Source organism: Triticum urartu, chromosome 2A (assembly GCF_056163025.1).
Source record: "Triticum urartu cultivar PI428250 chromosome 2A, HENAU_Tu73, whole genome shotgun sequence".
NCBI classification, from domain to species: Eukaryota; Viridiplantae; Streptophyta; class Magnoliopsida; order Poales; family Poaceae; genus Triticum; species Triticum urartu.
Window position 1 is genome coordinate 252,993,252 of NC_141874.1, and position 72,089 is coordinate 253,065,340.

The following is a 72,089-nucleotide window of genomic DNA, read 5'->3' on the forward strand; positions in this document are numbered from 1 at the left end:
TAAAATTGTTGTTGCACCAAATTGATAATTGCATATGGGGATTTACCGGATTTGTTGTTTGTTATTTCCGGCCTCATTTAAACTTGCCTAAATGTTTAGTTTACTTATGCTCCACCTCTTGCCATGTTTAAACAACATTTAATATTGTTGAGTACCTAACCGAGAGAGAACTAAATAATTGATGTGGTGTTTCGTCAATATGCATCCCGATGCATATTGAGCTCCACTTAATTTGTAGTATTGTTTGTTGCACTTTGCCATGCCATGCCTCTTTAAACCGGACATGCATCATACTTGGTTGTGCATCATGCCATGTTTATGTGATGGTTGTTTACTATGTTGTTTACTTCTTTCCGGTGTTGCTTCTTCGGGTTAGTTCCGATAACGTCGCGTTTGTGAGGACCCGTTCGACTACGTCCATTTGTCTTCTTCAGGGACTCGTTCTTCTTCCTTGCGGGATTTCAGGCAAGATGACCATACCCTCGAAATCACTTCTATCTTGGCTTGCTAGTTGCTCGCTCTTTTGCTATGCCTATGTTGCGATACCTACCACTTGCTTATCATGCCTCCCATATTGTTAAGCCAAGCCTCTAACCCACCTTGTCCTAGCAAACCGTTGTTTGGCTACGTTACCGCTTTGCTCAGCCCCTCTTATAGCGTTGTTAGTTGCAGGTGAAGATTGGAGTTTGTTCCTTGTTGGAACATGGATATTTGTTGGGATATCACAATATCTCTTATTTAAATTAATGCATCTATATACTTGGTAAAGGGGGGAAGGCTCAGCCTTATGCCTAGTGTTTTGTTCCACCCTAGCCGCCCTAGTTTCTTACACGGTTGGGTTATAATGGGAACCCCTTGACAGTTCGCCTTTAATAAAACTCCTCCAACAATGCCCAACATTGGTTTTACCATTCGCCACCTAGCCTCTTTTTCCCTTGGGTTCCGCGGGCTCAAGGGTCATCTTTATTTAAACCCCTGGGCCAGTGCTCCTCTGAGTGTTGGTCCACCTTGTCAGCCGCCAGTGGCCACCAGGGGCAACTCTGGGCTGGCCTACCGGAGGTTTGGACAATCAGAGTGTGCCCTGAGATCGAGATATGTGCTGCTACTATCGGGATTTGTCGGCACATTCGGGCGGTGTTGCTGGACTAGTTTGACCATTGTCGAGGATGTCTTGTAACCGGGATGCCGAGTCTGATCGGAATGTCTTGGGAGAAGGAATATCCTTCGTTGACCGTGAGAGCTTGTGATGGGGTAAGTTGGGACTCCCCTGCAGGGATTTGAACTTTTGATAGCCGTGCCCGCGGTTATGGGCAGATGGGAATTTGTTAATGTCCGGTTGTAGAAAACCTGAAGTTTATCTTAATTAAAATGCCCCAACCGTGTGTGTAACCGTGATGGTCTCTTCTCGGCGGAGTCCGGGAAATGAACACGGTGTTGGAGTTATGCTTGACGTAGGTTGTTCTAGGATCACTTCTTGATCATAGTTGTTCGACCGTGCTTTTGCCTTCTCTTCTCGCTCTCATTTGCGTATGTTAGCCACCATATATGCTAGTCGCTTGCTGCAGCTCTACCTCATATCTTTTTCCCTACCTATAAGCTTAAATATTCTTGATCGTGAGGGTGTGAGATTGCTGAGTCCCCGTGACTGACATATTACTTCTAAAACCAGATGCAGGGATCGATGATACCGTTCCAGATGATATGACCGAGCTCAAGTGGGAGTTCGATGAAGACTCTCGTCATTACTACGTGCCTTTCCCAGATGATCAGTAGTGGTGCCCAGTTGGGGCGATCAGGGACTATGTTGCATTTGGGGTTTATTTTCATTTTAGTTCCGTAGTTGGACCTTGAGTGTATTTGGATGAATTTAATGTTATTTATGTATTTGTGTGACGTGGCGAGTGTAAGCCAACTATATACCTTTCCCCTATATTTGTTTACATGGGTTGTTGTGAAGATTACCTCACTTGCGACATTTCCTTCAATGCGGTTATGCCTCTAAGTCGTGCTTCGACACATAGGAGATATAGCCGCATCGAGGGCGTTACACATTTAAACTTGCCTAGATAGGTAGTTTTATTATGCTTCACCTCTTGCCTGTTTAATGACATTTAATATTGTTGGGTACATAAACGAGAGAGAACTAAATAATTGATGTGGTGTTTTCTTCAATATGCAACTCCGTTGCATATTGAGCTCCACTTAATTTGTAGTATTGTTTGTTGCACTTTGCCATGCCATGCCTCTTTAAAATGGACATGCATCATGCCATGTTTATGCTTGTTGGTTTACTTTGTTGCTTGCTTCTTTTCAGGTTACTTCTCTCGTTAGCTTCGGTTTCGTTCCGGAGTTGTGAGGATCCGTTGGACTACGTCTGTTTGTCTTCTTCATGGACTCGTTCTTCTTCCTTGCGGGATCTCAGGCAAGATGACCATACCCTCGAAATCACTCCTATCTTTGCTTGCTAGTTGTTTGTTACCGCTATGTCGTGCTACCTACCACTTGTTATATCATGCCTCCCATATTGCCATGTCAAGCCTCTAACCCACCTTCCTAGCAAACCGTTGTTTGGCTATGTTACCGCTTTTGCTCAGCCCCTCTTATAGTGTTGTTAGTTGCAGGTGAAGCTGAAATTTGTTCTATGTTGGAACATGGATATGTTGGGATATAAAAATATCTCTTATTTAATTAATGCATCTATATACTTGGTAAAGGGTGGAAGGCTCGGCCTTATGCCTGGTGTTTTGTTCCGCTCTTGCTGCCCTAGTTTCCGTCATACCGATGTTATGTTCCTTGATTTTGCGTTCCTTACGCAGTTGGGTGTTATGGGAACCCCTTGATAGTTCGCTTTAAATAAAACTCCTCCAGCAAGGCCCAACCTTGGTTTTACTTTTGCCTAACAACCTAAGCCTTTTTTTCCTTGGGTTTCCAGAACCCGAGGGTCATCTTTATTTTAACCCCCCCTAGGCCAGTGCTTCTCTAAGTGTTTGTCTAGACCGGGCAACCTGCGGGGCCACCTCAGGGCAACTTGAGGGCTGGTTTTACTCGTAGCTTGACCTATCCAGTGTGTCCTGAGAACGAGATAAGTGCGACTCCTATCGGGATTGTTGACACATCGGGCGGCTTTGCTGGTCTTGTTTTACCGTTGTCGAAATTTCTTGTAACCGGGATTCCAAGATTGATCGGGTCTTGCGGGAGAAGGAATATCCTTCGTTGACCGTGAGAGCTTGTGATGGGCTAAGTTGGGACACCCCTGCAGGGTTTGAAATTTCGAAAGCCGTGCCCGTGGTTATGTGGCAATGGGAATTTGTTAATGTCCGGTTGTAGAGAACTTGACACTTAACTTAATTAAAATGCATCAACCGCGTGTGTAGCCGTGATGGTCTCTTCTCGGTGGAGTCCGGGAAGTGAACACGGTTCTTGTGTTATGCTTGAACGTAAGTAGTTTCAGGATCACTTCTTGATCACTTCTAGTTCACGACCGCTTCGTTGCTTCTCTTCTCGCTCTTATTTGCGTAAGTTAGCCACCATATATGCTTAGTGCTGCAGCTCCACCTGACTACCATTTCCTACCCATATGCTTAAATAGTATTGATCTCGCGGGTGTGAGATTGCTGAGTCCCCGTGACTCACAGATACTTCCAAACAGTTGCAGGTGCCGATTATACCAGCGCAGGTGACGCAACCTAGCTCAAAAGGGAGCTCAATGAAGATCTTGATCGTTGTGTTGTGTATTTTCCGGTTGATCAGTAGTGGAGCCCAGTTGGGTCGATCGGGATCTAGCATTTGGGGTTGTCTTCTTTTATTTTGGTTACGTAGTTGGACCTTGATTGTACTCTTGATGATGTATGTTTAACTTATATTTGTGTGAAGTGGCGATTGTAAGCCAACTCTTTATCCCTTTCTTATTCAGTACATGGGATTGTGTGAAGATTACCCCTCTTGCGACAAACCTACCATGCGGCTATGCCTCTAAGTCGTGGCCCGACACGTGGGAGATATAGCTGCATCATGGGTGTAATAGCACACTCGAGCCGTGCGTGTTGTACCGCCTCCTGCCGGCCTCCTCGTTGCCTGCCGGAGCCCCAGCGCCTCTGCAAGCCGCTGCCGCTGTGGCCTCAAGCCGCCCTCGACTCCAGGTCCGGCCGCCGTCGGCCGCTCCCTCCCCTACCTCCGGCCTCGCCCAGGCCATCCCCCGTCGCCAGCGTCGCCGCGCCTTCTTCCCCATCAAACCTTGCTGTTGGCATGTGCTTCCCCTGCTTCGAGCTGTGGCTCGGGATCGAGCGTAGTCGTGCGCGTCCACCCCGTTGACCAGTCCATGCGAGCACTATCCGCCAGCGCCGCTTGGGCCTCCTCCTCGCCAGCATGCCAAGACCCGAGGCCCAGCGCTCCAGCCTGCCCGGCCTCCTCTACCGACCGACCCATGAGGCCTGGTGAGCAGCTCCCGCTCCCTGTGCACTTTTGGGCCGGCCAGATTCGGTCCGTGTCATTTTTTTCCTCACTTGTGAATTTAGACATTATCCAGGGTTTTACCAGTTTTGCAGAAAACCCATCCATGTTCATGCATTTATTATCTCTTTAACCGTGCATCGTATTAAATTGTTTCATATATGTAAAATGACTAGAATTTCATCTAGTTTCATAATATGCCACTTTCATCCATGTTAAAAATGTTAAAAATGATGTTTGCATATAATTTGCCATATTGCCATGTTAAAATGATTTATTTCGTAACTAAATAACTGTAGCTCCATTTTAAATAAACTTTATATGTAAATGTGGTGGAAAAATGCCTAGTTTAACACGGTGGCATTACTTTGCATGTTTAATAACCCTAAAATTGTGTTTAGGGAAGAACAGTACCAAATTCAAATATTGCATGTGGGGACTTACCAGAATTGTTGTTTGTTATTTCCGGCCTCATTAAAACTTGCCTAGATTGGTAGTTTTATAATGCTTCACCTCATGCCATGTTTAATGACATTTAATATTGTTGGGTACATAAACGAGAGAGAACTAAATAATTGATGTGGTGTTTTCTTCAATATGCAACTCCGTTGCATATTGAGCTCCATTTAATTTGTAGTATTGTTTGTTGCACATTGCCATGCCATGCCTCTTTAAAAGGGACATGCATCATGACTTGTTTATGCTTGTTGGTTTACTATGTTGCTTGCTTCTTTTTAGGTTGCTTCTCTCGTTAGCTTCGGTTTCATTCCGGAGTTGTGAGGATCCGTTCGACTGCGTCTGTTTGTCTTCTTCATGGACTCGTTCTTCTTCCTTGCGGGATCTCAAGCAAGATGACCATACCCTCGAAATCATTTCTATCTTTGCTTGCTAGTTGTTCATTCTACCGGTATGTCGTGCTACCTACCACTTGTTATATCATGCCTCCTATATTGCCATGTTTGGCTATGTTACCGCTTTTGCTCTGCCCCTCTTATAGTGTTGTTAGTTGCAGGTGAAGCTGAAGTTTGTTCCATGTTGGAACATGGATATGTTGGGATATAACAATATTTCTTATTTAATTAATGCATCTATATACTTGGTAAAGGGTGGAAGGCTCGGCCTTATGCCTGGTGTTTTGTAACACTCTTGCCACCCTAGTTTCCGTCATACCGGTGTTATGTTCCTTGATTTTGAGTTCCTTACGCGGTTGGGTGTTATGGGAACCCCTTGATAGTTCGCTTTAAATAAAACTCCTCCAGCAAGGCCCAACCTTGGTTTTACTTTTGCCTAACAACCTAAGCCTTTTTTTCCTTGGGTTTCCGGAACCCGGGGGTCATCTTTATTTTAACCCCCCCTAGGCCAGTGCTTCTCTAAGTGTTGGTCCAGACCGGGCAACCTACGGGGCCACCTCGGGGCAACTTGAGGGCTGGTTTTACTCGTAGCTTGACCTATCCGGTGTGTCCTGAGAACGAGATGAGTGCGTCTCCTATCAGGATTGTCGACACATCGGGCGGCTTTGCTGGTCTTGTTTTACCATTGTCGAAATGTCTTGTAACAGGGATTCCGAGATTGATCGGGTCTTCCTGGGAGAAGGAATATCCTTCGTTGACCGTGAGAGCATGTGATGGGCTAAGTTGGGACACCCTTGCAGGGTTTGAACTTTCGAAAGCCGTGCCCACGGTTATGTGGCAGATGGGAATTTGTTAATGTCCGGTTGTAGAGAACTTGACACTTAACTTAATTAAAATGCATCAACCGCGTGTGTAGCCGTGATGGTCTCTTCTCGGTGGAGTCCGGGAAGTGAACACGGTTTGGGTTATGTATGAACGTAAGTAGTTTCAGGATAACTTCTTGATCACTTCTAGCTTCTCGACCGTTGCATTGCTTCTCTTCTCGCTCTTATTTGTGTATGTTAGTCACCATATATTCTTAGTGCTTGCTGCAGCTCTCCCTCACTACCTTATCCTACCCATAAGCTTAAATAGTATTGATCTCACGGGTGTGAGATTGCTGAGTCCTCGTGACTCACAGATACTTCCAAACAGCTGTAGGTGCCAATGATACCAGTGTAGGTGACGCAACCGAGCTGAAGTGGGAGCTCGATGAAGATCGTGTCCGTTGTTTTGTGTCTTTTCTAGATGATCAGTAGTGGATCACAGTTGGGACGACCGGGGATCTAGCAATTGGGGTTGTCTTCTTTTATTTTGGTTCTGTAGTCGGACCTTGATTATACTCTAGATGGTGTATGTTTAACTTGTTATTTTTGTGAAGTGGCGATTGTAAGCCAACTCTTTATCCCTTTCTTATTCAGTACATGGGATTGTGTGAATATTACCCCTCTTGCGACAAATCTACCATGCGGCTATGCCTCTAAGCCGTGCCCCGACACGTGGGAGATATAGACGCATCATGGGTGTTACACATAAATTGTTTGCTCACAAAATCCCTATGCATAGGAAGTGGGTTAGACTTAAATGTGCTAGTCATATTCTTCATGATGCATTCTTTATGTTTCAATTCTTATCTTTTATGTGAGCATCATTGAAATCATCATGCCTAGCTAGGGGCATTAAATGATAGCGCTTGTTGGGAGGCAACCCAATTTTATTTTTGTTCTTTTATTTTTGCTCTAGTTTAGTAATAAATAATTCATGTAGACTCTGTTTAGATGTGGTTTTATGCTTTTAATTAGTGTTTGTGCCAAGTAGAACCTTTGGGAAGACTTGGGGAAAGTCTTTGCGATCTTGTTGTAAAAAACAGAAACTTTAGCGCTCACGAGATTTGCTGCCATTTTTTAATAGAGAGTGCTATTTAGTTAATTCATTTTACAGATGATTAATAGATAAATTCCTCACGTACAGAAATTTATTTTATAATTTTGGGGTTTCAGAAGTATTTGAAACCTACAAAATACTACAGATTGCTCTGTTTTTGACAGATTCTGTTTTTCGTGTGTTGTTTGCTTATTTTGATGAATCTATGGCTAGTAATAGAGTTTATGAACCATATAAAAGTTGGAATACAGTATGTTTAACACCAATATAAATAAAGAATGAGTTCATTACAGTACCTTGAAGTGGTGGTTTGTTTTCTTTTACTAACGGAGCTCACGAGTTTTCTGTTAAGTTTTGTGTTGTGAAGTTTTCATGTTTTGGGTAAAGATTCGATGGAATATGGAATAAGGAGTGGCAAGAGCCTAATCTTGGGGATGCACAAGGCACCCCAAGGTAATATTCAAGGACAACAAAGAGCCTAAGCTTGGGGATGCCCCGGAAGGCATCCCCTCTTTCGTCTTCGTTCATCGGTAACTTTACTTGGAGCTATATTTTTAATCACCACATGATATGTGTTTTGCTTGGAGCGTCAATTTATTTTGTTAGGATTTGCTTTCTTTTATTTAGAAAAATGTTTTGCATCTTTTATTTCAATAAAAGTTGCATTGATAGCCTTTACTATGCCGATTTTACAAGTATACATGTTGCTGTTTGAAAATAGAAAGTTTACTGCTGTTGCAAAAATTCCCTAGAAAAGTCAATATGTGATAAAATGTTGAAAACTTTTGCATAATAAGCTCTGATAAATTTCTACAGTGAGAGTTTTCTTTCATAATTTTTGGAGCCAGGGAAGTATGGATCTTGCTGCATTCTTCACAGACTGTCCTGTTTAGGCAGATTGTTGTTATGTTTGCATTGTTTGCATATGTTTGCTTGTTTAATTATTCTATTTGAGGATAGGACTATTAAATATGCGGAGGCATTTAGTATGCAATGTTTATTAATACTTTTAGTTATTTGGTACAGAAGAGTATGATAAGGTTTTTGCATTGGTTTATACTAGCTTATCTCACGAGTCCTTGTTGAGTTTTGTGTGGATGAAGCTTTTGAGATTTAGGGAGACCGTGATATGAGAGGAATTAAGGAGACACAAAATCTCAAGCTTGGGGATGCCCAAGGCATTCGAAGATAATATTTCAAGAAGTCTCAAGCATCTAAGCTTGGGGATGCCCCGGTTGGCATCCCACCTTTCTTCTTCAACAACTATCGATTAGTATTGGTTGATCCTAAGTTTTTGCTTCTTCACATGATGTTTGCTATTCTTAGATGTCATTTTATTTTTTTTGGAATAAAGTATCAAGATCTAAAATTATTAAATGGGAGAGTCTTCACATAGCTAAATAATTATTTAACTAATCATTGATCTTCACTTATATCTTTCGGAGTAGTTTGTTATTCATTCACGTGCTTCACATATATACTATGAGTAAATGGTTGAATGAATTGAATATAATAAATCTGAAATTTTATATGTTTCATATGCTTATCCCATGGGGAGTAATGACTTCACATATAAGAAGTAGAGTTGGTAAATTTATTGAAGGTTAGCAAACATTGTATTGGTCACTTGAACAATTCATGAAAGAATATTGAGGGAAGAGAGATTTCACATATAAATATACTATCTTGGACATCTTTTGTAATTGTGAGCACTAATTAAAATATGACATGTTAGAAGGTTGATGTTGGACAAGGAAGACAATGTAATGGGTTATGTTTTCTTATATATGAAAAAAGTATATTGTCATGGATCATTCAACATGCTGATCTTGCCTTTCCCCCTCATGCTAGCCAAATTCTTTGCACCAAGTAGAGATACTACTTGTGCTTCCAAACATCCCTTAAACCAGTCTTGCCATGAGAGTCCACCATACCTACCTATGGATTGAGTAAGATCCTTCAAGCATGTTGTCATCAGTGCGTGCAATAAAAATTGCTCTCTAAATATGTATGATCTATTAGTGTGGAGAAAATAAGCTTTATACGATCTTGTGATGCGGAAGCAATAAAAGTGATGGACTACATAATAAAGGTCCCTATCACAAGTGGCAATATAGAGTGACGTTCTTTCGCATTAAGATTTTGTGCATCCCACTATAAAAGCGCATGACAACCTCTGCTTCCCTCTGCGAAGGTCCTATCTTTTATTCTTGTCTTATACCTTATGCAAGAGTCATGGTGATCTTCACCTTTCCTTTTTACATTTTATCCTTTGGAAAGCACATTGTGTTGGAAAGATCCTGATATATATATATATATATCCAATTGGATGTAAGGCATCATGAACTATTATTGTTGACATTACCCTTGAGGTAAAAGGTTGGGAGGCGAATATATAAGCCCCTATCTTTCTCTGTGTCTGATTAAAACTTTGAACCCATAAATATCATGTGAGTGTTAGCAATTGTGAAAGACTAAATAATAGTTGAGTATGTGAAGTTTGTTGAATCAAAGATCTAACATAGACCCTTCCTGAAAATAAGATGAATTGTAATTGTTTGTTGACTAATAACACGGTTTGTTAGTTTTCAAGAAAGTTTATGATCTATACTTTAACATGTGAATAACTTGTTACTTGATCATGAGAAGTTTTATGAGTTGAGCTACTGTAATGATATATAATGATGCTAGAAAAGAGGATTGAAATTATTATTGATCAAACTTGTGCACCTGCTAGCATTCACACTTCATAACTTCTTTCTTTTATCATTTACCTACTCGAGGACGAGCAGGAATTAAGCTTGGGGATGCTCATATGCCTCCAATGTATCTATAATTTATGAAGTATTCATGCTATTATATTATCTGTTCTAGATGTTTACGGGCTTTACTAAACACTTTTATATTATTTTTGGGACTAACCTATTAACCGGAGGCCCAGCCCAAAATGTTGTTTTCTTGCCTATTTTAGTGTTTCGAAGAAAAGGAATATCAAACGGAGTCCAAACGGAATGAAACCTTCGGGAGAGTTATTTTTGGAGCAGAAGCAATCCAGGAGACTTGGATAGACGTCAGGGAAGCTTCAAGGAAGCCATGAGGCAGGGAGGCGCACCCTACCCCCCTAGGCGTGCCCCCACCCTTGTGGGCCCCTCGTGGCTCCCCTGACCGACTTCTTTCGCCTATATATGTCCATATACCCTAAAAACATCGAGGAACAGAATAGATCAGGAGTTCCGCCGCTAGAAGCCTCCGTAGCCACCGAAAACCAATCTAGACCCGTTTCGGCACCCTGCCGGAGGGGGGAATCCCTCTCCGGTGGCCCTTTTCATCATCTCGGCGCTCTCCATGACGAGGAGGGAGTAGTTCACCCTCGGCGCTGAGGGTATGTACAATAGCTATGTGTTTGATCTCTCTCTCTCTGTCGTGTTCTTGAGGTGGTACGATCTTGATGTATCGCGAGCTTAGCTATTACAATTGGATCTTATGATGTTTCTCCCCCTCTACTCTCTTGTGATGAATTGAGTTTTCCCTTTGAAGTTATCTTATCGGATTGAGTCTTTAAGGATTTGAGAAGACTTGATGTATGTCTTGCATGTGCTTATCTGTGGTGACAATGGGATATCACGTAATCCACTTGATGTATGTTTTGGTGATCAACTTGCGAGTTCTGTGAACTTGTGCATAGGGTTTGGCACACGTTTTCGTCTTGACTCTCCGGTAGAAACTTTGGGGCACTCTTTGAAGTTCTTTGTGTTAGTTGAATAGGTGAATTTGAGATTGTGTGATGCATATCGTATAATCATACCCACGGATACTTGAGGTGACATTGGAGTATCTAGGTGACATTAGGGTTTTGGTTGATTTGTGTCTTAAGGTGTTATTCTAGTACGAACTCTATGATAGAGTGAATGTAAAGAATAGTTTCGTTTTATTTTACTACGGACTCTTGACTAGATTGATCAGAAAGAATAACTTTGAGGTGGTTTCGTACCCTACAATAATCTCTTCGTTTGTTCTTCGCTCTTAGTGACTTTGGAGTGACACTTTGTTGCATGTTGAGGGAATATTATATGATCCAATTATGTTATTATTGTTGAGTGAACTTGCACTAGTGAAAGTATGAACCCTAGGCCTTGTTTCCTGGCATTGCAATACCGTTTACGCTCACTTTTATTACTTGTTACCTTGCTGTTTTTATAATTTTAGATTACAAAAACCTATATCTACCATCAATATTGCACTTGTATCACCATCTCTTCGCCGAACTACTACACCTATACAATTTACCATTGTATTGGGTGTGTTGGGGACACAAGAGACTCTTTGTTATTTGGTTGTAGGGTTGTTTGAGAGAGACCATCTTCAACCTATGCCTCCCACGGATTGATAAACCTTAGGTCATCCACTTGAGGGAAATTTGCTACTCTCCTACAAACCTCTGCACTTGGAGGCCCAACAACGTCTACTAGAAGAAGGTTGTGTAGTAGACATCAGCCACCGAACACCGTGCCTGAGCCGGTCTTCTCATGAGCCGCCTTATGGGCCTTGGGCTTTGTCATTTGTCTGACCTACCCGCTAGGTCCCCGGTGAGTCTCCATACTCGGCCGGGTCAACAGTGAGTCGCCAAGCTCCGGCCGGGTCACTGATGAGTCTCCAAGTCCCGGTCGGGTCATACCGCAGGGTATATCCCCGATAGTTACCGATAATTTCAGTGCCTGCAGAGAGTACCTGGCTAAAACCCGCTTGTCATTTCCTTCTGCCCATCGTTAGGTTCGACACTCATACTTATCGAAAGGACTGTGATTGATCCTCTATACTTGTGGGTCATCAATGCTCTTTTCTGGCACCATTGCCGAGGAGTGAAGCGCCTTTGGTAAGGAAACAATTATACTACGTGCTGAAATTTACTGTCACTTGTCACTGTGGAAAATCATCCTTTGAGGGACTTGTTCGGGGTATCTTCACCTCGACTAGAAGAGCAAGGGGTTTCTCCTCAACCTACTGCACCTACTGCAAATATTTATTATGAAATTCCTTCGGGTAAGATAGAGAAACTACTAGCTAATCTCTATGCAGGAGATGGAACATTACATCCTGATTTGCATCTAATCTATATGTGGATGAAGTTTGTGGATTATTTAAGATTGTAGGTTTACCCGAGGATGAAGTCAATAAGAAGGTCTTCCCTTTGTCTTTGAAGGGAATGGCATTGACATGGTATAGGCTATGTGATGATATTAGAGCTTGGAATTATAACCGATTGAAGAAGTTTTACCCTATGCATCTAGTTCATCGTGATCAGAATTATATATACTATTTTTGCCTCAAGGATAAAGTATCGCTCAAGCTTGGGGAGGTTTAATTTAACGTTATATTCATGTCCCAATCATGATCTCTCAAGAGATATTCTTATATAGAATTTTTATGCCTGGCTTTCTCATAATGATCAATCCATGCTCGATACTTCTTGACTGGTTCTTTTATAAAAATACTAAAGAATTCAAATGGGATCTTTTGGAAAGAATTAAATGCAATTGTGAAGATTGGGAGCTCGACTAAGGTAAGGAGTAAGGTATAAACCTTGAGTTTGATTGTGTTAAATATTTTATGGATACCAATGTCTTTCATGAATTTAGCACTAAATGTGGACTTGACTCTGAGATAGTAGCTTCTTTTTGTGAATCATTTGCTACTCATGTTGATCTCCCTAATGAGAAGTGGTTTAAATATAATCCTCCCATTGAAGTATAAGTAGTATAACCCATTCAACTGAAGCAGAAACATTTACTTATAATGTTGATCTAGTCTTTCCTACTACTTATGTTGAGAAACCACCTTTTCCTGTTAGGATAAAACAACATGCTAAAACTTTAGCTGTGGTTCATAAGAATTATACAAGAACACCTACACCCTCTGAACAAATTAAAGTTGAACCTAGTGTTTCTATGGTTAAAGATCTATTGGGTGAAAATATTGATGGGCATGTTATTTACTTCTATGATGAAGCTTCTAGAATTGCTAAACCCAATGCAAAAGATAAACATAGACCTGGTGTTGGCATGCCTGTTGTCTATGGTAAAATAGGAGATCATTTCTATCATGTCTTATGTGATTTGGGTGCTAGTGTGAGTGCAATCCCTTTACTTTATATCAAGAAATTATGAATGATATTGCACCTGCTGAAATAGAAGATATTGATGTTACTATTAAGCTTGCTAATAGAGATACTATCACACCACTTGGGATTGTTAGAGATGTTGAAGTCTTGTGTGGAAAAATAAAATACCCTACTTATTTTCTTGTTCTAGGTTCCCCACAAGATGATTTTTGTCCCATTATATTTGGTAGACCTTTCTTGAACACCATTAATGCTAAGATAGATTGTGAGAAAGAAATGGTCAATGTTAATTTTGGTGATGTGTCTCATGAGTTTCGTTTCTCCAAATTCTGTAGACAACCTCGTGATAAAGAATTGCCTAGTAAAGATGAAATTATTGGTCTTGCTACTAATCCTTCAGAATAATATTTGCTAAACCATGAAAATTATATGTTTATGAATGAAAGAAATGAAATAGATGAAATATTCTCTAAACAAATGCCTGTTTTGAAACAAAATTTGCCTGACGAGACTCTTAGAGATCCTCTTTCACCAAAGAGTGATCTTGTGTTCAATCTTAGACAATTACCTGATACTTTGAAATATACTTATCTTGATGAAAATAAGATATATCCATATATTATTAGTGCTAACCTTTCAGAGCATGAAAAAAAGAGATTCTTGAAAACTCTAAGGAAGCACCGTTCCGCTATTGGATATACTCTTGATGATCTTAACGGCATTAGTCCCACTCTATGTCAGCATAAAATTAATATGGAGCCTGATGCTAAACCACTTGTTGATCACCAGCGATGATTGAATCCTAAGATGAAGGAACTAGTAAGAAATGAAATACTAAAGCTTCTAGAAGCAGGTATAATTTATCATGTTGTTGATAGTAGATGGGTAAGTCATGTTCATTGTGTCCTTAAGAAGGGAGGTATCACTGTTGTTCCTAATGATAAAAATGAATTGATTCCACAAAGAATTATTACATGTTACAGAATTATTACATGCTAGTAGGAAAGATCATTATCCTCTACCATTTATTGATCAAATGCTAAAAAGACTTTCAACACATACACATTTCTACTTTCTAGATGGATACTCTAGTTTTTCCCAAATACCTCTGTCACAAGAGTATCAACAAAAAACTACTTTTACTTGCCATTTTGGTACATTTTCTTATAGGCGTATGCCTTTTGGTTTATGCCATGCACCTGCTACCTTTCAAAGATGTATGACTGCTATATTCTCTCACTTCTGCCAAAAGATTGTTGAGGTTTTCATGGATGATTTCTACGTATACGGAACTTCTTTTGATGATTTCTTAAGCAACCTTGACCGTGTTTTGCAGAGATGTGAAGAAACTAATCTTGTCTTGATCTAGGAAAAGTGCCACTTTATGGTTAATGAAGGCGTTTTCTTGGGGCTTAAAATCTACGAAAGAGGTACTGAAGGTCATAAAGCTAAAGTTGATGCCATTGAAAAAATGCCTTGTCCTAAAGATATCAAAGGTATAAGAAAATTCCTTGGTCATGCTGGTTTATATAGGAGACTTATTAAAGACTTATCTAAAATTTCTGGGCCCCTCACTAATCTTTTGGAAAATGATGTCCCTTTTGTTTTTTATGATGATTGTGTAGAAGCATTTTAAATACTTAAGAAATCCTTAATCTCTGCACCTATTGTTCAAATACCTGATTGGAACCTACCTTTGAAATTATGTGTGATGCTAGTGCATGTTGTTGGGGCTGTTCTAGGACAAAGAGTTGTTAAGAAATTAAATGTTATCCATTATACTACTAAAACTCTAGACAGTGCTCAAAGAAATTACACTGCTACTGAAAATTTTTAGCAGTTTTGTTTGCTTGTAATAAATTCAGATCTTATATTGTTGATTCCAAAGTTATTGTTCAAACCAATCATGCTGCTGTTAAATACCTCACGGAAAAGAAATATGCTAAACCTATGTAACACCCTAGATGCGACTATAGCTCCCACGTGTCGAGGCGCGACTTAGAGACATAATCGCATTGAAGGCATATGTCGCAAGTTAGGCAATCTTCACAACATCCCATGTAATATAAATAATAAAGGGGAGATAACATAGTTGGCTTACACTCGCCACGTCAAACAAGTACATAAATAACATTACATCATCCAAACACTCATGGCCCGACTACGGCGCCAAAATAAAAGAGAACCCAACAAGCAACAACGGTCCCGTTCACCCCCAACTGGGCACCACTACTGATCATCGGGAAAGGAAACATAGTAACGTTGAGAGTCTTCGTCGAACTCCCACTTGAGCTCATACGCGTCTCCTGGAGCGGAAACATCTGGCCCTGCATCTGGTGTAATAGTAATCTGTGAGCCACAGGGACTCAGCAATCTCGCACCCTCGCGATCAAGACTATTTAAGCTTAAAGGTATGGCAAGGTAAATATATGGAGCTGCAGCAAGCGACTAGCAAGTATGGTGGCTAACTTATTCGCAAAAGAGAGCAAGAAGAGGAGGCAAAGCGTGAGGGTGAAACTAGAGAGCAACCTGCGCAAACATTACTACAACACCGTGTCCACTTCCCGGACTAAACCGAGAAGAGGCCATCATGGTAACCCACTCAGTTGATTCATTTTAATTAAGTTAAGGTTCAAGTTATCTACAACCGGACATTAACAAATTCCCATCTGCCCATAACCGCGGGCATGGCTTTCGAAAGTTCAATCCCTGTAGGGGAGTCCCAACTTAGCCCATGACAATCTCTCACGGTCAACGAAGGAATAGACCTCCTCCCAAGACGTTCCGATCAGACTCGGTATCTCGGTAATTCAAGACACTTCGACAGGTTAAAACAAGACCAGCAAGACCGCCCGAATGTGCCAAAAATCCCGATAGGAGCTGCACATATCTCGTTCTCAGGGCACACTCAGATGAGACTAGCTACGAGTAAAACCAACCCTCAAGTTTCCCTGAGGTGGCCCCGCAGGCAGCTCAGTTTGGACCAACACTCAGAGGGAGCACTGGCCCGGGGGGGGGGGGGGTGTTAAAAATAAGATGACCCTTGGGCTCCGATAACCCAATGGAAAAAGAGGCTAGGTGGCGAATGGTAAAACCAAGGTTGGGCATTGCTGGAAAAGCTTTAAACAAGGCGAACTATCAAGGGGTTCCCATTATAACCCAACCGCGTAAGGAACGCAAAATCCGGGAACATAACACCGATATGACGGAAACTAGGGCGGCAAGAGTGGAACAAAACACTAGGCGAGAGGCCGAGCCTTCCACCCTTTACCAAGTATATAGATGCATTAAGATAACAAGATAATATAATGATATCCCAACAAGTAAATAAATGTTCCAACAAGGAACGGCCTTCAATCTTCACCTGCAACTAGCAACGCTATAAGAGGGGCTGAGCAAAGCGGTAACATAGCCAAACAACGGTTTGCGAGGACAATGGTGGGTTAGAGGTTTGACATGGCAATTGGGAGGCTTGCAAGCAAATGGTAGGCATCGTAGCATTGGCATAGAAAAAGAGCGAGCAAACTAGCATAGCAAAGATAGTAGTGATTTCGAGGGTATGATCATCTTGCCTACACAGTTGTCAGAGTTGACTGGATCCTCAAAAGCAAACTCAACGGGCTCCTCCTTAGCAAACTCGTCTCTCGGCTCTACCCAAACAAGACAAACAAGCAACAAGGATACAATCAACCACGTGCAAACTCAAACAACACAATGCAAATATGATATGCTATGCGGGATGCAAAATGCAAGATATGACAGGATTTGCATGAACCTGGCCTCAACTTGGAAAACCAAGTGTTCCACTGGAAAGATGAGATGAAATCGCTTGAAAACGATATAAAGAACGCTGGAATCGGAGTTACGGTTTGGAAATGGCAAGCGATTCAAAAATGACACCGGTCTGCGATTTACAGCAAGTAGGCATCTAAATGCAACATCACCGGCAAAACTGCAAACAAGTTGACATAGCATGCATGGATCAATGGCATAGCATGCACGGATCAACTACAACATCACCGGCAAAACTGCAAACAAGTTGACAATCTGCCCAGATTCACAAAGTAGCAATAGTAGAGCTCGATTGACTCAAGCTAGGGTGCTCCATAATTGCAAACAAATACATGGATGGATATATCACTACAATACTAACAAAACATCCTTACTGATCATCCTCAAAAGAGGCACAGATCACTAGGAAACAACATGAACATAAGGCATCATGAGATAAACAACTCCAGGACTTTGTGAAATCACTAAGTCCCTGAAAACAGACTTAGCAAGTGCACCACTTTGCAAGCTTGCACAAGGCACCACACACATCCTAAAAATACATGGGTTGCACCTCTGGAGAGATGACAAAACACTTAACAAAACACATGTAGAACTCATGGGCATATCATGCACACAAAAATCATGGCAAAAATGACAAAAGTGCTAAACGGAGTAGCAGATCTGACAATTAACTCAAGTAGCCCTCTTCTAACAGCATTTCAGGCATCAAGATGAACTCAAATGAAAATAATGCAATGTAATGGAATGATGTACTCTCCGAGATGAACATTTTGATATGCTATATGCATGAATCGGAGCTACGGATGCAGAGTTAAGGAGCTACGAACATGTGCACATGGACTGAAAATATCTGGGACTTAGAGAAAATGCAACCTCCCAGATCTAGGGTTTCGGGGGCACACGGCCCGAGGTTCGCCGGCGCGAGCTCGAGGTCGCCGGCGAGGTGGGTTCGTCGGCCGGGAGAAGAGGGGAGGCGAGGCCGGGGCCGGATCCGGCGGAGGAGGGAGGAGGCGGCGCCGGCGGTGGCCGGACCTGGCGGCGGCGGCGGCGGGGAGCACGCGGGGCGCGGCGCGAGGCGGCTGCCGGTGTCGATGGCGCATGGCGGCGGCCTCCGGTGGCGGGGAGGCGGCGCGAGGAGGCGAGGTGGGCGGCAGTGCGGCTCCTGGGCGGCGCGCGGGCGGCGGGAGCCCCGGGCGGCGGCGGGTAGCGGCCCGGGCCGGGAGGGCCGAGCGCGGGCCCTCCGGGCCGGCGCGGAAGGTGGAGGTGGCGGCAAGTGGCGTGGTGTCACGTGGCGGCGGCGGGGCGGACCGGATGTGTCCGTCGGTGGCGAAAGTGTCCGGCGGCGGCGGATCTGGGATTTAGGGTTAGGGACGAGGGGAGACCCGGGATTTCGGAGGAGGACCTATTTATAGGCATAGAGGGAGCTAGGAGAGTCCAAATGAGGTGCGGTTTTCGGCCACGCGATCGTGATCGAACGCTCTAGAACATGGAGCAGAGTTAGGTGGGTTTTGGGCCAAATTGGAGGGGTGTTGGGCTGCAACACACACGAGGCCTTTTCGGTCCCTCGGTTAACCGTTGGAGTATCAAACGAAGTCCAAATGATACGAAACTTGACAGGCATCTACCGGTAGTAAACCAAGGCCGCTTGGCAAGTCTTGGTCCAATCCGGAAATGTTTAAACCCCACACACGAAAGAAAGCTAGAAATGACCACCGGAGGAGAACGAAACGCCGGAATGCAAAACGGACAATGGGGAAAATGCTCGAATGCATGAGACAAACATGTATGCAAATGCAATGCACATGATGACATGATATGAGATGCATGACAATGACAACAACACACGGAGACGAAACCCGAACCCGAGGAAATAAATATAACTTAACGGCGGAAACGGCAAGAGTTGGAGTACAAATTGGGAAAGTTACATCTGGGGTGTTACAACACTCCACCACTACGAAAGGATCTCGTCCCGAGATCTAGGACTGAAAGAACGCCGGGTACTCAGAACGGAAGTGATCCTCGCGCTCCCAGGTAGCTTCACGGTCGGAATGGTGTGACCACTTGACTTTGAGAAATTTGATCGACTTGTTGCGAGTCTTGCATTCCGTCTCTTCAAGAATAGCAACTGGGTGCTCACGATAAGAGAGATCTTTTTGGAGCTCAATGTCCTCGAAGTTGACGGTGCGGTCAGGAGTCTTGAAGCACTTTCGAAGCTGAGAGACATGGAACACGTCATGAACATTTGCAAAGTTTGAAGGAAGCTCGAGTTGATAGGCGAGGTCGCCTCTCTTGCTGACAATCTTGAAAGGTCCCACGTATCTAGGGGCAAGCTTCCCTTTGATACCGAAGCGACGAGTACCTTTCATAGGAGAGACACGGAGGTAAACATGATCTCCGATCTCGAAAGCCAAATCGCGGTGCTTACTATCATAGTAGCTCTTCTGACGGGATTGGGCTGCTTTGAGGTTATCACGAATGACTTTGCACATTTCTTCTGCTTCTGTGATTAAGTCATTACCCAAAAGCTGACGTTCACCGGTTTCAGACCAGTTGAGAGGGGTACGGCACTTCCTGCCATATAGGATTTCAAATGGGGCCTTGCCCGAACTTGCTTGAAAACTGTTGTTGTAGGAGAATTCAGCATAAGGAAGACAATCCTCCCATTTCATACCGAAGGAGATCACACAAGCCCTGAGCATATCTTCAAGAATCTGGTTGACATGCTCGACTTGACCGCTAGTTTGAGGATGGAAAGCTGTGCTGAAGCGGATGTTGGTGCCCATGGCCTTCTGGAAAGAATCCCAAAACTTCGAGGTAAAGATGCTGCCACGGTCTGAAGAGATCACTTGTGGAATACCGTGCAGAGAGACAATACGAGAAGTATAGAGTTCCGCCAATTGAGCTGCAGTGATCGACTCTTTGATAGGCAGAAAGTGAGCCACTTTAGTGAGTTTGTCGATGACAACGAATATAGCATCATTGCCACGCTTGGACTTCGGAAACCCAGTCACGAAGTCCATTTCAGTGTGGTCAAACTTCCATTCTGGAATGGCAAGAGGTTGGAGGAGACCAGCTGGCCTTTGGTGTTCTACCTTTACTCTTCTGCAGACATCACATTCATTCACGAATTGAGTGATCTCGCGCTTCATTCGAGTCCACCAATAAGCTTGCTTGAGGTCCTGATACATCTTCGTGCTCCCAGGGTGGATGGAGAGGAGAGAATTGTGAGCCTCGTTCAAGATCACTTTACGGAGGTCACCTTTGGGTACAACAATACGATCCTCGAAGAAGAGAGTGTCCTTGTAATCAAGGCGGTAGCACTTGTACTTGGACTGACTCTTGGCAATCCCAATCTTCACCTTTTTCACAATAGCATCAAGAAGCTGGGCTTGGCGAATCTGGTCTTCCAAGGTAGGAGAGACTTGAAGGTTGGCGAGGAAACCTAGAGGAACAACTTGCAGATTAAGTTTGCGGAAAGCTTCACAAAGCTCGGGTTGATAAGGCTTGAGAATCAGACTGTTGCAGTAAGCTTTGCTGCTCAAAGCGTCAGCAATCACATTGGCCTTGCCTGGAGTATACTCGATACTCGTATTATACTCTTGAATCATTTCGATCCATCGAGTTTGCCTGAGGTTGAGATTAGGCTGAGTGAAGATGTACTTGAGACTCTTGTGATCAGTGAAAATGTCCACTTTTCTTCCCAATAGAAGATGTCTCCAAGTCAAAAGAGCATGCACAACTGCCGCCAACTCAAGATCATGAGTGGGGTAGTTCTTCTCATTAGGCTTCAACTGGCGAGATGTATAAGCAACAACTTTCTTCTCTTGCATCAATACTACGCCAAGACCTTGGAGAGAAGCATCACAAAAGACCTCGTACGGCTTGGATTCATCAGGTGGAGTCAGAACTGGAGCGGTGATCAATTTCTCTTTCAAAGTGTTGAAAGCAATATCACACTCCGGAGACCAAACGTACTTGACGTGCTTCTGGAGAAGATTTGAGAGAGGCTTCACGATCTTAGAAAAGTTTTCAACAAATCTTCGGCAATAGCTTGCGAGACCGAGAAAACTGCGGAGTTGCTTCACGTTCTGAGGAGGTTCCCAATTCACAATTGCAGACACCTTCTCAGGATTCACGGCAATGCCCTTGGCAGAGATGATATGACCAAGATAAAGAACCTCATCAAGCCAAAATTCACACTTGGAGAACTTGGCGTAGAACTGATGTTCTCTGAGCTTATCAAGAACCAAACACAAGTGCTTGGCATGATCTTCCTTGTTCTTGGAGAAAACCAGAATGTCGTCGAGATAGACCAAAACGAAGTCATTGGTGTAGGCATTGAAGATGAAGTTCATCATGCGAGAGAATGTCGGAGGAGCGTTGGCGAGACCAAAAGACATGACAGTGTATTCATATGAACCAAAGCTTGTTCTGAATGCTGTCTTGGGAATATCTTCTTCACGAATGCGAATCTGGTGATAACCCATACGGAGATCAAGCTTGGAGAATACTTGTGCACCTTTGAGTTGTTCGAACAGCTCATTGATGTTGGAAGTGGGTATTTGTTCTTGATGGTCTTCTTGTTCACTGGACGGTAATCAACACAAAGTCGGTCCGTTCCATCCTTCTTCTTCACAAAAAGAACACCACAACCCCACGGAGAAGAACTAGGCCGGATGAGACCCATTTTCTCTTGAATATCGAGTTGCTTCTTCAGCTCCTTCAACTCTTCAGGTCCGAGCTTGTAAGGACGTTTGCACACAGGTTCTATGCCAGGCTCAAGATCAATAACGAATTCAACTGGCCGGTGCGGAGGCATTCCTGGAAGCTCTTCTGGAAAGACGTCTTGATATTCGCAAACGACAGGAATTTGAGAGATGGCATCCAATTCACCCCTCTCATTGAGAGAAAATAGTCGGATGGTACTATCCTGAGCGGCAAAGACAATTACATCCTCAGATGAATGAGTCAATCGAATCTGCCTGGCTGCACAATCAAGCTGAGCCTTGTGCTTAGAAAGCCAATCCATCCCGAGAATAAGATCAATATCCGAGTTACCAAGAACCATTGGAGAAGCCAGAAACTTGAAATCACCCATCAAGATAGAAATATCCGGAACCATCAAACTAGAACTCAGACGCTTAGCCGGAGAGACGACTTGCATAGCTCTAGGTAAAGCCTTAGTACTAAAATTGTTCTCCGATGCAAATGGGAATGACATGAAGGAATGCGATGCACCAGAGTCAAAAAGTACTTTTGCGGGAATATCATTAACAGGAAGGTTACCCATGATCACATCTGACAAGTCCTCTACCTGAGCTGCATTCATCAAGTTGACCTTGGCGTGCTTAGGGTTATGCTTGACCACTGCTGTACTTGCCGATCTGACAGGAGGAGGAGGAAGACGCCTCTGGTTGAAACACTTGTTGGCATAGTGACCCTTCTGTTGGCACTTGTTGCACGTGACCTCTGAAAGCGGATGGTGATACGGAGCACTCGATCTTGGAGCTTGAGACGAAGTCTTGTTATGAAAGCCAGGGTTGGGTGGGTGGGAAGAACCACTGCCAGCTTTACTCTTCTGCTGATACGGCTAACGGTACGGAGGAGGAGGAAGCCAATACTTCTGCTGCTTGGCCACTTGAGTAGAGGAAGAAGGAGTAACATCTCTGACTCGCTTCTTGGAAGCATCACACCTCAACTGAGCAGCCTCTTGCTTCAGTGCCATGTTGTAGAACTCATCGTACCTCAAGGGCTCAAAGAGAACAAGAGCAAGCTGGATATCTTCTCTGAGACCACCCCTGAACTGGTATATCATGCTCTTCTCATCAGGGACGTCCTGCTTGGCAAAGCGGGTGAGCTTCTGGAACAACTTGTTGTAGTCATAGACAGACAAAGAGCCTTGCTTCAGATTGCGGAATTCCTCACGCTTGCTTTCAACCATGCCTTGAGGGATATGATGAGCTCGGAAATCTCGATGGAAATCATCCCAGGTGATAACACGTCCACCTCTGGAATCCTTGTACTGCTGGAACCATTCTGCAGCTTGATCTTTGAGTTGGAAGGAAGCGAACTTGACAAAGTCCTCAGGCCTGACGTTACTGCACTCAAAATGCTTGCACAGATCCACAAGCCAATCGTCAGCATCGGTTGCCTCAACACAATTGCTGAAAGTCTTTAGCCCGTTAGCAAGGAACTGGTTGAGTGTAGCAAAGTGACTCTGATTGCTGCCTTGATTCCCTTGGTTGCCTTGATTGCGCTCTTGAAGAATTTGCATGATCAACTGTGTGTTTGCATTGGTTGCGGCCATCACAGCTTGCCATGCCTCTAGAGGAGGTGGAGGTGGTGGCAGATCAGGATTCGGAGTCGTGCGCGTTGGAGGAGCCATCCTGAAGAGGTTGCCCACCATTAGCACAATGATAGAGAAATATTGGAGCTGAATCCAACGGAATGAAAATTGCAACATATAGTATTCACATCCGAACAAAATGAACGAATGCATTCCTCTTGAAATGGTCACATATCCATAAATTGAGAAGCCACGTAGAATTAAGGTAGAGAAATAAATCAACAAGGTACGGATCAAGAACGAATAATCGGTATGAAATCCCAATCTCAAACCAATATCCGTGGAAGAAGAACTAGAGCTACTAGAATTCCCACCTATGAAACTCCAGAACCTTTCCGGTTATGCAATCAGGTGTTGGGGATACAGGGGAAGCATAATATCTCACCCAAACTAGCAAATCCTACATCCAGTTGTATCCATCCTTCAACACATAACCAAGAAACCTTCGGAAACCATCTACCTCAACCTTCGAAAAGCATCCGTTATACAAGTTATGGCGATACTCCCGAACTCCCGCCCCAGTACTGGGTGGCGTCGAGGTTATCTCACCAACGAACTGCATAAAAGAGATTTTCGATGTCGGCGTACTAGACTCAGGTATTCCAGAACTGCAACGATAAAATTATGATGACAACACCTCAGAGCTCAACTCCCCGGGACACTTCCACTAAACCCCTGACAGGAGGCACCAAGACAATATTCTCATCATAAAACCATCGGAACGATTCCAAGATACCCGCGTGATCCTAAAAAAAAATTCAGTGAAATTTGAGAAGAGAAGAGTCAAAAATCTATGTCAGGATGCCTTACCAGAGCGATGAGGAGACTGGGAAGTAAAAAAGAATTCCTAATCTCTCCGATATATAATTCCTAAAAGACATGAAACATTTTTCTAGACACAACTCGGCCGCTAAAAACGATCAAGCAATGGGGCTCCTAAGGTCGGGGAAGGCTCTGATTACCAACTTGTAACATCCTTGATGCGACTATAGCTCCCACGTGTCGAGACGCGACTTAGAGACATAATCGCATTGAAGGCATATGTCGCAAGTTAGGCAATCTTCACAACATCCCATGTAATATAAATAATAAAGGGGAGATAACATAGTTGGCTTACACTCGCCACATCAAACAAGTACATAAATAACATTACATCATCCAAACACTCATGGCCCGACTACGATGCCAAAATAAAAGAGAACCCAACAAGCGACAATCGTCCCATTCACCCCCAACTGGGCACAACTACTGATCATCGGGAAAGGAAACATAGTAACATTGAGAGTCTTCATCGAACTCCCACTTGAGCTCATACGCGTCTCCTAGAGCGGAAACATCTGGCCCTGCATCTGGTGTAATAGTAATCTGTGAGCCACAGGGACTCAGCAATCTCGCACCCTCGCGATCAAGACTATTTAAGCTTAAAGGTATGGCAAGGTAAATATATGGAGCTGCAGCAAGCGACTAGCAAGTATGGTGGCTAACTTATTCGTAAAAGAGAGCGAGAAGAGGAGGCAAAGCGCGAGCGTGAAACTAGAGAGCAACCTGCGCAAACATTACTCCAACACCGTGTCCACTTCCCGGACTCCACCGAGAAGAGGCCATCACGGTAACACACTCAGTTGATTCATTTTAATTAAGTTAAGGTTCAAGTTATCTACAACCGGACATTAACAAATTCCCATCTGCCCATAACCGCGGGCACGGCTTTCGAAAGTTCAATCCCTGTAGGGGAGTCCCAACTTAGCCCATGACAAGCTCTCACGGTCAACGAAGGAATAGACCTGCTCCCAAGACGTTCCGACCAGACTCGGTATCTCGGTAATTCAAGACACTTCGACAGGTTAAAACAAGACCAGCAACACCGCCCGAATGTCCCGACAAATCCCGATAGGAGCTACACATATCTCGTTCTCAGGGCACACTCAGATGAGACTAGCTACGAGTAAAACCAACCCTCAAGTTTCCTTGAGGTGGCCCCGCAGGCAGCTCAGTTCGGACCAACACTCAGAGGGAGCACTGGCCCGGGGGGGGGGTTAAAAATAAGATGACCCTTGGGCTTCGGTAACCCAAGGGAAAAAGAGGCTAGGTGGCGAATGGTAAAACCAAGGTTGGGCATTTCTGGAAAAGCTTTAATCAAGGCGAACTATCAAGGGGTTCCCATTATAACCCAACCGTGTAAGGAACGCAAAATCTGGGAACATAACACCGATATGACGGAAACTAGGGCGGCAAGAGTGGAACAAAACACTAGGCGAGAGGCCGAGCCTTCCACCCTTTACCAAGTATATAGATGCATTAAGATAACAAGATAATATAATGATATCCCAACAAGTAAATAAATGTTCCAACAAGGAACGGCCTTCAATCTTCACCTGCAACTAGCAACGCTATAAGAGGGGCTGAGCAAAGCGGTAACATAGCCAAACAATGGTTTTCTAGGACAATGGTGGGTTAGAGGTTTGACATGGCAATTGGGAGGCTTGCAAGCAAATGGTAGGCATCGTAGCATTGGCATAGCAAAAGAGCGAGCAAACTAGCATAGCAAAGATAGTAGTGATTTCGAGGGTATGATCATCTTGCCTGCACAGTTGTCAGAGTTGACTGGATCCTCAAAAGCAAACTCAACGGGCTCCTCCTTAGCAAACTCGTCTCCCAGCTCTACCCAAACAAGACAAACAAGCAACAAGGATACAATCAACCACGTGCAAACTCAAACAACACAATGCAAATATGATATGCTATGCGGGATGCAAAATGCAAGATATGACAGGAATTGCATGAACCTGGCCTCAACATGGAAAACCAAGTGTGCCACTGGAAAGATGAGATGAAATAGCTTGAAAACGATATAAAGAATGCCGAAATCGGAGTTACGGTTTGGAAATGGAAAGCGATTCAAAAATGACACCGGTCTGCGATTTACAGCAAGTAGGCATCTAAATGCAATGAGATGAGCATGCTACAGCACCCAAAGAAGACAACAAAATACATGGAAGGGATGCATGCAAGATGCTTAACAAAAGTCTAGCACTGAGCTACGGCCGATTCATCCATTAACAGGTTCAAACAAGCATGGCAAAAATGCATATGACAAACAGTTCTCGGACTTAGTGAAATTAACACTTGTCTGGAATTTCAGATCAGGTAGCCCTTTTCGGAGCAACAAAACTACATGCTACAGGATATGAACATGGCAAAGTAAAGCATGGCATGGAGCTACTCACGGAGCTTAACAAAAGTCCCTTAGTGACCTTGAGCCAAAAGGGATCAGAAAATACAATTGCAAGCATGTGAACATAGCAAAAACATAATCAGTTTTCAGACTTAGTGAAAAACTGACACATGCTGAAATATAACTCAAGTAGGCATGTTTACGAGCTCGATGCACTCACTACGGTGCAAGTCATGGCAATACAAGCACACACCCATCAAGAAGGCACAAAATGCAAGCTAGACATGGAAAGAACAATGGCATAGCATGCACGGATCAACTACAACATCACCGACAAAACTGCAAACAAGTTGACAATCTGCCCAGATTCACAAAGTAGCAATAGTAGAGCTCGATTGACTCAAGCTAGGGTGCTCCATAATTGCAAACAAATACATGGATGGATATATCACTACAATACTAACAAAACATCCTTACTGATCATCCTCAAAAGAGGCACAGATCACTAGGAAACAACATGAACATAAGGCATCATGAGATAAACAGCTCCAGGACTTTGTGAAATCACTAAGTCCCTGAAAACAGACTTAGCAAGTGCACCACTTTGCAAGCTTGCACAAGTCACCACACACATCCTAAAAATACATGGGTTGCACGTCTGGAGAGATGACAAAACCCTTAACAAAACACATGTAGAACTCATGGGCATATCATGCACACAAAAATCGTGGCAAAAATGACAAAAGTGCTAAATGGAGTAGCAGATCTGACAATTAACTTAAGTAGCCCTCTTCTAACAGCATTTCGGGCATCAAGATGAACTCAAATGAAAATGATGCAATGTAATGAAATGATGTACTCTCTGAGATGAACATTTTGATATGCTATATGCATGAATCGGAGCTACGGATGCAAAGTTATGGAGGTACGAACATGTGCACATGGACTAAAAATATCTGGGACTTAGAGAAAATGCAACCTCCCAGATCTAGGGTTTCGGGGGCACGCGGCCCGAGGTTCGCCGTCGCGAGCTCGAGGTCGCCGGCGAGGTGGGTTCTTCGGCCGGGAGAAGAGGGGAGGCGAGGCCGGGGCCGGATCCGGCGGAGGAGGGAGGAGGCGGCGCCGGCGGTGGCCGGACCTGGCGGCGGCGGCGGCGGGGAGCGCGCGGGGCGTGGCGCGAGGCGGCTGCCGGCGTCGATGGCAGCGGCGGTGGCGCATGGCGGCGGCCTGCGGTGGCGGGGAGGCGGCGCGAGGAGGCAAGGTGGGCGGCAGTGCGGCTCCTGGGCGGCGCGCGGGCGGCGGGAGCCCCGGGCGGCGGCGGGTGGCGGCCCGGGCCGGGAGGGCCGAGCGCGGGCCCTCCGGGCCGGCGTGGAAGGTGGAGGAGGTGGCGAGTGGCGTGGTGCCACGTGTCGGCGGCGGGGCGGACCGGACGTGTCCGTCGGTGGCGAAAGTGTCCGGCGGCGGCGGATCTGGGATTTAGGGTTAGGGACGAGGGGTGACCCGGGATTTCGGAGGAGGACCTATTTATAGGCATAGAGGGAGCTAGGAGAGTCCAAATGAGGTGCTGTTTTCGGCCACGCGATCGTGATCAAATGCTCTAGAACATGGAGCAGAGTTAGGTGGGTTTTGGGCCAAATTGGAGGGGTGTTGGGCTGCAACACACACGAGGCCTTTTCGGTCCCTCGGTTAATCGTTGGAGTATCAAACGAAGTCCAAATGATACGAAACTTGACAGGCGGTCTACCGGTAGTAAACCAAGGCCGCTTGGAATGTCTCGGTCCAATCCGGAAATGTTTAAACCCCACACACGAAAGAAAGCTAGAAATGACCACCGGAGGAGAACGAAACGCCGGAATGCAAAACGGACAACGGGGAAAATGCTTGAATGCATGAGACGAACACGTATGCAAATGCAATGCACATGATGACATGATATGAGATGCATGACAACGACAACAACACACGGAGATGAAACCCGAACCCGAGGAAATAAATATAACTTAACTGCGGAAACGACAAGAGTTGGAGTACAAATTGGGAAAGTTACATCCGGGGTGTTACAAGCTAGACTCATTACGTTTGTTCTTTTGCTACCATAATTTGATTTACATATTACTGATAGGAAAGGAGCTGAGAACCCCATGGCAGATAACTTGTCTAGGATAGAAAATATCCTTGATGACCCACTACATATTGATGATAGTTTTCCTGATGAACAATTAGTTGTTATAAATGCTACTCGTAGTATTCCATGGTATGCGGACTATGCTAATTATATTGTTGCTAAATTTATAATACCTAGTTCTACATACGAGTAAAAGAAAAAGTTTTTCTATGATTTAAGACATTGCTTCTGGGATGACCCACACCTTTATAAAGAAGGAGTAGATGGTGTTGTTAGACGTTGTGTACCTGTGCATGAACAGGAATAGATCCTACGCAAGTGTCACTCCGAGGCTTATGGAGGACACCATGCTAGAGATAGAACTGCACATAAGGTACTACAATTTGGTTTTTATTGGCCTACTATCTTCAAAGATGCTCGTAAGTTTGTATTGTCTTGTGATGAAGGTCAAAGAATTGGTAATATAAATAGACGTCAGGAAATGCCTATGAATTATTCACTTGTTATTGAACCATTTGATGTTTGGGGATTTGATTATATGGGCCCGTTTCCGTCCTCTAATGGGTATACACATATTTTGGTTGCTGTTGATTACATTACTAAGTTGGTAGAAGCTATTCCAACTAGTAGTGCCGACCTCAACACTTCTATTAAAATGCTTAAAGAAGTTATTTTTCCGAGGTTTGGAGTCCCTAGATATTTAATGGCTGATGGTGGTTCACACTTTATTCATGGTGCTTTCCTTAAATTGCTTGCTAAGTATGATGTTAACCATAGAATTGCATCTCCTTATCATCCTCGGTCTAGTGGTCAAGTAGAATTAAGTAACCAAGAAATAAAATTGATCTTGCAAAAGACTGTTAATAGATCCAAGAAGAATTGGTCTAAGAAACTTGATGATGCACTATGGGCTTATAGAACTACTTATAAAAATCCTATGGTATTGTAATACCCCGAGAATCATGCCACAATAATCTCCCCCTAATGGCGGCCAGGTCATCATGATTACTATGAAAATTGCCACTTGTCAAAAATCAAAGTCTATTCAAATTTAAATCGCAAATCAAATTTTTATTTCTTCAAACTGTCCAACAAAAATGTTTGCTGGGTTGTAATTAATCAATAAGAAATTGTCAAGTAGAAACCAACATCTTTTGAAATATTTAAATGCCCCTAACCTATTTAAAACATAATCAGTAGCATTAAATTTGGCCATATTGAAATAAAAATATATTTAAACATTTCAAAATAATTGGGAACTGTTTGTGCTAGCTCAATGAATAGCCTAGTAATTATGTGCTAAAGCCCATACTAAAATAAATTCAATTGCTAATTGTACAAAGTGCAAAACAGAAAAGGAAATACAATACGGAAAATAGAAAACAAAATAAACGAAACAAAAAAGGGAAATGGCTAAGTGCACATTGAGCACTTGTGGCCTGCTTCTACAGTAACTAGCACTACAAAAAAATTACACTTCTGTGATGATATGTGTTTGTCATATTAGGTCACATTTTCTGTCATGCATGTACATCCATGAAGATTTTATGACAGAATCAAGATAGTCATACATGTGTTGTCGTAGAAGTGTTCCATGACATTACCAAAATTATCATCACGGGAGTGTCCATTTCCATGATGATAAATGGCGCATCATGGAAGTGCTTTCGTCAAGGGTGACCGACATGTGGCATCCACCATAACGGGTCACCGTTAAGCTATCGGGTCCGGTTTTGAATCTGATAATCCGTTAACAGCCCGGACCAATGGGGATTTTCAACATGTAAAATTCTCATTGGTCGGAGGAAACACATGTTGGCTCACACCTGGGACAGATGTCATCCACTCATTGGACAGGAGGTGCCTATGATACGTCGACACATGGCACGGCCTGATAGAGGCCCATTCCGGTGAAAAGTCTGACTCATTTGACTTGGTCAAAAGGTAACGGTCCAGGCCACGGAAAACCTATTAACGGCTTGTTCGTATATAGCCCATTTACGACCCGCTAACTCATGGCCCGTTACGGCCTATTGGAATTAAGCCCAATAGCTTCATCTGGACCGTCCAATATGATTCCAGCCCGTTGTAACTTTCGGCCCATGTATGGCCCATGATGTCTTTCGGCCCATATGAGGCCCTTTGTAACTCTTGGCCCATTGACGGCGCCTTGTGAAACTGGCCTGCGATGAATAGTGCACCGCTTTATACCCATTGACGGCCCATTATTCCATTGGGCCGTTTCCAACCCGTGTTAACTTTAGGCCTTCTAAGGGCCCATTTATTCTTGGGCTCATTTCTAGAATTCGATTACTTACGGTCCATTACTGGCCTGTTCATCTTGTGGGCCAAATTCAGCTCGTGGTTACAGTCAGCCTGCCAGTGGCCCATTAACACATTGGGTTGTTTTCGTAGCATCATCAATTACGGCCTATTAACGGCCCATTATGGTCGGGCCATAAAACAGACAATTTCCACTCTAGCTTGTTTACGACCCATTTTGTGGTCCGTCATTGGTCCACGAATAGTACAACCCATGTTTAGCCAAACGATTAGATGACCCGTAGAAGGCCCATATACCATACATCCCATAGAAGGCTGATGGATCTTATAGCCCGTAGAAGGCCCATGGATCGTATGGCCCGTAGAAGGCCCATGGATCCTAGGACCCATAGAAGGCCCGTGGAACCTACGGCCCGTAGAAGGCCCAGGGATCCTACGGCCCGTGGAAGGCATATGGATCATACTGCCCGTGGAGGGCCATGGTCACTACACAGGTAGTAGGACCATGGTCACAAACAGTCCTTGTGTTGCCATGGTTATTGTGGCCACTAGAAAAATGCGCAAAAAGAAATACAATGACTACAAGCAAACAACTAAACAAGAACATAAGGAAATAAATAAGCAAGGAACTAACACTAGGTTATTACGGCTATTACACATATTACATCCACTGGGCATCAAAGTCCACCACCAGTGCAAATATAGGGAACAAAGAAGCATATTGCATACACTGGCCGTCTAAATTGGTCACCAGTGCAAATGAACACGGCAGCAAAACAAGTCCATAACTAAAACAACTTCAGAAGAGCTCAGGAAACGTTATCCTAGGTATCCAGCATGCTGGCAATAAGCTTAGCAATATTATTAGCTTTGTCCTATTTAGCGCTAAAATCCTCCGACACTTGTTGTTGCACCAGAAAGTATGCATCTGAATGCTCCAGGGACTTCTGCAGTCCTTCCGCTTCTTGTCGCAAAGCAGCTGATCGATATCTTTCAGCTTGTAGTTGAGACTCAAGAAACTGAACTGATTCGGACAGTGAGTTTGTATAGCTTGTGCAAGTGGTAGTGGTTAGTAACTTGAACATTACACCAAGACAGGACTTTGTGGTTGTCTCATTGTCTTCAAGATAGTCTTCCTTAGTTGTTTTATTAGCTTTGTTGGATACCAACAAGGATGTCTCACTATCCTGAACCTTACCTACATTACTTCCTTTACCATTGCTTAATAAGGCTCTCTTCCCCAATATTCTGTCAGCATTCTAAAAGAAGAAACAAGCAGACACATAACATGTTTAGCATGTACTAGTATATGAAACTCATTTCGGTGAACCAGTTCATTAGTAAGGTGGACAGGATTAAACTACAAAGTCTTCTATTGCCAAGTAGTACATAATAAAGGCATCAAACAAACATATATCTATGTCCTATGGTCACTACATTGTCTTGCCAATTCAAAATAGAGATACAGTTCAAGTCATATCAGTTCAAGACAAAGCAGTAGTGAAAGAATACAAAGTGTGGGAAACTACACGGCACAATAAGATTTCAGATGGGTACCATGGGTCTACATGTACAACAACACTATTGGATCTATTGTGTTGCTAGTAATGTGCATCATATGACAAGTCAACTGTATACACAATTGAAATTGAAATCAACAGAGCTATTGATAAAAGCAAACTTGTTAAACAAACATGCGTGAACATACCTATTGTGCCATTGGAGTTTCTATTGGATCCTTTAATTTAAAATTAAGTTTGTATGAGTAAAGAGAGTGATACAAGAGCAAAGCAGTATGCACGATAGCAATGGAATCTTAAATTAGAATAGTTGTTCTTCAGGTTTAAGCACTTGTTCTAAATGAATAGAGTACAGTAAGATGCAAGAATATAGTATTTAAAAATAGAAAATGAGCTCATAGAACTTACCACATTCTTGGTTCAGGACCAGTACAGAACAAGGCGTTCCCAGTCATCGTCCCGTAAATGTGTCTCAGGAGAACGTAAGGGAAGTTGATGAGTTTCTTTGCAAGTGAAGTACGTTTTCTTCAGGTAATTCCGATACTGCCACCAAGCATTCTTGAAGATAGCAGATGTATTAGTACAGGTTACCTCATCCTGAGTTTCCAAATCGGTCCTTCTCTATAGAGAAAAATGGGGAAATTTGCTATATTATAACCATCATGGAGGTAGAATGTATGGGACAAAGGAAAGTAATTGCCATGAATAATAGTACTTACACATAACTCCGAGACAAACACCTGCAACTAGCATTTTCCTTCATCTTCAGTATAATATTTCCTTGATGGGAAGATACGCACATAGGATTTAACAACATCAAATGCAATAGATGCTAAACTGTGACTGGCTGGTTGTGCTTCCTCCACAGGAATAGGCATGCTAACTGGTGGAGTTGGGGTTCGCCATGGTAGTACTGGTCCTTTGGGCACTAGAGCTGCCTTACTAACTGCTCTTGTTTGGGAGCTCTAGTGGAGATGGTGATGCGTCAACAGGAACTAGGCTACTATCTTGTGGGGTTGGGGTTAGATTGGGTGAAGCTAGTTCTCTGTCCATCGCAGTAGGGGTACAATCTACGAGAGTCTGGGTTATGTTTGGTAGGGGTGGTTCTCGTGCATGTACAACCGGGGTGCTATCTCCACCAAGAGGTAGCACTGTTTTATTTGAAGACTGTGTTTTTACTCCACTAGATACTGGCATCACCCTATCCAATTCAAATGGCTGATAAACAGGAAACATAGTTGAATGTACAGACATTGTATGAGAGACAAATGCAATAGATAGTGTCGAAAAAAGAGGGCATGAAATAGTTGACATGTATATTGTTTAACTAAAACGGATAGCATGACATACTTTCACATGTCTATCTAAACTGGATAGCATAGCATAACATAATTCAAAGATATGATGAATAACTAAACAGGATCACATGATATAATTCACATACATGTTATCTAAGTAATCAGGATCGCATGATTTAATTCACATATGTGATTTATATGCTAAACAGTGGGCATTCGATATGATGTCTGAACTAAGAACATGGTGTTGAATATTGTGTATATGATGTCTAAACTATGCAATGCAATACACCATATGCATGATATGGGCAGTATAACCATGCCAAGTTAGAGCATACACCTCGGTGGGGGAATAGGACTGGTCATCTATCTCTAAGTCCATCTCTGAGGAGCGATCGGGACCCAACAAGAGATCTGCTTCGATAGTTACCATTGTCTGCTCTGAAGGCCTTGTTTTCACTCTAGATTTTTCCATCTGCCACCAAAATGGCTGATTCACAAGAAGAATAGTTTAATATAAAAACATTGTCGACAAATGGAAATGTAATGAAAAAATGATGGGCAAGATATCATTCAAATAATAGATGCCTGGTTAAACAGGATGGCATTGCACATTTCACATATATTATGGCTGGCTAAAAGACATGAGACTGCATAATTCCCATATATGATATAGAAAGTAACAGGTGGCATTACAGAACATGTCTAAACTAAGCAGATGACATATATGATGTCAAAAGTAGGCACTGCAAGGCAACATATGCATGATATGACTAACATCATCATGCCAAGGTAGAGCTGCTACCTCTTGAGCATGTGTTGGTTTTCCCTTGAAGAGGAAAGGGTGATGCAGCAAAGTAGCGTAAGTATTTCCCTTCGTTTTTGAAAACCAAGGTATCAATCCAGTAGGATACTACACGCAAGTCGCCTAGTACCTGCACAAAAAAACAAGAACCTCGCAACCAATGCGATAAAGGGGTTGTCAATCCCTTCACGGCTGCTTGCAAAAGTGAGATTTGATAAAGATAATAAGATAAATATTTTTGGTATGTTTGTTGTATAGATTGGAAACTAAAGATTGCAAAATAAATAGTAAACTAGAATTATAGATCGGAAACTTATATAATGTAAAGTAGACCCGGGGGCCATAGGTTTCACTAGTGGCTTCATTCAAGATAGCATATCTTACGGTGGGTGAACATATTACTGCCGAGCAATTGATAGAAAAGTGCATAGTTATGATGATATCTAGGCATGATCATGAATATAGGCATCACGTCCGTGTCAAGTAGATTGAAACGATTCTGCATCTACTACTATTACTCCACACATCGACCGCTATGCAGCATGCATCTAGAGTAATATGATATAAACATTAGGCAAGATGACATGATGTAGAGGGATAAACTCAAGCAATATGATATAAACCCCATCATTTTATCCTCGATGGAAACAATATAATACGTTTCGGTTCCCTTTCTATCATTGGGATCGAGCACCGCAAGATGGAACCCAAAGCTAAGCACTTCTCCCATTGCAAGAAAGATCAATCTAGTAGGCCAAACCAAACTGATAATTCGAAGAGACTTGCAAAGATATCAAATCATGCATATAAGAATTCAGAGAAGAATCAAATATTGTTCATAGATAAACTTGATCATAAACCCACAATTCATCAGATCTCGACAAACACACCGCAAAAAGAATTACATCGAATAGATCTCCAAGAACATCAAGGAGAACTTTGTATTGAGAACCAAAGAGAGAGAAGAAGCCATCTAGCTAATAAGTATGGACCCGAAGGTCTATGGTAAACTACTCACAGATCACCGGAGAGGCTATGGTGTTGATGTAAAAGCCCTCCGTGATCGAATCCCCCTCCGACAGATCACCGGAAAAGGTCCCCAGATGGGATCTCACTAGTAGAGAAGGTTGCGGCGGTGGAAAAGTGGTTTCGTGGCTCTCCTGGATGTTTTCAAGATATAAGAGTATATATAGGCGAAGGAAGTAGGTCGGTGGAGCTACGAGGGGCCGATGAGGGTGGGGGGCGCCTGCCCCCTGGGCGTGCCGCCCTACCTCGTGGCCGCCTCGTTCCTTCCTTGACCTCCACTCGAAGTCTCCTGGATTGTGTTTGTACCAAAAAAGATCCTTGCGAAGGTTTCATTCCGTTTGATATTCCTTTACTGCGAAACACTCACATAGACAAAAAACAGCAACTGGCACAGGGCCTCCGGTTAGTAGGTTAGTCCCAAAAAATAATATAAAAGTGCATTTTAAAGCCCATTAAACATCCAAAACAGATAATATAATAGAATGGAACAATAAAAAATTATAGATACGTTGGAGACGTATCAACATCCCCAAGCTTAATTCCTGCTCGTCCTTGAGTAGGTAAATGATAAAAACAAATTTTTTGATGTGGAATGATACCTAGCATAATTTTCAATGTAATTTTCTTTATTTTCGCATGAATATTCAGATCCGAAAGATTCAAGACAAAAGTTTAATATTGACATAAGAATAATAATACTTCAAGCATACTAACCAATCAATTATGTCTTCTCAAAATAACATGGCCAAAGAAAGCTATCCCTACAAAACCATATAGTCTAGCTATGCTCTATCTTCATCATACAAAATATTTAAATCATGCACAACCATGATGACAAGCCAATCAACTGTTTCATATTTTTGATGTTCTCAAACTTTTTCAATCTTCACGCAATGCATGAGCGTGAGCCATGGACATAACACTATAGGTGGAATAGAATGGTGGTTGTGGAGAAGACAAAAAGGAGAAGATAGGCTCACATCAACTAGGCATATCAACGGGCTATGGAGATGCCCATCAATAGATATCAATGTGAGTGAGTAGGGATTGCCATGCAACGGATGCACTAGAGCTATAAGTGTATGAAAGCTCAACAAAATAAATTAATTGGGTGTGCATCCAACTCGCTTGCTCACGAAGACCTAGGGCATTTTGAGGAAGCCCATCATTTGAATATACAAGGCAAGTTCTATAATGAAAAATTCCCACTAGTATCTGAAAGTGACAAAATAGGAGACTCTCTATCATGAAGATCATGGTGCTACTTTGAAGCAAAAGTGTGGAAAAAGCATAGTAGCATTGCCCCTTCTCTCTTTTCTCTCATTTTTTATTTGGTCCTTTTTTCTCTTTTTTATGGCCTCTTTTTTTTCGTCCGGAAACTCATCCCGACTTGTGGGGGAATCATAATCTCCATCATCCTTTCCTCACATGGGACAATGCTCTAATAATGAAGATCATCACACTTTAATTTACTTACAACTCAAGAATTACAACTCGATACTTAGAACAAAATATGACTCTATGTGAATGCCTCAGCGGTGTACCTGGATGTGCAATGAATCAAGAGTGACATGTATGAAATTATGAACAGTGGCTTTGCCACTACGATGTCAACTACATGATCATGCAAAGCAATATGACAATGATGAAGCGTGTCATAATAAACGAAACGGTGGAGAGTTGCATGGCAACATATATTGGAATGACTATGGAAATGCCATAATAGGTAGGTATGGTGGCTATTTTGAGGAAGGTATATGGTGGGTTTATGGTACCGGCAAAAGTTGCGCGGTACTAGAGAGGCTAGCAATGGTGGAAGGGTGAGAGTGCGTATAATCCATGGACTCAACATCATCCTTTCCTCACATACTTATTGCAAAATCTAATAGTTATCGAAACAAAGTACTACGCGCATGCTCGTAGGGGGATAGATTGGTAGGAAAAGACCATCGCTCATCCCTGACCGCCACTCATAAGAAAGACAATCAATAAATAAATCATGCTCCGACTTCATCAGATAACATTTCACCATACATGCATGCTACAGGAATCACAAACCTTAACACAAGTATCTCTCAAATTCACAACTACTCAACTATCATGACTCTAATATTACCATCTTCATATCTCAAAACCAAAGCAAATTACACCCATCTTGGATACCTATCATATTAGGACTAATTTCTTAACCAAAGCAAATTACCATGCTATTCTAAAAGACTCTCAAAATAATATAAGTGAAGCATGAGAGATCAATAATTTCTATAAAATAAAACCACCACCGTGCTCTAAAAAGATATAAGTGAAGCACTAGAGAAAAATTATCTAGCCCAAAAGATATAAGTGAAGCACATAGAGTATTCTAATAAAGTCCGATTCATGTGTGTCTCTCCAAAAGGGTGTGTACAACAAGGATGATTGTGGTAAACTAAAAAGCAAAGACTCAAATCATACAAGACACTCCAAGCAAAACACATGTCATGTGGTGAATGAAAATATAGCCTCAAGTAAAGTTACCGATAGACGAAGACGAAAGAGATGATGCCTTCCAGGGCCTCCCCAAGATTAGGCTCTTGCCACTCCTTATTCCAAAATCCATCAAATATTTACCAAAAAACTTGAAAACTTCACAACACAAAACTCAACAGAAAATCTCATGAGCTTCGTTAGTATAAGAAAACAAACCACCACTTTAAGGTACTGTGATGAACTCATTATTTATTTATATTGGTGTTAAACCTACTGTATTCCAACTTATCTATGCTTCATACCCACCAATACTAGCCATAGATTCATCAAAATAAGCAAACAACACAAGAAAAACAGAATCTGTCAAAAACAAAACAGTCTATAGCAATCTCTAGGTTTCGAATACTTCTGTAACTCCAAAAATCCTGAGAAATTAGGACGTCCTAACTAATTTGTATATTGATGTACTGCAGTTGGAATTGGTATTTTATCTCTCTCTGGTAAAAAATGTAAATTATTCTCGTGAGAGCACACTATCTGTTTTTTACAACAAGATCAAATAACAATCACCCAAGAAGATCCTAAAAGCTTTACTTGGCACAAACACTAATTAAAACATAAAGAACACAATAATAACAAAGTATAGATGATTTATTTATTACTAAATAGGAACAAAAAGTATGGAATACAAATAATATTGGGTTGCCTCCCAACAAGCGCTATCATTTAACGCCCCTAGCTAGGCATAAAAACAAGAATAGATCTAGGTATTGTCATCTTTGGTATGCAATCCATATGTGGATCTCATAATGTATTCATAAGGTAATTTAATTTTCTTTCTAGGAAAGTGTTCCATGCCTTTCCTTAACAGAAATTGCAATCTAATATTTCCTTCTTTCATGTCAATAATTGCACCAATCATTCTAAGGAAAGGTCTACCAAGATTAATGGGACATGTAGGATTGCAATATATATTAAGAAGGATGAAATCTATGGGGACGTAATTCCTATTTGCAACAATAAGAACATAATTAATTCTTCCAATAGGTTCCTTAATGGTGTAATCCGCATGATGCAAATTTAAAGAACAACCATCAAATTCACGGAAACCTAGCACATCACACAAAGTTTTTGGAATTGTGGAAACACTAGCACCCAAATCACATAAAGCATAGCATTAATAATCTTTAATCTTAATTTTAATAGTAGGTTCCCACTCATCATAAATTTTTCTAGGGATAGAAACTTCTAGTTCAAGCTTTTCTTTATAGGATTGCATTAAAGCATCAACGATGTGTTTGGTAAAAGCTTTATTTTGATCATAAGCATGAGGAGAATTTAGCACGGATTGCAACAAGGAAATAAAATCTATCAAAGAGAAATTATCATAATTAAATTTCTTCAAATCCAAAATAGTGGGTTCATTGCTATGTAAAGTTTTGACCTCTTCAATCCCACTTTTATTAATTTTTGCATCAAGATCTAAAAACTCCGAATCATTGGGATGCCTTCTAACTAAAGTTGACTCATCTCCAGTCGCATATTTACCAAGACTCATGTTGGCAAACAAAGATTTAACTGGAGATGCATCAATCAATTTCATATTTTCATCACTATTATCGTGAAAACTAGAAGAACATGCTTTCAGAAAGCAATCTTTTTTGCACGCATCCTAGCGGTTCTTTCTTTGCACTCATCAATGGAAATTCGCATGGATTTGAGAGACTCATTGATATTATGCTTAGGTGGAATAAATATAAGTTTCAAAGAGTCAACATTAAGAGAAATTCTATCCACGTTCCTAGCCAACTCATCAATCTTAAGCAATTTTCCTTCAAGCAAAGCATTGAAATTCTTTTGCGAATTCATAAATTCTTTAACACTAGTCTCAAAATTAGAGGGCATCTTATTAAAATTTCCTTAAGAGTTGTTGTAGGAATTACCATAATTATTAGAGGAATTACTAGGAAACGGACTAAAATTAAAGTTTCCTCTATACGCGTTATTACCAAAGTTGTTCCTACCAAAAAAATTCACATCCATAGATTCATTATTATTCTCAATCAAAGTGGACAAAGGCAGGTCATTAGGATCAGAAGAAACACTCTTATTAGCAACCAACTTCATAAGTTCATCCATCTTTCCACTCAAAACATTAATCTCTTCTATCACATGAACTTTTTTACTAGTAGATCTTTTGGTGTGCCATTGAGAATAATTAACCATAATATTATCTAGGAGTTTAGTAGCGTCTCCTAAAGTGATTTCCAGTGCCTCCCGCAGCCGAATCTAAAAGATTTCTAGAAGTAAAATTCAATCCAGCATAAAAATTCTGTATAATCATCCATAAATTCAAACCATGTTTAGGGCAATTACGTATCATTAATTTGATCCTCTCCCAAGCTTGTGCAACATGCTCATGATCAAGTTGCTTAAAATTCATAATATCGTTTCTAAGAGAGATGATTTTAGCGGGAGAAAAATACTTAGAGATAAAAGCATCTTTGCACTTATTCCATGAATCAATACTAATTTTTAGGCAAAGAAGAGAACCAAGTCTTAGCACGATCTCTAAGCGAAAATGGAAATAGCTTCAATTTAACAATATCATTATCCACATCTTTCTTCTTTTGCATATCACATAAATCAACAAAGTTGTTTAGATGGGTAGCAGCATCTTCACTAGGAAGGCTAGCAAATTGATCTTTCATGACAAGTTTCAACAAAGCAGTATTAATTTCACAAGATTCAGCATCGGTAAGAGGAGCAATCGGAGTCCTAATAAAATCATTGTTGTTGGTATTGGTAAATTCACATAATTTAGTATTGTCTTGAGCCATCTTGACAAGCAATCAATCCAACACACAATAACACAAGAGACAAGCGAAAGAAGGCAAACGGGAAACGGCCGAACGGAAATGAGGCAAATAAAATGGCAAGGGTGCAGTGGGGGAGAGGAAAACAAGAGGCAAATGGCAAATAATGTAATGCGAGGGATAGAAGTTTGTGATGGGTACTTGGTATGTCTTGACTTGAGTGTAGATCTCCCCGGCAACGGCGCTAGAAATCCTTCTTGCTAGCTCTTGAGCATGTGTTGGTTTTCCCTTTAAGAGGAAAGGGTGATGTAGCAAAGTAGCGTAAGTATTTCCCTCAGTTTTTGAGAACCAAGGTATCAATCCAGTAGGAGACTACACGCAAGTCGCTTAGTACCTGCACAAACAAACAAGAACCTCGCAACCAACACGATAAAGTGGTTGTCAATCCCTTCACGGCCACTTGCAAAAGTGAGATCTGATAAAGATAATAAGATAAATATTTTTGGTATTTTTCTTGTATAGATTGGAAAATAAAGATTGTAAAATAAATAGTAAACTAGAATTGTAGATCCGAAACTTATATAATGTAAAGTAGACCCGGGGGCCATAGGTTTCACTAGTGGCTTCTCTCAAGATAGCATATATTACGGTGGGTGAACAAATTACTGCCGAGCAATTGATAGAAAAGCGCATAGTTATGATGATATCTAGGCATGAGCATGGATATAGGCACCACGTCCGTGTCAAGTAGACCGAAACGATTCTGCATCTAGAGTATTAAGTTCATAAGAAAAGAGTTACGCATTAGGCAAGATGACATGATGTAGAGGGATAAACTCAAGCAATATGATATAAACCCCATATTTTTATCATCAATGGCAACAATACAATACGTGTCGGTTCCCTTTCTGTCACTGGGATCGAACACCGCAAGATTAAACCCAAAGCTAAGCACTACTCCCATTGTAAGAAAGATCAATCTAGTAGCCCAAACCAAACTGATAATTCGAAGATACCTGCAAAGATATCAAATCATGCATATAAGAATTCAGAGAAGAATCAAATATTGTTCATAGAAAAACTTGACCATAAACCCACAATTCACCGGATCTCGAGAAACACACCGCAAAAAGAATTACATCGAATAGATCTCCAAGAACATCGAGGAGAACTTTGTGAGTTGTACGACGTCGCCGTAGGAGCAGGACAAAGCACACAATGTTTCCTTCGACACCTACCTCTTACTGAAGTAATTCTGTAAGGGCTGATTTGGCTTGCATGATTCTAAAAACGCAGGGATAGGAAAAACACCGGAATAGGATAGGAATGCACATGGTAAATAGAGCATTTGTAAACACATGATTTCTGTCAACTTGGGAGTTTGGTTCACAGGAATTGGAAGAGCAGAGGAAAGCAAAGAAACATGGCCAAAATGAAGTGAAACCATATGAAAGTGTGTACAGTTAGAATGTTATTCTGCCACTAATGCACATGGTCTTGTTTTCATGCATAGGATTTTGAAAAGTAGGTCCAGGTGGATGTTTTGCTCCATCTCTTTTAACAAAATGCATGAATAATTGAACAATAGAGTGCCATAGGAAAATTTCCTATTGCTATGTCTTTCCGTTGAACCAAAATAGCCCTAATGGATCAACATGAATGTAGATTAATAAGTGATGCAACAAGTGTACAATCTCTTTGCTGTAGACGTATTGACCTCAGCATCATTGGGTTGGTCGCTGAAGAAGTTGAGGCAGAGGTGGCTGTCGGAGGTGTGGAGGAAGATTTGAGGAAACTGTAGACGGCGTCCATGACACTGCTCTATTGTGACAGATCGTTCTGTCGTTGGAGCAACTCCGGTGAGCCGTAAAACGTCAAGGCTGAAGCAGCACAAGACAGACATCGTTAATCTCAAGTGGGATTCTAATAGCATCTCCAATAGATGATGTAAAATACATTACCAAAAAGTGATAGATGTAAAATTTATATCAGCAAAAACCACCTGACTACAACAGATCAGGTAAAAATTGTTGACTGAAATTTACTATGGAATCTGAATGTTACTATTGAAACTGAACGCAATGGTAGCAGAAGCACTTGACATGTAGTTTAGGGAGGGCCTATAGTTCATATTCAACCTGCACCCCCCTGAGCCGCCAGCCACCACTGGCTGAACCACCGGCCCCCGCGCCGCCTCGCCGCCCTGAAACAACTCCCCGCCTCCCCGAAACAACTCCCCATCGCCGGTCCGCCGCCACCCCGGCCAGCCCTCTAGCCCCCACCCCCACACCGAGCTTTTTCTCTAGTGATCCCCACGCCACCGCCCCACCACCGCGCCCCCCACCGCCTGCGACCAACGCCCCACCCTGAACCCTAAGATAGATAGTGGGATACCTCTCCGGCGAGCCCCCATCCCTACTGCGGGTGGTTCTTCCTTAACTCCGGCGAGCCCCCCTCCCTACTGCGGGTGGTTCTTCCTTAACTCCGGCGAGCCCCCCCCAACCCCTTGATAATGGACTGACCCAAAAGTTGATTCAGTTGACTGAAGTGTAGCTAAATCGGAGCAGAGCAGCAGCACGAGCGAGGAGGAGAGTAGCAGCAGCAGCATGAGTGAGCGAGCGAGAGCCGGAGCAGCAGCAGCTGATCCGACTGGTATGGATGCCACCACTGAAGGGGCCTCGCACTGGGGGAGAGCCGCTGTGGAGATGTCGCCCATGGCGCGGGCTTTGAGATAGATACTCCATGGGGGTCCAGGATGGAGCATCGTCAGCATCGGGAGGTCAAGTTAAGGAGAAGGTGCGATGCGATGAGTGTACAACCTCTTTGGTGGCGCCGAGAAGGTCTCGGCTTCATACGAGGAGTCGGTAAGGATGTTGCGGTTCCGGTGGAGCAGGTTAAGGCAGCACTGTGGGGATGGAGCAGCCGCGATAGACGAGGCAATCGTTAGAGCAGCTCCTTGGAGGTGGAGGACGGGGCGGCTAAACCGGCAGGACGACGAGATGGACGATGGATCCTCATTTGGGGAGGTGGACGAGGGACGTCGAGCTGTTGCGGTGGACGACATCATTGGGGAAGAGGTTCCGGCTGGGCAGTGGTGAGGTGGCACATGGAGGAGGGTGGGGTTTTGCGGCTGGAGCGAAGAGGTTATGGCAGCCTAGGATTTCGAATGTCAGAAAGGAGGCGATCGGAGGGGGAACCATGACTTAGGGACGCGCTTGTCCAAAATGTAGGGTGTGTCACAAAAGTACCCCGACCGATTTGAACAAACGGCCCTTTCAGCTCAGGGTTAGAAGGGTGATTTCGCGTGTCGGGATTTCGCAGCTGTAGGGAGTTTTCGCACACATTGTAATTTCGGCATAGCAAGGCATGGGTTGCGAAGGCGCCAACTTTGGGAGCACGATATCTGTATTTTCGGGATATAACAGGCGCGGGTTTAATTTTAGGGACAAGCCTAATGTGTAATATTGTACTACTTGTACGTACTAAATTAATTCGCACTTCCCTCAACGAAAAAAATGAAAAAAATAAAACTATTCACACCACACAAAGAGATAGTCTTGTCCCGTTTTACTATACAAATGCTATTCAAAGCTATGAATCCATGCTATGTCCAATTAATTTTTTTGCTGGTTGTATAATGCATGTAACCTACTGCTGCAATTCGAACTAAATTTGAATTCATTTCTCTATTTCAATAAGAATCTACAATCATGATTGTTGCCAACTTCAACCATCATTTGTGTATTACCTTAACAACACACCACATAATTACTATAGAGATAGATATGAACTATGTGTACTATATGAACTCGAATTCTATTTTTTGAATACACTTGATGTTGATTCCCAATAATAGTACATTTGATTTACTAACTATATATTCATAATCTAAACCATGTTCCATACGTACACCGTGTTTATCACACAAAGTATAGTGCCCCGCCTCCTACATTATAACAAGTATTTAGCCCTGAGCTGCAAAAGCCACACATTAGCCCAAATAATAATCAATGTTCTACATTATGATATCTTCAAGTATTCGTATCCACTTTTTTATAATGAATTATCATCTCTGTTCGTCTTTTACACCTTCACGATCCTCTTCTCTTTGTAGCTAGCTAACACTAACTTTCTATCATGCATGCACACGCCCGCCCCCTCTCACCCTCGCTCAGCGTCCCCACCATCGTGCACGTTCGTTATTCCTCTTTAGATCGTTCACCCATGATGTGTGTTGGCCCCCTGGCTCCTTCTTTCCGGAACACACCGGTCGATATACCTCTCTAGCCAACTGTGCCTACCACAAACACATACTTCCCCTCTTCTCTTCTCACCGTCCATGCCCCCCTATGTCCAATACGGTTCCACGCAGGTGCACACTCCCGCCCCTCTTTTCATCAATCTCATACTCGCACACTCCTCCCCCTCGACATGGTAGGCCTCTCACACCACCTCCTAGCCACAACCCTCTCCCACTGTCTGTCTCTCCGGACCTTATTTTCTTCTAACACAAGCATGCATGTATACGTACCGATCTCCCTACATATAGCCAGGTCGATTATAATTCGTTTTCCCCACACACCGATAGACTTACCTCACTAGTTATGTCTCTCCCTTTCTCGGACACACGACGGTTGATCTTCCTATGTAGTTACATATGCTTACCACAACCATATCGTCTCCCCTCATCATCCTTGCATATCTCCTGACCCGTCTCTCACATGCACATGCATAGACAGACAGACATCCCCCGCCCTCTCTTATTGATATTGCACTCGTACCCTCCGTTTGTCTAGCAGGCCTCTCCCACCATTTGTGAGACGCCACTCCACCACCAACCCTTCGACACTCTACCTTTGTCTTTCTCCCAACCTTATTCCTCTGCTACACATATCCATGGATGCCGACCGATCTCCTTCAATACATAGCTAGGTCTCTCTCCTTCCGCCCACATATACTAGTCGATCGGTCTCTGCGCCCTCACCCCTCCCCCCCCACACACTGATAGTCGAATGTTGTAGGTAGGTATCCATGCCACAGAGAAAAACTGCACCTCTGCCCTCTCAAAATCTAGTAGGGCAGCCGCCCTGTATCTTTGACGTGGGCAAACACAAATTCGATGGCACTCTTTATCGATCGCGCAGCCACACACTTCATCACTGTTTTTGATTCTATCAATATCCCATGTCCATGACTCCGTTTCACACACATTGCATATGTTACATTTTTTTGTTTGAGATATCATCGACACATTGCCTCTACTTCGCACAAACCATCTCTCTCACACCCACCCACGTACGTACCTGCACCTGAAGAAGAGGTGCACGGAGGACGCACATACTCACGTCTCGTTCGCGCCACACTCGCGTGGGTACACAATGGAGTTTGTTTCTATACGAAAAGGCAGCCCATGTGATAATTTCACATGTGTAGCGGTTGTTTACTCAAAGGAGGGTCGGGTACCGCGCCTAGATTGAACAAATTTCGACTGGATGCGTTAGTATTAAATAAAGTTATATATTCCTCAATGGCACGTACAGTATATAAAACGATTGCCGTGGGGAAAATGGAAAAATCCACTCCACTATAAAGAACGGAGCCTGCCTGTCGGGGTTTGTCTCTCGTCACACCATCTCACACAAGGCGGTAGTGGCCTCTCTCTCTCTCATCGTTGGTTAGTGATCCAGCCGCATCCCGTCCGCCGATGCAAAGGGCGGATGTGCATCATTTCTCCATTTGATGGCGTTGAGGCAGCAGGTCCCAATCTGTGGTACCCGTCGTTCTCTCTAACCAAGCTCAGGCACGGTAGGGCCTTCACCACTTGCTCGTTGCGGCAGTATGGGTAGATCCCGGCCGCCGGCGCCCTCCTAGTAACATCCCGACGACCCTCAGGTACAGCTTGTTGGGGAACGCAGTATTTCAAAAAATTTCCTACCATCACGCAAGATCTATATCTAGGAGATGCATAGCAACGAGAGGGAGAGTGTGTCTACGTACCCTCGTAGACCGAAAGCGGAAGCGTTTAGTAACGCGGTTGATGTAGTCGAACGTCTTTGCAATCCAACCGATCAAGTAGCGAATGCACGGCACCTCCGCGATCCGCACACGTTAATCTTGGTGACGTCCCTCGTACTCTTGATCCAGCTGAGGACGATGGTGAGTTCCGTCAACACGATGGCGTATTGATGGTGATCATGAAGTTACCGACGCAGGGCTTCACCTAAGCACTACGACAATTGACCGAGGTGGAAAACTATGGAGGGGGGCACCGCACACGGCTAAAGATCAACTTGTGTGTCTATGGGGTACCCCCTCCCCCGTATATAAAGGAGGGGAGGAGGAGGAGGGCCGGCCTCAAGGGGCGTGCCCAAGGAGGGATTCCTACTCCTAATAGGAGTAGGTTTCCCCCTTTCCTAGTCCAAGTAGGAGAAGTGGGGAAAGAGGAGGAAGAGGAGAAAAGGAAGGAGGGGGGCACCGCCCCTCCCCTTGTCAAATTCGGATTGGGGCAAGGGGGGCACCACCTCCTGGCCATCCCTCTCCTTCACCACTAAGGCCTATGAGGCCCAATAGCTTCCGGGGGGGGGGGGGTTCCAGTAACCCTCGGTACTCCGAAACTTATCAGAAATGACCCAAACCATTCCGGTGTCCAAATGTAGCCTTCCGATATATGAATATTTATGTCTCGACCATTTCGGGACTCCTAGTCATGTCCGTGATCACATCCGGGACTCCGAACAACCTTCGGTACATTAAATCACATAACTCATAATACATATCGTCATCAAACGTTAAGCGTGCGGACCCTACAGGTTCGAGAACTTTGTAGACATGACCGAAACTCATCTCCAGGCAATAAGCAATAGCGGAACCTGGATGCTCATATTGGTTCCTACATATTCTATGAAGATCTTTATCGGTCAAACCGCATAACAACATGTAACACCCCTAGTGTCATGCTACAGTAACCCCCTGTTAATGGTGCCATGTTATCATGTTACTGTTGCTAATCCTCACTTGATCCAAATCACTGTTCATATTCAAACTCAAATTTAAAGTCAAAAATTCAAATTTGCCGAACTTGAAAACTAAAATGTTCAAAGTGTGGCAAATAGTCCCCGGGTATTTATCATGTTGGAACCAACCTCTTTTGGATTCTGAAAGTGCCCCTGGAAATTATTTAGTGGTCCAACATCATATTAATTGGCCTTTTCAATTTCCAAAAAAATGCTTGAACAATTCTGTTGGCTCTAAAACTTTTTGTGCAACACCACATTTTGGTGCATGAATTATGTGCCAAGTTTCATTCTTAACAACATCCATTTTTGTGCTCCAACTATTTACAAAACAGAAGAGGAAAATAAGAAAAGGGAAAAGGCTAAAAAAATAGAAAAGCAAACCCCCCTCTCAGTGGGCTTCGGCCCAGCTGGCCATCGGGCCAACCAGGCCGGCCCAGCCGCCCCCTACTAACCCCCCACTGATCAAACACTAACCACCCACTCCCCCACTTCTCTCCCCACCACGATCCACCTCCCCCTCCTCTGCCCCCGATTGGATCGGGGGAATCGACCCCGACGCTGCCGCCTAGGACCACGTCGCCGGAGCCGCCACCACCGCCCTCCATGTCGACCTCCCCATCCTCGACCGCCCCCATTGGACTGCTTCCTCGTCTCCTCCACCTCCCCGACCAGATCTGGGCTACGACCCTGGCCCACCCGACCCCACCGTCGCCGCCTCGTCCTGCCACTACTTCGCCGGAGCTGCCCACCATCGTCGTCGCCTCCTTGTCCTCCTCCTCGAGCACAGTGCCACCCCCCTGCAGCTCCCATGTGAGGAACCCCCCTCCTATCCTCATTTCCATCCTCCTGTATGGCTACCGCCCGCCACTCGCGCGCGCGCGTGCGCCGGCGCGCACCACGACGCCCAGCGCGCCTCCCCCTGCTCTGGACACCGAGGCCCACGCTCACCATGGCCTCGCCCCGCACCGTCGCCTCACTCCCTGCGCCTAGTTCGCGCACCCACCTTCCCTTGCACGTCCCGGGCCATGCCCCGACGCCTCCCGTGCGCTCCTGCCATGGCCGCGCCTTGGCCGCCCCCTGCCGCCGCTCTCCCTCCGCCGTGCAGCCCTGCTGCTGTTGCACTGCTACACCTGCGCGCGGACGTCCCCGCTGCCGCGTCCGCCTACCTCTGCCGCGGCCGCGCGCGCGCTCCGGCCACGACCAGTGCGCCGCGCTGCTGGACCTCGACCTCGCCCGCACCTGAGCCGCTTGTCACCGTTCGCGTCCGGCTCCCTCCACCGCCCTGCCGGATGCCTCCGCTGGGGCCCCTCGATGCCTGCCACGCCGCGGCCGCCCGCTGATGGCGCCCGGTGGCCTCGCCCCACCGCACCTCCTGCAGGCAAGTGCTCGCCCATGCGTCCATCGCCCTCCTGCCTGCTAACCCGCTAGGCTCGATGGGCCACTGCCAGGGGGCCCCACGCCCCTTTTGTTTAAAACGAAAATGAAAAACAAAAACATTAAATAATAATTAAATTAGTGAATTAATTAACCTAATTAAAACCGTTATGTTAACACTAATAGTCTGGTAGTTAAACAGAGACAATGACAAACGGGCCCTACTGTCACTTTTGACCAGTCAACCCAGTCAAAGTTGACTGTTGACCATGCTGACTCAGCACGCCCTGGACCCCATTGTCAGCTGCATGTGCATGTTGCTGGTACACTTCTGGGTACCCATAGCACTTTAGCTATTTAATAATTTCGAATTATTTTAAATCAGAAAATTCAGAAAATGTTTAATACTTTGAAAAGCCATATAAAATAATCCGTAGCTCGGATGAAAATGTTTTCTACATGAAAGTTGCTCAGAACGATGAGACGAATCCGAATACGTGATCCGTTCGTCCGCCACACATCCCTAGCATAGCAAACATGCAACTTTCCACCTCTGTTTCATCTGTCCGAAAATGCCAACTTCGGGAAAGCATTCCCGGATGTTTCCCCCTTCTCCTATATCGGGTAGCCATATGTTAGGTCACAACCGGCACAACATATTGCCACATTATGCTTTGTGATGCTATGTTTTCTTTATATTTACTGTTTCTTCCCCCTCTTCTTCTCCGGTAGACCTCGAGACCGCTGCTGATGCCCCTATGATCGACTACGTCGACGATGACCCCTCCTTGCCAGAGCTACCAGGCAAGCCCCCCCTTTTGATCATCCCGGTATCACCAATTCCATTCTCTCATGCTTGCATTAGATTTTGCTACTGTTATTGTTTGCTCCTATTCTGATGCATAGCCTGTTTTTGTTACCTGCTTTCATACTTACCTGCTTATCCTAAATGCTAAGTATAGGTTGGTTAGTGATCCATCAGTGACCCCCACCTTGTCCCAGTTGCCTCGCTTTATGTTCGATGACTCGATCAACGTGATCGACGTCTAGGCCCCGACACCGCACATCACCCCCTAGTTGTACGACACTATAGAGTTACTATTGAGTGCCGAGGGTGAACCTCATACATCAATCCTAAGGAGATCCCTGTAGTGTAGCTATTCGGTCGTGATCATCGAGGGTGATTTCCTCCTTAACCACTTCTGTTACGGCTCTGTCGTGCAACCCCTCAAGTGTGAACCTCGAGGGTGGATCCTCTTACATTCACCTTGATCATAACATCAAGTGGAATGCAACGGGGGTGATTCCTCGGGTTTCCCCTTGGTGTTAGACACACAGTTACTATGGTTACTATGACTTTACACTGAGCCATGTTATTAAAGACGGGTCGACCTTGAGGGGTACCCGCGCGAGCTTAATAGCGAGTGATGTGGAGTCGGGTTGACCTGGAAGGTGCCCGTGAGGTACTTAGGAGGCATGGCCGGGCATTCTTAGCCCTTGCCGCAAGTACTCGAGACGGGGCGACGGGGTCACATCGATCGTGAGTCTCTGCTTGTTACCGCGCGTTCCTAATCCACTACAATTTGGATATTTGATCTGAGGGGCCTCTGGCCTGATAGCACTAACCATCACATGGGCATAGTATGGGCGTTTTGCGTCGTATGCATCAGCCGAAGCTTAATAGACGTCAGGGACTAAGCGGCGCGCGCCGGGATGGACTGCGTAAGCTCCTGCCTTGTTGAAGGAGGTAGCCAAGTCTGCTCACCGGTCGCGTTCGCAACATGCAGGAGTTCCCGGGGAGATGGCCCATGACCCCTGGGGGCATAGGTTTAGTCCGACGTGCTGGCCTCTCTATTAAGCCTAGGTCGGGTTGCGGCGTATTGTTTGGCCGAGGCCGGGCATGACCTAGGAAAGTGTGTCCGGCCGGAGTGAATCGAGCGTGGTGGGTAAGTTGGTGCACCCCTGCAGGGAAGAAAACATCAATCGATAGCCTGTCCTATGGTAACGGACACTTGGAGTTGTATCCCGATCGATACAACTAGAACAAGATACTTGTGATGAGAACTGGATTATGATGAGAGTTGGAATGTGATGACACTTGGATAGTATGGCTCTGGGATTGCTTTCTCGCAGGGAGTCGAGAAAGGATCTCTGGCCGAGGTTGATAACACTACTACTACTTTACTTTATGCTACTCTACTCCCTCCTGTTGTTGCAAGATGGTGGATTCCAGAACATGCTAGTCTTCGATAGGCTAGGCTTTCCCCCTTCTCTTCTGGCATTCTGCAGTTTAGTCCATAGATACAACCCATTTCCTTTGATACAGATGCATACTTAGTTTAGATATGATGTAAGTCTTGCGAGTACTTTGGATGAGTACTCGCGGTTGCTTTGCTACCTCCTTTTCCCCCATACCCGATTGTTGCGACCAGATGACGGATCCCAGGAGCCAGACGACACCACTGAAGACTACTGCTACCCTGAGGGTGCCTACTACTACGTGACGGCCGCTGATGACTTGGAGTAGTTAGGAGGCTCCCAGGCAGGAGGCCTTGCCTTTTATCAATTGTTGTTGATTTTGTGCTAGCCTTCTTAAGGCAATCTTGTTTAACTTATGTCTGTACTAAGATATTGTTGCTTCCGCTAACTCTTGTGTATTCAAGCTTATGTATTCGAGCCCTCAAGGCCCCTGGCTTGTAATATAAAGCTTGTATTATTTTGATTTGTGTCTAGAGTTGTGTTGTGATATCTTCCCGTGAGTCCTTGATCTTGATCGTACACATTTGCGTGTATGATTAGTGTACGATGGAATCGAGGGCGTCACACAACATATGTTGTTCCCTTTGTCATCGGTATGTTACTTGGCCAAGATTTGATCATTGGTATCATCATACCTAGTTCAATCTCGTTACCGGCAAGTCTCTTTATTCGTTCTGTAATGCATCATCCCGCAACTAACTCATTAGTCATATTGCTTGCAAGGCTCATAGTGATGTGCTTTACCGAGAGGGCCCAGAGATACCTCTCCGACAATCGGAGTGACAAATCCTAATCTTGATCTATGCCAACTCAACAAACATCATCAGAGACACCTGTAGAGCATCTTTATAATCATCGAGTTATGTTGTAACGTTTGAGAGCACACAAGGTGTTCCTCCGGTATTCGGGAGTTACATAATCTCATAGTCATAGGAATATGTATAAGTCATAAAGAAAGCAATAGCAATAAACTATACGATCAAAGTGCTAAGCTCAAGGATGGGTCTAGTCCATCACATCATTCTATAATGATGTGATCTTGTTCATAAAATGGCAACACATGTCTATGGCTAGGAAACTTAACCATCTTTGATTAATGAGCTAGTCAATAGAGGCATACTAGGGACACTCTTTTTGTCTATGTATTCACACATGTACTAAGTTTCGGGTTAATACAATTCTAGCATGAATAATAAACATTTATCATGATATAAGGAAATATAAATAACAACTTTATTATTGCCTCTAGGGCATATTTCCTTCACAGCTTCTTCCGGCCTTTCTCCACTGCCCATCTTCCCACGCTGCTGCATGTGGATCTTCTTTAGTTGTTAGCTTAAAACGTATCTTGGTTGGCGTACTTGCCATCTTGCAATCTCGTCCTCAAACCATTTTTGATAAACCACTGTGCTGTTATCATTCCCTTATTACATGGAATATGATTCATTTTTGTCGGTGTATGTGTCTTCAACTTGTGTTATTAGGCAGTAATTGTTTCCTTTCTACCTCTTTTTGCAAACAGGGCTATCCATTTTCACCCCGTTGCTATTGCAACCTTTTGGTGAACTGCACAAATCACTTTTTTCATAAGAGTGCTTTGCACAGTTCCGCCAAAATGTCACACGGGCAATGTTTTATATTTCTGTGGGACTACAAAAAGGGAGATTAGTTTTGCTATCCTCCTCATCCAACTCCGTGCCTAATCTTCTCCAACAAGTAGTTTGTGCTAAAGAGAGATCGCAGAGGCGATCGGCTTCTATTTGTGTGTGTGTTATGTTTCATCATCTAGTTCCACTATTATTATAATCACACTGACTGGATATCTTTCCAAACAGGGATGGTCCGCTCGATTTTAGTGGATTTGCACAAAATGACCGGATTGTGGTGTCCTCCATACACCTCTTTTTTGGCTATAGAGCTGGGTGAAACTAGCTGCCAAGCAAACATTGTGCCCAGGAAATGGAGCCATACCTACAAACATCATCGATCAATTGTATATTTTTCTTTATTTTTACACCTTCTCACAACTTTGCCTTCAGTTGTGATGTGAATATTGGCGCTGATTTGCGAACCATTGAGATGCATTAGCAACCCTTGTAGTTTCATTCGTATTTGATGGAATGTTGTAACGAGATAATCTTGAGGCAAGAGGACACATGAATCCTAAGTTGAAACCTTTTTTTCCTGTGCGAACCAAAGTTGAAACCTTCATTGCATCACAATACAATTTCATTAAAATTATGCGTACATATAAACAAATCCTGAAGGATTGATTGCAATGCTAGAAACAAATCAAATTTGTTTCGCCGACATGTGGGACATCCTTCATCCGGCTCCACCTGCCATGCAGCAATATTGAGTGCAGAACTGCAGGGAAAGATTCACCCTGGTCAGTGCATCGCAGTACTAATGACCAGTGAGCAGTCAAATCACAGAGCCCCACCTTCGCCACAGTAAGTTGCTCGGACAAAGCAACCATCATTTCTCTTTTCCTTGAATCCACTAGTACGCCCATATTCCCAGAGTAATAAGTTGCTTGGATGACGCAACCATCACTTCACGTTTCCCACAGTAAGTAGTAGTACCTCCTTTTTTTACTCTAGAAACAACCACACACGAATATTGGCGGCAGCAACATAGTAACTGAATAAAAAATCGAAACCAAGAAATGAACTACTACTAATGGTGAGCATTTGCACTACAAAAAATACACTTCCGTGATGATACGTGTTTTTCACAGTAGGTCACTTTTTTTGTCATGCATGTACATCCATGACAAATTTATGACAGAATCAAGATAGTCATACCTGTGCTGTCGTAGAAGTGTTCCATGACATTACCAAAATTATCATCACGGAAGTGTCCACTTCCATGACGATAAATCGCGCGTCACAGAAGTGCTTTTATTAAGGGTAACCGACACGTGGTATCCACCGTAACGGAACACCGTTAACTATCGGGTCGGGTTTTGGATCCGATAACCCGTTAACAGCCCTGACCAATGGGGATTTTCCACGTGTAAAATCATCATTGACTAGAGGAAACACGTGTCGGCTCATCGTCGGGACAGATGTCATCCACTCACTGGACAGAATGCGCCTATGATACGTCAACATGTGGCACGGCCCAACAAGTTTAAATTGGCCGGCCCACCTAAAGGCCCACAAGATTTTGCGGACCATAATGGGCCGGCCCAGCTAAAGGCCCACGAGATTTTGCGGGCCATAATGGGTTGGCCCAGCTAAAGGCCCACAAGATTTTGCGGGCCATAATGGGCCGGCCCAGGTAAAGGCCCACAAGATTTTCGTGTGCCATAATAGGCTGGCCCAGGTAAAGGCCCACAAAATTCTTGCAGATCATAATGGGCCGGCCCAGCTAAAGGCCCACGAGATTTCGCCGACATTAATGGGCCGACCCAGCTATAGGCCCACAAGATTTTGAGGACCCTAGTAGGCCGGCCCGTTAACTGGCTGCCATGTTTTGGGCCAAATTTCGGCCCATATTTGATCCGGTCTATTAATGGCCTGCCACGCTCCGGGCCTAATAGTGGCCCATATGAGATCCGGCCCGTTAAAAGCCTACCACGTTCTGGGCCAAATTACGGCCCAGATCAGGTCCGGCCCTTTAAGAGGTTTTGGGCCAAATTATGGCCCATATCGGATTCGGCCTGTCAACTGGACACTATGCTTTTGGGCCCACTTGCTAAAGGCCCACTTAGTAATTCGGCCTGATATTAGTTTTGGCCTGTTAAGGGTCCATTTAACATTTCGGCCCTATATTAATTTCAGCCTGTTAAAAGCCCGTCATATAGTTGGGCCTAACTACGGCCCGGTTTGTATCCGGCCTGCTCGCAGCCGATATCTGATTGGGCCAAACAAGGACCGAGACAATTTTTCGGCCTGTTAAAAGCCCGTGATTTGATTCGCACAATCATGGGCCGGGGTTCATTTTGGGCTGCTGCCGGCCCGTGAGCTGATCGGCATGTTTCAGGCCCAACCTACATCGTGATTGCATGACGGCCCAATTATGTACCGTAATTTTACGGTTTGGCCGGTTTACTGCGAAGACAGGATATATATACAGTAAAATAACTGCAGCATCGTGAATAAGAAAAAACTATAATATACAATAAAGAAATTATGGCATATTACATCCACTGGGCATCAAAGTTCGCCACTATGATAATAAAGCACAAGCAGACAGCAGATTACATACACTGGGCATTAAAGATCGCCACCAGTGGAAATAAACACGCCGACAAAATAATATACAAAACCGACATCACTTCAATAGAGTTCAAGAAAGGTTAGCCCTGCTGGGGAGCTGCAGCGCAAGCAGCTGAGCAAGATGATGAGAATGTGCTTGTTCAACACTTATATCTTCCTCACTCTAAAAGATAAACAAGCAGACAGACGACAAGTTTTGCACATAAAAGTATCAGTGCTGACAATTCATCACATTTCTTACTGACGAATAAAGTGACACAGTTTAAATTTGCATTAACACAATATGGTATTGTTCAGGTCAAGACATGGCAGGAAATGACATTGTGAAGGAGTTGGCAGCTTCACGACACCACTTGATTACAGATCAAGAACTCATAAGTATCAATGATTAGTGTGCTGTCCATTTATACCATTTCAGACTGGCAAATAAAGAGACGGTTTAAATAATAGTAGAATGATATGACATTGTTCATAGTTAAGACATTGCAGAATATGACATTGTGCTTTGGTGGGTAGGTTCACCACACCACTTGATTACGGATGAAGAACAGAAGCATACATGTAGTGCAAAAGAAGATCACTTGCTCTGTGTAGTTTAATTTACATGGTTGAAGAAGGAAGTTGGTTGTACAACTGAAAACTTAAATTGAGAAAGGACAAACTTTTGTTTATGAACTACATAATAAACTTTAAACAAGCAATTTGATGCAAACACCAAAAATAAACAGCTGTTGCAGTCATGCCTAACCAAATATATACATCAAAGTTTGAAGGCTTGAGATGGACAAACTTACATTATTGGTGAAGACAGGCTCTATAAAGGCCTTGTCAATGCTGATGGGGGGGGGGGGAAATTCAAGAAGTTTACCACAGAATCTTCTTCAAAAGCATTGCCTTTATTCTACATTTTGTTAAGAGTAAATGTAGATGTGATAATATACGAAAAATGGAGAATATTTAAGATAACATGAAGAGTGATGCTACATAACCAAGTAGCTATAAATGTAAGTGCAGCGATATAGGCAAAAGGTACAGCCAAGAGCAACGCACAACTAAACTTCTTTAGTACCAACCTTATGGTAAGAGTAAATATAGATCTGATGTGAAGAAAATGGAGGGCAAAGGAAAATAAGCTGTAGAGTGATGGTACATGAACAACTACATGTCATTATAAGTACACTGATAAAGGACAACATGTACTTATGAGAACAATGCAGAGCTAAAAAAACATTGGCATTGGATATATTCTACACTAATGTAACCATTCATACAGATCAGATAATTTGGAGCGAACAATTGATAAGCAAGCTATCATGCATACTGCTGTCACATAATGAACCAGGTATGTATGCAAGTACAATGATACAGGACAACAGGTACTAACAAGAGCAAAGCAGTGGGCAGCATATTTGCGATATCCTGTCGTTCTTGTCAAACCGGTATTCTTCTTCGAGCAGATTTCCTGCCAAAAAGATCCGTAAGGCTCATGCGGAAAAGTAGAAGTTCAAATTGTCATGTGATTTCATAGATAGTACCTCATCCTGGGAATGAGACCAGTGCATAAAAAGGTTTTTCCATTCAATGTCTTCTAAATTTAGCACAGGAGACTTCACCAGAAATTCGTTATAGACTTGCCATCAAAGTGTGATTTCCTCAGGTAACACCGATACTGCTGCAATGCTTCCTTGAAAAGCACAAGCAAGCTTTGCTCGTCATGACTATCCAGATTGACCCTCGCCTAGTTACAACAATGTAGTGTAAATCATTCATGTGTTCAATCAGCAGAAAATAGGAAAATAATAACCATGAATAATAGCACTTACACGTAAGTTGGACATGAAGATGTGAAAATGGTGTTTGTCTTCACAATAATCTTCCCATGATGGGAATATATGCACGTAGTCCCTAAGAACGTTGAAAGCATTGTCTTTTAAACTGGGAATAAATGGAATTGGGTTCCACTCTGCAGGAATTGGCCGTCTCTATAGTTGGGATAGGTCTTCGGCCAGTGGACTTGTTGTACTTTTTGCTGGAGTGCGATTTTTCTATGGTACGGCTAGTGCTATGGCAAATGAAATCGGTATACCTTTTGCTGGAATGCAGGTCCTGTGTGGTGGGGCTAGTGGTGTGGCCAGTGAAGTATGGGTATAGTCTGCTGGAGTCGGTCCTACCTTTTGTGTCATTGGTTGTACAGCCAATATAAGTGGGGTGCTGTCTGATTTCTCCGGCACCACTACATTTTTCAAGGACTTTGCTGGTGCTCCTTCAGGTTCGGCAATCACCCTCTTCCTTTTTGTTGTCTGATGCATAAGAACAACATTTGAGTGGAAAAACATGGTATGATGATAGATGGAATATGTATTGATAATGGATGGGCATGGCATCTCGACATATATGATGAGTAAACTAAGCAGATGGCGGTGCAACAAAGTAGAAGAAATGCAAGACAACATATGCAATATACCCGCAATCAATAAAACATTCCCAAATTAGAACAAGCACCTTGATGGGTGAATAGGACAGGCCATCTGCCTTTGACTCCTCGACGTTAGAATAGTCATTAGGATGATATTCTGAACAAGAATCAATAGGTGGGGAGCGTATGAGTTTCATTGCATCCAGAATGGCCCCCAATGCCTTGGTGCCAATTTTGTAAGTCATTGCAGTGTTTAGCTTCAAGAGTGGACTGCTGCTAGTGCGACACAAAGTAGCTACACAGATCATAGTGTAGATATAACGGGAAAATCTTAAGCATCAGAGTAAAATCAGCAAAGTGGAACTTGCTGGAATATATGTGCTAGTATTGCTGGTACGGCTAGAAAGGCTTCGGATACCAACTCTCTTCAAGTGAAAGTGCGGTACTGTTAATATCAATGTAACTCTCAAAGGCGACACAGCTCCCCGCATTTCCTTGCTATTATTATAGGATTCAAGTGGGCAGGCCACTACAAATCCTATTCCTATCTTTACAAGATCCTACGAATCAAAGAGGCTCAAAGTGTCCATCACAACCGACCGTATAGACCTCTACACTGCAAATGTCCCTGCTCATCTTCAGTACAAGGAACATACTGTACTACTATCATACTCCCTCCGTTCCGAAATATAAGTCTTGGTAGATATTTCCACTATGGATCACATACAGATGTATCCAGGTACATTTTAGAGTGTAGACTCACTCATTTTGCTCCATATGTAGTCCATGGTGGAATCTATACAAATACTTGTATTGTCAGGACCCCGATTCCAAGCCACATCGATCTAGCCGGTAACACCTCATATCACTTTGCAGCCTCACACATGGTATCCCACGGGTGTCGCCTTACCATGGCTCGGGACCATTTGCGCCTTTTGGCTCACGTATATGATAGTGTCGCTAGCATCCATATGACAGAGAACCCGGGCCGACATGGCTAGTCATGAACCCAAAGCGGCATAGACCTATGGAGACAGGCATACATGAATCACATAGAGCATGTCGGTCATCAGCGAGTGATTCCGGGCTGTAGCACCGGGCTAACAGGACTTCGGGGAACCCGGGCTGTAGCAGGCTAGGAAGGACTCCGGAAGTCACCGCGTGACATTTCACCGAAGGGACAGACATAGGAACGAAGTGAAACACATGCAGGCCAGTCAAGTGTCCTAAACAATAGTGCTGGGCTAGCGGGACTCCGGTGAACCGGGCTGTAGCGGACTACTATGGCTCGAGGAACACTAGACTACATTTCCCCATAAGAAAGGCTGCCAAGGATAAACAACTAGATTGTCGGATCCCACTCATACCAAGCATTTCAATCATACACACAGTATGCCCGATATGAGTACATACAACATGGCATCACAACAAAACTCTACAACTCAAGTACTTTATTTAAAGGCTCCAGAGAGCCATACATAACATGTTCATACAGATAGGGGTCACATGATCCGACACTCAAGTCATACAATCATACAAGCACATGCGGAAGCAACTAGTCTGAGTACAGACACTAGAAAGAAAGAAGGCTTCTTGAAGCCTGTCTATCTACATAGGGCCCTCCATGGCCAGGATCACCACCTGGGTGGCTAGTCACTCGTCGACGTCAAGGTCTACGTAGAACCCATTGGAGGGGGCGGTGTTGTCATCTGGAAACAGTAATTAAGCAAACATGAGTACAAGGGTACTCAGCAAGTCTTACAACAGAACCTACTATACATGCTTATTCTCAAGAAGGTGGTGGGGTTATTGCAGCAAGCCAGCTTTGACTCTTGGCTAAGCTATCCTACGGAACTCCACCAGTAAAATAGTTTTCGCACACGAGTCCACTACTCACCAACACAATACTCCACAGAGGATCCTCCCTCGTCATCCTACGAGAGGGCCATCCTCGGTACTCACACTTATCTTGAGTCTTTTAGTAGTATCCATTAACTTGTCTATGAACTGTATAGGCAACCAAGTAGTCCTTTACCACGGACGTGGCTATTCGAATAGTTTTATACCCTGAAGGGGTGTACTTCGTCACACATGTTTCCACCACTTAGCGTCTGCACACGACATGTGCTCGGCAGACTTCAAGCCAAAACCGATAGACCACCACCTGACTAACCTCACAAGTTTCTAGTCCAGGTTTATCGCCTATTCAGGTTCCATCCGCAAGGAAATCCGGCCGGGGTGTCCTCAACGGCGCCAAACGATGTGTACAGGGTCCCGAGACGCCAAACGGGCGCCCGGCATACCCGGCCACGGTGTATCTACCGCATCATAGCCCACCCCTAGGGTCAGCGCTACGCACGGCCACTAACACATATCCTACAAACACCAGAAACTAGTTGCAACTCCTAGACAGTGGGCGAGAGGGGTCAGTAAGTCGAGCGGGGTCATATTTCAGGGCCCAATGTGTGGTAGTAGCTAAATCTTAAATCATGCATACAGATCTCAGTTCTTATGGACGGTCTCAATGAAACAACCCACCATGTACTCCTACATGGCCTCTCATCGATACCTTTACCAAAACATGTTCAACACATTCCTCACATTACCGACATATCATATCACTCTAGCGCATCACCTAGATGAACCAGACCTGACACAACTCTAAGCATAGCAGGCATAGCAAGGTAGGAATCACATAAATGGCTCAATCAACTCCTACACATGCTAGTGGGTTTCATCTAGTTACTGTGGCAATGACAGTTCATGCAAAGGATAAGGGTTCAACTACCGTAACACACAGCAGTTTGAATCGCGTTGTCTTAATGCAGTAAACAAGAGCAGAAGCGAGAACATGGTTTTGTATCGGAATGATCAATGGGTTGCCTGCCTGTTGTAGTGGTAGTAGGGTACTGCCCTTCAGACGGATACTCGGGGTTATCCTCGGAGGCAGAACCTACCACGAAAGACACACCAAAACATAATCAACACATGGCAATATGCAACAATATGATGCATGCTATGACATGGCAAGATGAAGGTGTCTTGGCCTAATGCAAGCTAAAACAGAAATGGATGAACTCATTTGAGTCAAAGATTCAGTTATTAGCTTATTAAACATGGCTTTATTAGTGCATTACCTCATTCTTCTTAACCATCAAGGTTAACTTGTTTCGTCATGCATGAAACCATTACAGATGGATATATTGAATTTTTCTGATCATTTTTCATATATAAATCTTTGCATTTGGAGCTATGGTTGATTTTCTATGATTTTTAGACGTTTTGATTATTTTCTGGAATTTCCTAATAAAGAATAAATCCAGAAATTGAATTAATGCGTCAGCACTGTGTCACTGTGATGTCAGCGGGGCAAAGGCGCCAGCCCAGGTCAAACCTGACTGGTGGGCCCCTTCTGTCAGTCTCTCAGCTAACTAACAGAGTTGGTTAGTGTTTAGTTAGCACTAAACTGGGTTAGTTAGGCTCTGGGCCCACATGTCAGTGAGAGAGGGGTAGTTAACGGTGTCATTAACCTCTAACAGAGTGATTATCTCTAATTTAAACTAATCTAAATTAGTTAGAAGCCGGCCCGCATGTTAGTGTCTCAGATGGAGTCAAACTAGGGTCAAACCCCTGGTCAGCGGGGCTAATCCCGCCGGCGTTGAGTCGCCGGCGAGGCCGAGACGGCGGAGAGCTTCGGATTTGGTCCTCCGGTGACCAAATTGCCAGTGGAGACGTGCTACACGTAGCTGGGGAGCTGCCGCATCCAGTGGTGCAAGTGGTTGGACACGGGGACGCCGGAAACGACGCCGGCGAGCTCGACAGCGGCGGTCGGAGTTCGGACGGGGTTGGCTTCGACGCTACGGTGCACGAGAGAAGGAGCTGGTGGTGGCTACGGGCTCCTGGTGCTGCGCTGAGCACAACGGTGAGCTTGGCTTTGAGCCACTGTGGCTCTAGCCACAACGGCGCCATGGCCGGCGGCGGGGAGCTTTCGGGTGCGGTGGAAGTGGCGACTACAGAGGCCAAACGAGCACGGGAGCTAGGGGAAGAGGAAGAGTAGCTCACAGCGGGGTCGGAGAGGGGGTCAGCGAGCCCGGGGAGGTCCTGGCGGCGGCGAATCAACCGAAGACGGCTCGGGTGCCTGAGGTTGAAGACGAGGGCGAAGACGGCATTCAGCGGCGTTTGGAGTCACGTGGGTCAGTGGTGAGGTCCAGGGCGACGAGGCGGAGCAATTGGGCTTGTCGAAGGGGCGTGGGGATGGCTCTGGTGACGTCTATGGCGAACAGCGACGAGGATCGCGCTCGGCCATCGCGGGAGAGGGTGAGGGAGACGAGGGGGAGAGTGAGGGAGGATGAGAGGGGGACGTGGGGGTCGGCGTGGCATCCCTGGACGTCTCTAGGGCGTCGGCAGAAGCAGGAGGTGGCCGGCGTGTGGCCGCGGGCGCCGGCCACGCGCTCCTCGTCCTCCTGGCGGGAGGAGGACGACGACTGGCAAGGCTAGTCGGCTGGTCCGAGCCAGGTGGGCTGGGCCAGCACAGGTAAGGCCCAGGTGGGCTTCCCCCTCTCTCTTTTTTTTGATTTGTTTCTGTTTTTCTATTTAACTACAACTGTTGGGCTTTATTAAAAATACTAAAACGTTTCCAAAAATCCTGAAAATAATTGTGGGCTCTGTTTAGAATATTTCCAACAGCAAACATTTATTTCCAGAATTATTTGAGCATTTAAATTATTTTATAGCATTTAAATGCCCAAAGTCAAATACTTATGATTTAATTCAATGTCCTTCTATTGACCTAGAAAATTGTGCACCAATTTTGCCGGAGGTTCTAACCCAAGACAAAGAGAGTGAACTTTTTAGAAGGGCATTTTAGGTTCATTGAAAAATAATTTTAGTAAACCCTAGTTGTTTCCAGGGGGGGGGGTTGGGGGTTCTGTCTTCCCCATTTCAAATTTAAGAGGAATTTAAACATGATGCACACTCTAATGCTTGAACTAACTAGAGTGTGACAACTCACCCCCACTCAAAAGAATCTTGTCCCGAGATTTAGGATCCTCCAGGAAGAAGGTGGGGTACTCGAGTCGAAGATGATCCTCCCTTTCCCAAGTGGCTTCTTTCTCGGAATGGTGTGACCATTGAACCTTGAGAAACTTGATATTATGACGTCGAGTGGTACGCTCGGCTTGATCAAGGATACGAACGGGATATTCCCGATAGGAGAGGTTATCTTGTAGATCAAGCGTTTCGTGGTCCACTCCACGGATGGGATCCGCGAAGCAACGCCGGAGTTGAGTAACGTGGAAGACATCGTGAACTCTGGAAAGATGCAAAGGTAGTTCCAATTGGTAGGCAACTTCTCCTCGTTTGGCAAGAATGCGAAAGGGTCCAATGTAACGAGGAGCCAATTTGCCTTTGATACCGAAACGATGGGTTCCCTTTAACGGAGTAACCCGAAGGTAAGCCTTCTCGTTGACTTCATAAGTCATAGGCTTATGTTTACGATCATATTGACTCTTTTGACGAGATTGGGCTGTTTTCAATTTCTCACGAATAACGCGAACATGCTCTTCTGCTTCCTGAATCATATCCGGGCCAAAGAGTTGTCTTTCCCTGGTTTCTGACCAGTTAAGAGGCGTTCGACATTTTCGTCCATAGAGAACTTCGAAAGGAGCCTTGCCCAAGCTGGCTTGATAACTATTGTTATAAGCAAACTCCGCGAATGGAAGGCATTTCTCCCAACTCATTCCGAACGAGATAACAGAAGCTCGGAGCATATCTTCCAGAATTTGATTAACTCATTCTACTTGACCACTTGATTGAGGATGGAAGGCGGTACTAAAAGAGAGACGAGTTCCCATAGCATTTTGGAAACTTTCCCAAAATCGAGAGGTGAAGAGACTCCCACGGTCTGAGTTAATTTCCAATGGGACACCATGAAGAGACACTATTCGGGAGATGTATAATTCGGCTAGCTGGCTAGCGGTGATACTCTCACGAACAGGTAGAAAGTGGGCTACTTTGGAAAGTCGGTCGATTACGACGAAGATGGCATTATTCCCTCTCTTGGTCATGGGAAACCCAGTGATGAAATCCATACTGATTTTATCCCATTTCCATTCAGGAATAGCCAAAGGTTGAAGGGTGCCAGCAGGCCGTTGATGCTTTGCTTTAACACGACGACAAACGTCGCAATTAGCAATGTATTGAGCGATTTCTCTCTTCATCCTAGTCCACCAAAACCTCTGGCGTAGGTCTTGATACATTTTAGTACTACCGGGATGAATGGTGAGAGGGGATTCATGAGCTTCCTTAAGGATCAACTGGCGTAGATGTTGTTTCTTGGGAACCACCAAACGGTTCTCGAAGAAGACAACACCCCGCTTATCCATGGTAAAACATTTACCAACTCCCCTAGCAATGTTTTCCCTAATCCGGGATATGCCCTTATCACGCTTCTGGGCAGCTATGATTTGATCCATAAGGGTAGGTTTCGCCACAAGGGTGGATAGGAATCCTCGAGGAACAACGTGAAGATTAAGCTTACGAAATTCCTCATGGAGAAGTGGTTGACTTTGTTGTAACATTAGGTTGTTACAGTAGGACTTACGGCTTAGCGCATCAGCCATGACATTGGCTTTGCCCGGGGTGTAAGTTATTCCTAAGTCGTAATCCGAGATCAACTCAACCCAACGTCTTTGCCTAAGATTCAAATCTGGTTGGGTGAAGATATATTTCAAACTTTGGTGATCGGTGAAGATCTCGCAACGATTACCGAGAAGGTAATGTCGCCAAGTTTTAAGTGCATGGACTACAACTGCAAGCTCTAGATCATGTGTGGGATAATTTTCCTCATGTGGGTGTAATTGCCGTGAAGCATAGGCAATTACCTGACGATCTTGCATGAGTATGCAACCTAGTCCTTGTCGCGAGGCATCGCAATAGATAATAAAGTCCTTGGAGAAGTCTGGTGGTACCAGTACGGGAGCAGATGTCAGGCGCCTTTTCAGTTCCTGAAAGCTGAACTCACACTGTGGAGTCCACTCGAACTTTTTATCTTTCTTGAGGAGTTCAGTTAGAGGTTTAGCAACCTTGGAGAAATTCTCGACGAAGCGGCGGCAATAGCTCGCTAAGCCAAGGAAGCTCCGAACTTGCTTAACCGTCTCAGGTGGAGTCCAATCAAGGATGGCTTGAACTCGCTCGGGATTGACAGCAATACCCTTGCCAGAGATTACATGGCCTAGATAGGTCACTTCTGGCAACCAAAATTCACACTTGGAGAATTTGGCATAAAGGCGATGCTCTCAAAGTTTCATCAATACCAGCCTTAGATGTTCGGCATGTTCCTCTTCATTCTTGGAGCAGATGAGTATGCCATCGAGGTATACTACGACGAATTTATCCAAGTACTCCATGAAGACCGAGTTCATTAACCGAGAGAAGGTAGATGGGGCATTTGTTAAACCGAAGGACATGACGGTGTACTCGTATTGGCCATAACGAGTAACAAAGGCAGTTTTGGGAATGTCCCTGTTTCTGATTTTGATTTGATGGTAGCCCAGCCTCAAATCCATCTTGGAAAAGACTTAGGATCCAACGAGCTGATCATACAGATCGTTGATCCTGGGAAGCGGGTATTTGTTCTTGATGGTGACCAAGTTGACAGGTCAGTAATCCACAACCATTCGATCCGTTCCATCCTTCTTCTTAACGAAGAGGACGGGGCAAGCCCAAGGAGAGGAACTAGGACGGATGAAACCCTTTTTCAAGGACTCATCGAGTTGGTTCTTAAGCTCGGCTAGTTCTAAGGGTGCCATCTTGTAGGGTCTTCTAGAAATTGGAACGGTTCCTGGAACAAGGTCTATCACAAACTCAACATCCCTGTCAGGTGGAACACCTGGCAGTTCTTCTGGAAAGACATCCGGAAAGTCTCGGACTACCGGAACATCCTCAAGGTCTGGAAGGGGGTTGGCATTTAGGGCGTAAAGTTTGCGCTTGGCCACTCGGGTTAAGACATTGACTGTCTTGCCCGATGGGTGAGTAAGTTGAACGGTTCTAGTGGCACAATCGATCTTAGCATAATGAGCTGACATCCAGTCCGTACCCAAGATGATGTTTATGTCCGAGGACTTGAGAGCTATTAAGGATGCAAGGAAGACAAGTCTATTGACAAGAATTTCGTTCCCATGGCTTACTCTAGAAGTTTGCCATCTAGAGCTAGGGGTTTGAATTTCCATGGTAGAGGGCATGTCACAGAATGTCGTGTTATGCAATCGAGCATAGTTCTCGGATATGAATGAATGAGATGCTCCAATATCGAAAAGAACAGATGCCGGATGGCAGTTAACAAGGAGCGTACCAAGGACGACGTTAGGATCCTCATGAGCCTCCTCGGCTGAAACATAGTTGACATGGCCACGTGCAGTGGTGGCCGGCTTGGCGTAGAATGTTTTTCCCGTGGGCTTACCACGGCCAACGGACTTTCCAGTTTGATTGGGGTTGTTGTTCTGGGGACACTCTCGACTATAGTGACCTGGCTCTCCACACTTAAAGCATGTCAGCATATTGGGGCGTGGAGCAGCGTTAGCAGCGGGGCCACCATAGGGCTTGGGCGGTGCAAATTGCTGGTTAGGACGAGGCGCCTCAAAGGATGGCCTCGGGATGAACCTGGGTGGCAGTGCCGTGCTTGGGATCCACACCCGGCGCTTCTGAGCTACAAAGCCGGATGAAGAGCCAAAATCACGGGAGTGCTTGCGTGAAGCGTCATAATCAGTCTGGCTTGTCTCAGCACTGATGGCTTTATTGACCAACTTCTGAAAGGAGGTGCACTCGTGCAGACGAAGATCGCGGCGAAGCTCAAGGCTAAGTCCCTTGCGGAACCTTGCCTTCTTCTTAGCGTCAGTAGATACCTCTTCAGGGGCATAACGTGCCAGATTCCCAAATTCACGACTATAAGCATCCACAGTCAGTCTTCCTTGGGTGAAGTTGCAGAACTCCTCCCTCTTGCGATCCATGAGACCTTCCGAAATGTGATGCTCACGGAAAGCCTCACTGAATTCAGCCCAAGTAGTAATTTGGCCGACCGGGCACATAGCTTCAAAATTTTCCCACCAGAGGCTAGCAGGGCCTTCGAGATGGTAGGCAGCGTAAGTAACCTTGTCGGCTTCGGATACGTTGGCAGAACGTAGCTTGTGGGTGGTGCTGCGAAGCCAGTCATCCGCGTCGAGGGGCTCGACGGAATGGTTAAACTTTGGTGGGTACAGCTTGATAAAGTCATTGATTGACACCAAGTCATTTCGTGGATGGCGTGCAGTGTTCTGCTCAATCCGCTCTAGCAGGCGGTTTGTCTCACGCTTGTTTCTTTCCACCTCCAGCATCACTTCGGCCAGAGAAGGCGGGTGAGGCAGATTTTCACTCCTAGCTGCACTGGCTTCCCCCTGCTCCGAGGCAGCAGGGTTGCTGCGGGTGTTCACCATCCTAGGAGAAAACAAGACAACGGTTTAGATAAGGATGGCTCAAACTTAGCAAGGAAGTGCAGAATGTAATGGATAACACGGAATGCAGAGATGTTCATCCGTATGCCATGGTAATATAAGACTGCCATATATATACCAATGGTCATACACATCATACATAGTTTAGTACAAGCCCAGGCTACAGTACAACTATGATGAAAGACGTTACATCTCATCGGAGGCATCCCAAGCTCCTATACATTATTTGTCTACACCTCCGGAATTGATTACACACAAAGTCATATTCCACAAGTCACGCAGGACAGTGGAGATACAACTACTACAATACTAGTGGTACTACTACTAACTCAGACAGCTCCGTAGTAGTCCTCATAGAAGTCACCTCCATAGCCTGGAAGTTCAACGTGACCATCCGGGAACAGGCGGTCCTGAGGAGCCTGTGGACCATAGGGGCTAGGATGAGGTCTTGGACCAACAAACGGTGGCCCGCGAGGACCACGGGGTGGGGTGATGCCTCCCACATCACGCCAATCCACCATGTCCGGCAAAGCAGATCTCACAGGATACAAATCCCTTGTATCCATACATCCAGCTTGCACCGCAGGTGCAAACCGAGTCAATGTAGCCCAATGATCAGCACGGGTATTGAAAAGCTCCAGCCTCAAGGCCCGATTCTCTCGGTCCTTATCTTCGAGCATCTCGGCAGTGGTACGAGTTAATGAGTCCTCCTAAGTGGAGTCAGCATAGATAGCCTGAAGATACCCTTGCGCTCCCGGAAGTGAAGCTGGCATGTAACGGAAGTCGGTGTTCCGAAGCAGGCCAGTCCGGACTCGCATGATGGTCATCATGGAAGGCAGCATCCTGCACAACCATCTCAACAGTAACCCCGAGTCCATAGGAATAGTGAAGGGGCTCGGTAGATCCAGGATAAGAAGGAAATATCCTGACGGTGCAGAAATATTGGCTTTGATTGAAGTCTCGGAATTGCTCTTCGACGGTGTATTCGGGATACCAACGGTAACTCGTCTCGATCATTACCCGGACTAACATAGCAGTATGACCGGGCACGTCGAGGCACCAGGTCAGGCAAACCACTTGGTTTTGAACACGGTTGGCCATCTGAAAGCACGACCACAATGCAAAGACATCAGAATTTCTAGGGAAAATTGGACAACATAATAGCTGTAAATGCTCAGAAAAAGATTTGAGACATCCACAACAGTTCGCAATACCACTCAACAACATCATATCAAGGTTCTGATCCAATTAGCAACATACTAAAATAGTAGAAACTGAACTGGGGCTTATAACAACAATCCTATAAGCTACTACGGATTAGTAACACGTGAACCTGATAGAAGAAGAGAGCCTAGTCCTTAACCCACGTTGAATGAGAAGAGAATGACTCAGATCAGAGGCATAGGGTAAAGGAGTAAAAGAGCCTTACGTTCCCTCCCATAATCAATTCCCCTACATATAACTAAAGCAATTCTAGACTCGACATCGACCAGCTTGGCTCAACGAACCTACAGGCCGTCCAGCTCTGATACCAACGCTGTCAGGACCCCGATTCCAAGCCACATCGATCTAGCTGGTAACACCTCATATCACTTTGCGGCCTCACGCACGGTATCCCACAGGTGTCGCCTTACCATGGCCCGGGACCGTTTGCGCCTTTTGGCTCACATATATGATAGTGTCGCTAGCATCCATATGATAGAGAACCCGGGCCGACATGGCTAGTCGTGAACCCAAAGCGGCACAGACCTATGGAGACAGGCATACATGAATCACATCGAGCATGTCGGTCATCAGCGAGTGATTCCGGGCTGTAGCACCGGGCTAACAGGACTCCGGGGAACCCGGGCTGTAGCAGGCTAGGCAGGACTCCGAAAGTCACCGCGTGACATTTCCCCGAAGGGACGGACATAGGAAAGAAGTGAAACACATGCCGGCCAGTCAAGTGTCCTGAACAGTAGTGCTGGGCTAGCAGGACTCCGGTGAACCGGGCTGTAGCGGACTACTATGGCTCAAGGAACACTAGACTATATTTCCCCATAAGAAAGGCTACCAAGGATAAACAACTAGATTGTCGGATCCCACTCATACCAAGCATTTCAATCATACACACAATATGCCCGATATGAGTACATACAACATGGCATCACAACAAAACTCTACAACTTAAGTACTTTATTTAAAGGCTCTAGAGAGCCATACATAACATGTTCATACAGATAGGGGTCACATGACCCGGCACTCAAGTCATAAAATCATACAAGCACATGCGGAAGCAACTAGTCTGACTACAGACACTAGAAAGAAAGAAGGCTTCTCGAAGCCTGTCTATCTACATAGGGCCCTCCATGGCCAGGATCACCACCTGGGTGGCTAGTCACTCGTCGACGTCAAGTTCTACGTAGAACCCATCGGAGGGGGCGGTGTTGTCGTCTGAAAATAGTAATTAAGCAAACATGAGTACAAGGGTACTCAGCAAGTCTTACAACAGAACCTACTATACATGCTTATTCTCAAGAAGGAGGTGGGGTTATTGTAGCAAGCCAGCTTTGACTCTTGGCTAAGCTATCCTACGGAACTCCACCATTAAATAGTTTTCGCACACGAGTCCACTACTCACCAACACAATACTCCACCGAGGATCCTCCCTCGTCATCCTACGAGAGGGCCATCCTCGGTACTCACACTTATCTTGAGTCTTTTAGTAGTATCCATTAACTTGTCTATGAACTGTATAGGAAACCAAGTAGTCCTTTACCGCGGATGCGGCTATTCAAATAGTTTTATACCCTGAAGGGGTGTACTTCGTCACACATGTTTCCACCACTTAGCGTCTGCACACGACATGTGCTCGGCAGACTTCAAGCGAAAACCGACGTGGGTGTAGACCACGACCTGACTAACCTCACAAGTCTCTAGTCCAGGTTTATCGCCTATTCAGGTTCCATCCGCAAGGAAATCCGGCCGGGGTGTCCTCAACGGCCCCAAACGATGTGTACAGGGTCCCGAGACGCCAAACGGGCGCCCGGCATACCCGGCCATGGTGTATCTACCGCATCATAGCCCACCCCTAGGGTCAGCGTTATGCATGGCCGCCAACACATATCCTACAAACACCAGAAACTAGTTGCAACTCCTGGACAGAGGGCGAGAGGGGTCAGTAAGTCGAGCGGGGTCATATTTCAGGGCCCAGAGTGTGGTAGTAGCTGAATCTTAAATCACGCATACAGATCTCAGTTCTTATGGACGGTCTCAATGAAACAACCCACCATGTACTCCTACATGGCCTCTCATCGATACCTTTACCAAAACATGTTCAACACATTCCTCACATTACCGACAGATCATATCACTCTAGACCATCACCCAGATGAACCAGACCTGACACAACTCTAAGCATAGCAGACATAGCAAGGTAGGAATCACATACATGGCTCAATCAACTCCTACACATGCTAGTGGGTTTCATCTAGTTACTTTGGAAATGACAGGTCATGCAAAGGATAAGGGTTCAACTACCGTAACACACAGCAGTTTGAATCGCGTTGTCTTAATGCAGTAAACAAGAGCAGAAGCGAGAACATGGTTTTATATCGGAATGATCAATGGGTTACTTGCCTGTTGTAGTGGTAGTAGGGTACTGCCCTTCAGACGGATACTCGGGGTTATCCTCGGAGGCAGAACCTACCACGAAAGACACACCGAAACATAATCAACACATGGCAATACGCAACAATATGATGCATGCTATGACATGGCAAGATGAAGGTGTCTTGGCCTAATGCAAGCTAAAACAGAAAGGGATGAACTCATTTGGGTCAAAGATTCAGTTATTAGCTTATTAAACATGGCTTTATTAGTGCATTACCTCATTCTGCTTAAACAGCAAGGTTAACTTGTTTTGTCATGCATGAAACCATTACAGATGGATAGATTGAATTTTTCTGATCATTTTTCATATATAAATCTTTGCATTTGGAGCTATGGTTGATTTTCTATGATTTTTAGAAGTTTTCATTATTTTCTGGAATTTCCTAATAAAGAATAAATCCAGAAATTGAATTAATGCGTCAGCACTGTGTCACTATGATGTCAGCGGGTCAAAGGCGCCAGCCCAGGTCAAACCTGACTGGTGGGCCCCTTCTGTCAGTCTCTCAGCTAACTAACAGAGTTGGTTAGTGTTTAGTTAGCACTAAACTGGGTTAGTTAGGCTCTGGGCCCACATGTCAGTGAGAGAGGGGTAGTTAACGGCGTCATTAACCTCTAACAGAGTGATTAGCTCTAATTTAAACTAATCTAAATTAGTTAGAA